This window comes from Gossypium hirsutum, chromosome A01 (genome assembly GCF_007990345.1).
Source record: "Gossypium hirsutum isolate 1008001.06 chromosome A01, Gossypium_hirsutum_v2.1, whole genome shotgun sequence".
NCBI classification, from domain to species: domain Eukaryota; kingdom Viridiplantae; phylum Streptophyta; class Magnoliopsida; order Malvales; family Malvaceae; genus Gossypium; species Gossypium hirsutum.
This window is the reverse complement of record NC_053424.1, coordinates 17371800-17443888: the sequence shown is the minus strand read 5'-3', so window position 1 is coordinate 17443888 and position 72089 is coordinate 17371800. Positions and strand designations below refer to the sequence as shown.

At 33.3% G+C, this 72089-nt stretch overlaps 3 protein-coding genes and 1 long non-coding RNA gene across 7 annotated transcripts in view; 2 read left to right on the top strand and 2 right to left on the bottom strand.

Annotated features, from left to right (window-relative positions):
* Window positions 1-28930: 28930 nt before the first annotated feature.
* On the top strand, window positions 28931-37611 carry LOC121229100 (UPF0481 protein At3g47200). Of its 4 annotated transcripts, none has more exons than XM_041112424.1 (4): window positions 28931-29163; window positions 29324-33878; window positions 34418-34473; window positions 37324-37611. In XM_041112424.1, the coding sequence occupies exons 1-2, from the start codon at window positions 29011-29013 to the stop codon at window positions 31304-31306; spliced, it is 2136 nt and encodes a 711-aa protein (XP_040968358.1). In that variant the 5' UTR covers window positions 28931-29010; the 3' UTR covers window positions 31307-33878; window positions 34418-34473; window positions 37324-37611. The 4 variants fall into 4 exon arrangements, with proteins under 4 accessions (XP_040968358.1, XP_040968301.1, XP_040968331.1 ...); XM_041112367.1 differs by having other exon boundaries at window positions 29285-33878; XM_041112397.1 differs by lacking the exon at window positions 34418-34473 and having other exon boundaries at window positions 29285-33878.
* An 18284-nt stretch (window positions 37612-55895) lies between these two features.
* Window positions 55896-57564, bottom strand: LOC121229093 (uncharacterized). Its single transcript, XR_005926602.1, has 3 exons — window positions 57353-57564; window positions 57212-57283; window positions 55896-56090 (listed from the first exon to the last, which is right to left on the bottom strand). It is a non-coding gene; the product is annotated as an uncharacterized lncRNA (long non-coding RNA).
* Window positions 57565-59167: 1603 nt separating this feature from the next.
* LOC121229075 (40S ribosomal protein S19-3) lies at window positions 59168-60882 on the top strand. The gene is made up of 4 exons (XM_041112308.1): window positions 59168-59347; window positions 59504-59594; window positions 59685-59868; window positions 60629-60882. Exons 1-4 carry the CDS (start codon window positions 59264-59266, stop codon window positions 60699-60701), a joined length of 432 nt encoding a protein of 143 aa, XP_040968242.1. The 5' UTR covers window positions 59168-59263; the 3' UTR covers window positions 60702-60882.
* Window positions 60883-70322: 9440 nt separating this feature from the next.
* LOC107921394 (coleoptile phototropism protein 1) overlaps window positions 70323-72089 on the bottom strand; it is a 2387-nt gene continuing 620 nt past the window's right edge. The window contains exons 3-4 of the mRNA XM_016851250.2: window positions 70818-71924; window positions 70323-70732 (exon numbers count right to left, since the gene is read on the bottom strand). Coding sequence (XP_016706739.2) covers window positions 70352-70732; window positions 70818-71924 — 1488 coding nt within the window. The 3' untranslated portion in view covers window positions 70323-70351. The remainder of the gene's footprint in view (window positions 70733-70817; window positions 71925-72089) is intronic.

Below are 72089 nucleotides of genomic sequence, written 5' to 3'. Positions count from 1 at the left end.
TTTTAAAATTAATAACAAAAAATAAAATAAATAAATAAACAAAATAAAATAAGAAAAAATATAAAACTTAAAAAAGAAAAAAATTAAAGAAAAAGACAAAAGTTAATAATAAAATAAAAAAATGTAAAAGAAGGGTGTCAAGGTCTGGTGGCGCCATTTAAGTTGACTCCACCAAAAAATGGAAACTTGTTTTGAAGTCCCTTATTTTTCCAGAACTTGCAGTATTTCCATGATATTTATACAGATGGCGCCATTTTACATGGCTCCACCAAAAAATAATTTTTTTATGCTCCTGCTGACGTGGCAAGTTGGTGGCGTCATATAATTTGGCTCCACCAACTTTTACTGTAGATTTCAGGTCATTTTGGTGTTTAATTAAAAAGGTGGGTCATTTTGGTACTTAATTAAATTATTTGGGTTATTTAAATAAAAAAGCTGATTTTTTACCATATTCATAAAAGTGACATTAGTTTAAAATGAGCACAATATGAATGGTGTTAAATATTTTTCTTGTTTAGCGAGTTTTGCAGGTACATTAAATATTAAAAATGGAGTTTCTTAATTTTTTTAATTTTTTTAGAAATATATTTAAATTTGATAAATTTTATAAATGTTGATGGCTAAAATTAATGATTTTTTTTTTAGAATTCAAATTAAAATGACAAATTTTGTAGACATTGAGGGATAAATTTGTTGATTTTTTTAGATTTAAGATCAAATTGATAGAATATGTAAACATTGGAAGGTCAAATTTGTTATTAGGCTAAAAGACCCATATCAGGTTCCCATCACTCATCTAACAGAACCTCACGGGAAAGTGACTAAAATATTTAGTTTCAAAATTTTGAGTGACTAATTCAAAAAAAAAGTTGAGTGACCAAAATAGAACCAAAAGCATAATTAAATGATTGTTTTTGTAATTTACCCATAAATAATAATTATAATAGAAGTTATAATGGGTAAATTACCCAAAAATGTTGATCTTTAACCATAATTATTGGATTAAACCGGTTTTTTTAAAAGTTACTGGATTAGGCTGATTTTGGAGAAAGAAAGGGAAAATGTGTCCAGTTGGACGCGTTTTTAATGGATATGTTAGGAAAATGCTTCTAACTAAATGTACTTTCAGCTTTGGCTAGATAGTTAAATGCTAGTGCTTTTATCTTTGAATGGCTTCGATTCCTCTCCTACTCATATTTGTTTGTATTTTAACATATTAGTTCTTTTGTTAGATGGTTAGATAATTGTAATTACATCATTGAGTCTTAAGTTCAATTCCTCTACTACTTAAATTTGTTTTTTTTTTATGTTGCTTCAAACTTTTTTTTTATTTTTAATTAATATTTTTAACATATTAGCTCCTTTCATTAGATGGTTAGATAATTGTGATTACATTCTTGAGTCTGAGGTTCCATTAGTTTTATAAACATATTAAAGTATTTTTTATTTCATATTGTTTCAAGCTTTTTTATTTTTAATTAATATTTTAGTGATTTTTTAATTATTTTTATTTTTAATTAATGTATTTTTTATTTTTAACTCTTTTCTTTATAAAATCAAATAATAATTTCAAATATCATTTATTGAAAGAAAAATAATGATATGCTTATAAAAATAATTAAAAATAAAAATACATTAATTAAAAATAAAAATAGTTTAAAAACATCATCAAAACATTAATTAAAAATAAAAAAATCTTGAAACAATATTAAATAAAAAATACATTAATATGCTTATGAAAATAATAGAACCTCAAATTCAAGGATGTAATCGTAATTATCTAACCATCTAACAAAAGGAGTTAATATGTTAAAAATATTAATTAAAAAAAGGCTTGAAGCAACACGAAATAAAAAACAAAATGTGAATAGTAGAGGAATCAAACTTGAGACTCAATGATGTAAATACAACTATTTAACCATCTAACAAAAGAACTAATATGTTAGAAAAAATTAATTAAAAATTTAAAAAGCTTGAAGCAAAATGAAATAAAAATTACAAATGTGAGTAGGAGAAGAATCAAATTCAAGACTCAAGGATATAATTGCAACTATCTAACTATCTAACAAAAAATTAATATGTTAAATAAAATGAATTAAAAATTTAAAAAGCTTGAAGCAACATAAAACGAAAAAAATACATATGTGAGTAGGAAAGAAACTAAACTCGGGACTCAAGGCTAAAAGCACTAACATTTAACCATCTAGCCAAAGCTAAAAGTACATCCAATTGGAAGCATTTTCTTGTCATATTAACTGAAAACGCGTTTAATTTCTTTCTCTCTCCAACATCAGCCTAATTCGATAAATTTCGGAAAAACCGACTTAATTTGATAAATATAGTTCAAAATCAACATTTTTAGGTAATTCGCCCAGCTATAATGCCAATAAAAATTTGGAAAACCTTTTTCTAACATTTTGTAACTTTGAAGAGTTTGACGAACAACACATTTTTTGGGGGGTTAAAATGTGCCACAACTACCCACAAGTCTTTGTACTTTTATAAATTTAAAAGTTAGTACTTATACTTTTATTTTTAGGAATTTGGTCTTCAAAATCCAAATTTAATTGTTAGCACTGTTAAAATTATTTTGTTAAATTTAAGTTCATTACAATGTTATTTTTTAGTGACATGGTTACCAAAAGTGATTTTTTTTATTATTTTAAAATGTCACATCAATCATTTAACAAAAAAAACTTTAACCGGTGTTAAATAATTTGACTAGAATTTTGAAATTTGAAAATTAGAGAGACTAAATTCTTAAAAATAAAAGTATAAACATTAAATTCTAAATTTGTGAAAAGTATAAGGACTGATGGCATATATTTTAACTTTTTAAATGCAACATTAAAATTTATAAATAAATTTAGCATTTAAGGTCTAAGGGTGAGAGTTTAAAATTTTAGGGTATAAGTTTTTTTTGTGTGAAAATAAAGGGAACATTACAAAATACTAGAAAGAAACAAGAGGAGAAGCTGCATATAACTGTAAACCCTCCTCCCTACCAAAGGCTAGCTTGGTGATACTATTAGCTTCCATGTTTTCTTCTCTAGGAACATATTCAATTGACCAATCTTCCTCATTTTGCAAAAGTTGTAAAATACTCCTAATTAATGCAGAATTGATCCCTTCGATAAGGGCTCATTGATAACTCCAATAACTTCTATATTATTTGTCTACACCAAAACTCTATCATGTTGTCTTTCTTGTACCAATGTCACACCATCAAGAGTACCCCACAATTCAGCTTAAAAAACAGAACATTTCCCTAACCTACGGTTAAAGCCAAGTATCTATTCGCCATTATGATCTCTCAATACTCCATTTGCAACAGCACAACCTGCAATGATTTTAACAACTCCACCAGATTTTATGCAAATTCACCTTTCTGTTTTCACTACCTCCGCTTTCAAGATAAGTCTCACAGAACTCCCTTCCTTGCAAGCAGAAATGTATTGGTTAGCTCAATTGTGCACACCTTTGACAATGTCCTCTGCACCCCACGACACCCCTTGAAAGGTGCAAATACTCTGATTCTTCCATATCTGCCAAGCAACAAGGCAAAAGAAGCACGACCAATCGACATTCCTCTAGGCTATATTAAGTCGATTTTCCAAACCATACTCAAGCCCCAACTACAAATTACCTGAAAAAAAAAGCTTAGCTTATGAGGTGGGAAGATCCGGTACCATACATTATTTGTAACGCCCCAAAACTTGTTTTTCAACTTTTGGTAAATTTTGACATAAGTGTGTATTTACTTTAGTGGTTAAATGTTCTGGGTGTGTGTAAGAGGTCCCAAGTTCAAGTCTTAGCTTTGGAAAATTTTGGTATTTTTCTGATATAAGCCCTATCTCTGTTCAGTGGGCTTATATTTAATTATTATAAAACTATATTAGAATAGGCTTGCTGGTCCGGTGGTTAAGATGTGTGTTGGTGTGTTGAAGTTCTGGAGTTTGAATCTTTGCACTAGCGTGAGAGTTTAATTTGGGGTGGTTATCTGATATTGTTGGTGGTTTTTTTTTTCAAATCAATTACAGTTTTCCCTCTCAAGAATCTCTGACTTTTTTTTTTCTCTTAGAGACTTCACCCCTTTCAAAATCCTTTTCTTTCTTGTTACCTTGTAAAAATTTGTTCTTTCAAGTTGTGGATTTTTCGTTCTTTTGACTCTTCGTGTGTTGAGGTAAGTAAAGGTGGGGAGTTTCGCTCGTTCTTGAGGTAATTGATATGAATTATCTTTTTCTTTACTTTAGATTCATATTTGGTTTTTGGCAGTAACTAATCATGTGGAGCGGGACTCTTCTCTTGCTGAATTATAGCCGAAACTGTCGGTGTTGTTGGGTAAGTGTTGAACACTCGAGTTCACCAATTATCGGTTTCTTGTTGCGATTAAAGTAGGGTTTGGAATTGACTTTAAGGAGTTTTGATGTTGTTTTAGGTGTTGATAGGCTCAGGTGTAAATTCGCATCAATTCGAAACCAGGTGTGTACCCGAAAACGCAAAAAAAATGAGGTTTTGATGAAAGCCAAAAAATATTCTGTAGACGCCACACGGCCGTGTAGTAGGCCATATGCCATAACAAGGGCGTGTAATTGACAAGGCCAGGCCATGCGCACTAGACACGACCGTGTGATAGCCAGGTGGGCCATGTGCGACACACGGGCTAGACTCATTTAGGCCGTGTAGGCCACACGAGCTTGTGGGCCCACACGGTAGTCCACACAGGTAGTCCACACGGGTAGGCCACATGGGCATGTGAGCCCATGTTTCTAAAAAGTTTCTTAAGGTTGCACGGGTCGCCCAAGTCGACTGTGAACCTACTATAGGGTCAATAAGCATTACTTAGACCCCTAATTATGTAAACTATCTGTATGATATCTGAATTGAATATTTATGCTGAACTGAATGTATGGATTATTAACTGCATAATAGCATGACATCTATTGTATGTTGCATTTCATCGGGGTGGGTTGATGATATTTAGAGGAAGCATTCTGAAAGGCTCCTAAGTCGGTTATCTAGCAGCTCAACAGCAAACTTCTGATTGTATGCAACATTTCGGTACAGCATGGTGTGTAGGGATGGGTGGGTGTTTTAAACCCACATGGTGTGTAGGGATGGGCGGAGATGGTATGTAAAGGCTGGTGGGTAGGATTCTGATTTCTGGTATCTGTTACGCGTACTGTATCTGAGATGGGCCAAGGCCCTAACTTATATCTAAGACTGTATCTAAGTGGGCTAAGGCTAAACTGAATCTGTAATGGACTCAGGCCCAAACTATATTTGACTGTATTCTGATGTATATCTGTATGTATATTTTCTGTGGGGATTACATACTGAGTTTGCGAAAACTCACCCTTTTTATTTAATTCGTACAGGTAATCCCCAAACTTGACAGATCGATGCAGCGGAGGACTTGACAGTGGCCACATGTAAATTTTAGACTGCTTCCCGTTAACTTTCAGATTTTATTACTTATTTGGGGTTTTTGATGTAACTTTCAAACTCTGGACTGCTTGGCTTTAATTTTTCAAATTCTTTAATTGTTTTACGATTTTATTACTACTAGGCATGGTAAAACTCGATTTTCACTAAGATCAAATAGTTTTCCTAAAATAAATGTTTTCCAAAGCTTCCACTAAAAAGATATGATTTTAGACATAACAACGAATATGCATTTTTCTCTGAATTAAGATAATTAACGGGAACAATTTTAACTCGACAAACTCGTTTTCAAATTCCATTCTATGTGACATTGCCAGATTCGGCCATAACGTCTAGGCTGGGTTTGGGGTGTTACATTCTTCGCTGCATCACAATCCTTTATAGCATGTAGTATGTCTTCTATTTCATGGCCACAGATTAGACATTTTGCATTACTACCCATACCATGTTTTAGTCACTCAACTTGAGTAAGAAACCGTTGTTTGAGAGCCAGCTAGAGAAAAACTCAAACCCTTTGAGAACCCTTAACCTTCCAAGATAGTTTTCAAGCCTCATTCCTAAGATTCCACGAACTCTCCTTAATCTTACGATAAACACTTTTAATAGAGAAACAACTTGATGAGGTTTCCAACTAAGCAATTCTGTCAGGCCCTACTAAAGGATGTGGATGTGGAATGTTAGTAATATGTCTAATTAAATTGTCTAATAACCAAACCCGAAAAAGTTCCAGATTCATTCATCTATAGTCATCTCCTTTAGACAACAACCCGTGGCAATATTGGCATTTACTGGGATAAGATTAATCAGTGGGCCAATCTCTGAAATCCAACTGTCTCTCCAACACCTAATGATGTTACCATTCCTATCTAACCATAATATGTTTTCTCTAAGCAAATGCCATACCTTAGATAGAGCTCTCCAAAGGAAAGAACAACTACTGCAAGAGATACTGAAGGGTAAACCATCATTGATCCCATACTTTGCACTGAGAACACAAACCCATAAAGCCACTGAATTCGACAGAATGTTGAAACCTAACTTTAATAAAAAAAAAGAGGTGTTTTGATATTTTAGCTGTCAAATCCCAAGCCCTTCACAAATTTTTGGTTGACATACCGAGTTCCAACTAACAAAGGCTATTTTTTAATTACCTTTAGTCGAACCCCATATAAGTTGTCTAAAAATACTCTCAAATTCGTTACATATTCCTTGCAGTATTCTCAAGGACTGCATGAAATAACTAGGGATCGTAAGAAGGACTGATTGAGCTAAGGTAACTTTGCCAGCAAGAGACAATTGCCTAGCATCCCGCCTTAGTAACCTTGATTTGAATTTTTTCACCACGAACTTCAAAGAGCTAATGGTTACCCTTTCGTGAAAGAGGGGAAATCCTAAATAAAAACCCAAATTATGGATCTTACAAAGCCTAAGCATGTCACACAGATGCCCTGCCAAATCATCATCCACTCATTTGGAAAAACAATGTTTGTCTTATGAGTGTTCACCCAATGCCTAGAAAATCCACATAAGGTATCTAATAGACCTTTAATTAATCTATCCTGGTTCATATAAGCTTTCCCAAAGATAAAAAAATTATCAACAAAAAAAAAGCGAAAGAGTAATGGTCTTGACCTAGATAAGTGAATAAAAGACCAGAGTTTATAGATGAATTAATACTTTGACCCAACCATTCCATGCAAAGAACAAATAGATAAGGAGATAGAGGACACCCTTATTGAATGCTCCTGACTGGACTGAACTTTTGAGTAGGCGCCCAATTTTAGAAGATCTGCATAGTTGAACATGTGATGGCTGACATAATGACATTTCTAAGGAAATTTGGAATGTTTACCGCTTGGAGGGAGGTGTCAGTGAATTTCCAACTAACCCGGTCATAGGCTTTCTCCAAATCAATCTTAATAGCCATCCATTTTTTGTGTTTGCTTCACATTGAGTGGATAACTTCTTGGGCCATTATGAAGTTATCTATGATGCTTTTTTCCAGAAATAAAGCTAGCCTGCTCTGGTCCTATAATTATGGGAAAAACCACCTTAAATCTATTCACAATCATCTTTATAACCAATTTTTAGAGAATATAACATAAGCTTATTGGGAAAAATTGTGGAAAGCTTTCAGGATTACAAAACTTAGGGATGAGCACAAATAAAGTATTGTTAAGCTCCCTATCAATGACCTGGCCATCAAAGAATTTCCTGACCCATTCGCAAATGGAACTACCAATTAGCTCCTAATGAATCTGAAAAAAAGTGCATGATACCCATCACTGCTAGATGCTTTCAATGGAGCATTGTCAAACATGGCAACCTTTATCTCTTCATTCAAAACTATTTTTCTTAAGAAAACCTCATCATTATGGTCAAGTTTAAGAAAAGAACTAGTAGGTATTATTGTCGTGGAATCCGAAAACTCACCATGCAGTTTTCAAAAAAACTTAACTGCCTCAGACTAGACGTTCATCCTAAAAAATCCATTCACCTTCTTCATTCTTCAAAACTGAAATTTTGTTGTGATTCCTTCTTTGAATTGTGCAAGAGTGGAAAATTTTAGTGTTTCAATCTCCAAATTTGTAACACCCCAAACCTGGACTAGACATTATGGCTGAATCAGGAGATGTTACAAATAAGGATTTTGAAAACAGTGTTACTTCAATAAAACTTTGTAAAAGTTGTTCAATAAATCATCCAAGTTTTACAATCTATATCTGTTTATATAACTTTTACTGAAAATATTATTTCATTAATTCATTTGCCAAAACATAATTTATAGTAGAAGTCTTAGACACTGTTATATTTTGAAAATCCAATTTGTATTTTTAGAAAAACCTTTGTTTGCGTGAAACCGTCATTTTTATAAATCATTTTGTCAAACCGTGAAGGATAGCAGGCAAACGAAACCAAAACCAACTATTAAAACCATATAGTTCAGAGAGTCCCAGAAATTACAAACTCTCAAATAAATCCAAACTTTTAAATAAAAAACCATTAAAATTACTAAATATAAACAGTTATCGGTCGAGTGGTCATCGCTGAGCCTTCGTCGCACTGATCTACCTAAGTCTATGGATTACCTGAACAGAACAGAAAAACAGATGTGGGTTTTAGTAAACTCAATGTGTAACCCAACAGCAATAGACATGCAACATACATAGATTTCCATGATCAGTAAGATACAGGTTTAGACCTTAGTCCATAGTAGATACAATTATTAGAATTAGATAAACAGAATTGATATAGTAAGTCCTACGCCCAACCTCTACACACAATCTTTGACCATCCATCACACCATATGAGGTTAAAAACACCCACGTATCCCTACACACCATATAGGGTCGATGCGACACATACAGATCACTTCCTCCACATATACAAATCACTTCATCCACATATACAAGACCCACCCCAAACACAAATATAGAATACAGATATAGAAATAACAGATTTAACATGCCTAACATGCTTGTATACAGATAACATGCATACTTAAATAGTAAAGCCAGACATACATTTAGTATCCTACTCGGATCAGTTTATCAGAATATCATAGCACACAAAATAAGGTTTGGTTAGTCCTTACCGACCCTACGGTAGGCCCACAGTCGATAGAAACGACCCGTGTGACCCTAGGGAAAATTTCAAAGTTAGGGGTTCACATGTCTGTATGGGGCCACACGCCCAAAATAAACTTGCCCGTATGGCCCACACGGCTTGGCCAAACACCCACACACCCGTGTAGCCTGTAACATCCCGATTTTGGGCTTAGTCGGAACAGTGATTTCGGGACCACAAATTCGATGAGGAAAATTTCATTTTTATTATATTTTTATGGTCTATGATTTCATGGAATTATTTCGTGAAAATTTCGTTTGAAAATTTCTACGTTTGGGCACTCAATTTAGAAAAAAGGACTAAATTGTAAAAAGTAGAAAATTTGAGTTTTATATGTTAGAGGTGTCTAATTGTCATGAAATTTTAAATGGTAGGTCCTTAAATTATAATTAAACCATTGTATAACTTTTTGGACAAAAATGGCCTTGGTTGGGTAAAATTTGAAAGAATAGTAAAAAGGGCATTTTGGTCATTTAGGGGTAAAATGAATTAAAAGACAAATTTTAAATCCCAAATGTGTCCCTTTATTCTTGATACAGCAGAATGTACCAAGAGCAGCCATGGTTATGGTTTTCCAAGCTTCCAAGCTTAATAGTAAGTGATCCCGAGCTCCGTTTTAATGTTCTATGTATTTTTGAAATCTCAGTAACATGATCTGCTCATTTCTACCATTATTTTGAGCTAGGATTTATGTTTAAAAATTTACCCATGAATGATATGCATGTATTTTGATGTTTAATGGTAGAATATAAAGCTTGAAATTGTGTTAAACAACTTTTGCTAAGCGATTTTACGTGAAAACAAGTAAAACGACATAATCGATAAAAATACCTAATGTTCATAAGTACATGTTAGAGTGAGAATTCGATGTTGCCATAGAAGGGAAAAATGATCAGCATGTCATAAAACATAAGCAAATAGGAATAAGTTTAATTTCCGAACCTTGAGGCAAAAATGCAAATATGCAAAAGTTTAGGGGTCAAAATGAAATTTTGTAAAAATATGATATTTTGACCCATATGAATAGTGTGACTAATTAATATGCTAAATGTGATATTATAGATCAAGGAAATCTAGATTTGGGCTTAAATCGGGAAAATACAAGGTTATGGACTATAATGGTAAATTGTCATTTCTGGATCCGAGGTAAGTTCGCGTGATTTAATAAGCCTATTATTCATGATATTATTGATATACATGAAATATAATTTTTTATAATTGTATTGAATTTGATGTTAATATAAATTTGATGGGATATAATATTTAAAAGAAATTGGTGATTACCGAGAATATGAGATCTTGCATATGTTGCAATAAAGGTTGTCCCTAAAGGATAATCTTTTGATCTCATTATGAAAAGGAAATGTACGCCTTGTGTGTACAATGTGAAAATTGGTAGCTTCAGCTACCTGACCAGTGAAAAGTGGTAGCTTCGGCTACCTGATTAGTGAAAAGTAGTAGCTTCGGCTACCTGATCAGTGAAAAACGGTAGCTTCGGCTACCTGATTAGTGAAAAGTAGTAGCTTCGGCTACCTGATTAGTGAAAAGTGGTAGCTTCAGCTACCTGATCAGTGAATAGGGATAGCTTCGGCTATCAAATGTGAAAATGGATAGCTTCGGCTATCGAATGTGAAAAGGGATAGCTTCGGCTATCGAATTTGCAAAGGAAATGTATACTTTGTGTATACTATTTGAAAATGTTAGGTATACTTTGTGTATGCCATTTGAAAAGGAAATGTATACTTTGTGTATACCATATGAAAAGGAAAGGTATACTTTGTGTATATCATATGAAAAGGAAATGTATACTTACCACTCGGAAAGAAACGTACACCTCTAGTGTACAACTGGAAAAGGAAAGGTCCATCAGAAATTCAACGGGTATTATAATTAACAATGTGATGAAAGTCCTGAGATGGGCGTAGTGATAAAAGTAAAGTTAATTGATATGCTATGGATATGTACAGTTACGTACATTATACTAATAAGTGATGCCTTATTGAAATGTGATAAATGATGAGTAAGCGAATTCATGCATATATATGTGTATACATGATGAACAAGTGAAAAGATTTGAAAGATGAATCATCCTCATGCTTATGATTATGAATTGTGTTGCAATATCATGTTAACTTACATTGTGTAATTGAATATGAGATTTATGAAATAATGAGTCTATGATCAATGTGACAATGGAATTATGATAGCTATTGTGATTTTTGCACCGAAACAGTGTTGAATAGCAGCAGTAGCTCGAATTTGAAAAATCACCATAAATGGTGGAAGTCGAATTAGAGGATTAATAATATATTAAATTAAATCTTAATGAGTCTAGGTTCACATAAAGGAAACAGTGTAAGCTAAAGAATTTTGTATTATGAGATATTTGAATTCTTGTGAGACAGAGTCAGAATGAGTTCAAAATCCCCTGTTCTGACTTGGAAAAATCACTAGAAATTGTATAAAAATAATTATGAGTTAGAAATCATATGAATAAAATATCTAATGAGTCTACTTTCAGGAGAAAGAGATAAAACATTATCCAAGTTCGTACTATGAGATAAATAAATTTTAGTGAAGAAAGGCCAAAGCTGTCAAACAACGAAACAGGGGAGAATTTGAATAATAAACTGTAATTATTGGCTGGACCAAAAATTCTGAAAATTTTATGGTAGAAATATATATGAGTCTAGTTTCTGGTAAAATTTACAGATATTAATTTTGAGTTTCGTAACTTCAGATATAAATGATTTAGTGACTGTGACTCAAGAAAGTAGCTTAACCAGAACATGTGGAAATGTACAATTGGGTTAGTTTTAATATGAAAAGCGTGTTAGTAAATTGCTTATTATTATTTCATGCGAGCTTACTAAGCGTAAAGCTTACCCCCTCCTTTCTATTTCTTTTAGTGTTGTTAGGTTAGCTCAGGGTTGGAGATCGTCGGAGACAGCATCACACTATCAAGCTAACACCTTGAGAGTATAAACACATATGCTAGAATTATCAAGTGAGTGGCATGTATAGGGATCTAGTTTATAACATGTGTTATTATAATTTGGCCAAATATATTGGTCTTTAGTGAGCTAATGATTCTGACTTATAAATCTAGCTATTCATGTTATGCCTGATATTGATGATGTGCATATGCTTGTGTGCCATGCATGGTTGGTAATATGTTATGTGTTGTTGTGAGAATGCCATGATTGTGTCTTGATTGTGAATATATAATTACTCTTGATTGTGAATATATAATTACTCAAATATGCCACGTCAATTGCTATGAAAATGTATAAGTGTATGTAGGTAATTAAGGGTGACAATTGGCTTAGAAAATAGCTTTGAAATTATCCACACGGATAGATACACGAGCGTGTTTCTAGGCCGTGTGTGACACACGGCTTAAGCACACGGGCGTGTGCCTTGGCCGTGTGACCCTAACTTGTTCATGACTAAATGGACAGAGAGCTCCATAGGCACAGGACATGGGCGTGTCCCAAGCTACACAGAAGTGTGTGACCACACGGCCTAATCCACACGGGCGTGTGACTCTCCGAAGCAAGAAAATTAGTTAAGTTGCCCATAGATTTTCAAAGTTCTTAGTTTAGTCCCGAGCCACCCCAATGTATGTTATAGGCTTCGAAGGCCTGTATAAGGGACGATATGTATGTGTTTAAGATGATTTAATTTTGGACAAAAATTTTGTGGCCCAGTTTTGCATGTTGTGAATGTTTAAGTCCAGTAACGCCTCGAACCCTGTCCCGGCGTTGGATACGGGTGAGGGTTGTTACATGGCCTACACGACCACACTCACACCGTCACATAGCCATGTACTGAGCGCACGACCACGCCTTCGTCAAACACACTACCGTGTCTCGCACATGGCCAGGCACACGCCCGTATGGCATCGACAGAATACTTTTTCGGATTTTGCCAATGCTCTATTTTTCGAGTTAGGAGTACACACCTGGTACGAATTTGATACGAAAACACTCCCGAGATCACCAAAACCTAAAATCGACAAACCAAACTCCTAAAATCAGTCTTCATTCATAATTAAACCGAACCTACGAAACTGACAATAGTTTAATACAAGCGTTCATCACTTATCCTAAAACCTCGAACGATTCCGACTATGATTCCGCAAGAGGAGAGTTCCATTCTTCATGATTCGCTGCCGCCAAAACACAAAAATCAAACTAACGCAAAAGACAACATCATTTAAAAACAGTATTAAAAGAAACCTCCCTAACTCGAGCAAAACCTTACTACCACCACTTACCAAAATGCACGAAAACAAGGAGCCGAAAACACCACAATTAACAAGAAGATAAAGATAGAAATTGATAGAAAGAAAAGAAAAGAAAAATTGACAGTGGGAAACAAAAAATAAAAACATCATAAATGGGAAGAGGTTTTTTTTGGAAAAGAGAAAACTAAAATTACCACTCAAAAAATCTGATAACCTGTCCCTAATTTTTCTCCCACTCACCACTAACCCACTAACTCACAGCCACCTCAGAATTTTGGTTCCTTCTAACCTTTATTAGACACCAGAAGCAAAAATTATCACCTACGCTCACGCAAGGATTCAAACACAGGACCTTCCACACACTAACTCCTTACCACTCGAACGAACAAGCTTATTCTGATAAGGATTAATAGACAATATTACAAATGCCTACCCAGCAAGGATAAGGATAGGATTAAAAATAACAGAATTTTCCAAAAGTGGGACTTGAACCCAATACCTCATACACACACTTAGAACACTTAGCCACTAAAGTAGATACATATTTATGTTAAGTATTTACAGAAACAAAAAAAAAGTTCAAGGTGTTACAAAATTGTAACCAATCATACCTAGGTTTATGCTTCTAAAACAACTCTTTATAATGGAGAACTGTAACACCCTACACCCGACTCGATTGCCAAGTTTAAGCGATAGGATGTCACATTCATCACCAGAGTGACTACGATCAACTTCTTTCAACTTTAAGCCATTGTAAGATTTAATTCAATGAAACAAACATTAATTACAATAATCAACCATTTACGGGATTTATACGCGTTCACAAAAGCTCCAAGAACTAATCCAAGGTTGAACATGAACCAAACATCCATCACATGATACCAAATTCAACAAGATCATTCACTTAAGAAAAAAACCAAATTAGACTCAACTAGGTACATGCCAACTTAGAAAAAAAAATTGAAATATACAAACATTGATGAGTTTGGGATTATTGATTGGATGATGAAGTCATAGTTCAAATATCTTGAATTATACCTAACCTGTGCACAAAAAATAAACCATATGTTGAGCAATAGAACTTGGTAGTATTTTTATGATTCAAATAACAAAAGTACAAGTTAAGAAAATTGTAACATCCAATTAGTATGTCATTCATATCAAGTGTCAAACCAATTCATTTAGCATTATAATAGAAGTGATCAATTTCATTTACATGCCAACACATTTTATAAAGCTTTTTTAAAACTCAATACCAATCATGAATCAAACATTTATATCATTAACATTATAACAATCAATTCCATGTTCATTCCATAACAATAAATAATTTAAGTTTCTTTCTAAAGTCGACCGACTCATTCGTATTCATTTCAGCCTTCGTCAAAGCTCGTTTCCAATTTATTCACATAGAAGTTCATATATTTCCTTTATTATGGTTCATATATATATATACACAATTGATTCCGTAGCATTATACTTTCATTTTGATATCTTTTATCAAGTCACTAACTCATAACAATTTCACATAACTCATTTCATTATCAGATTTATTGTCAATTTATTTCATTACATTGTTAAGTTTCTAATTCCAATTATAGTATCAATCCTGATAGAACCATTCATATTTCCACATATTATATTCTGAATTTGATTGTATTTGCCTACTCGTACCCTGTACACTGTTCTTATTATATGACAATGATTTCATTACAGTTCAATCCAATATATATATTCACATTCAATTTCAGAATCATAGTTCAATTGGTCATCAACACACAATATCTCATTATAAATTTGTCTTACGAATCATCTTAAATATGAACAAATAACTAGTTAGAAATATATCATATTAACATGTCATTTCCCAAATTGAATCATTGAATTTGCCACAATTTCATACCAATCTTTCAGACTTATTAATCCAGTTTACAAATTTCTTTCACATTAACAATTCTTTTCATTATAATTATAATTTTTTTTACATAATCAATACTTATTAACTTGACTTGGACACAAATGGATACACAAATTCAACCAACACCCCAAGATGGCACCTAATGCCTCATCAAATAATTTCTAAAGAAAATAGATTGTGCTCAGTGCTCATCAATATGACCGAAGTAAATATTGTACCCAGAACTCATCGACACGTAGTCGAAGTAACCACTTGACACCTAGTGCCTCATCAGAACTTCTGAAGTAAAATATGCCCAACACTAATTGACATATAGTCGAAATAACTCCACTTGAGCAATTAATAGGGTAACCATTTATCCAATTCCCTTATAAGTTCAACTCTCATTTTATTGATCTCAATATCATCAATTTATCACTCATGATATCATTTCATACATAACATAGCATACCATTTCAATTCCAAACCAATTTCACCATTTCATTTAGTTTTAAGATTTAACTTTTATTCAATTTAATCATCTATCTCGGTAATCAATTAAATTTACACCAATATGATTTGATCAGTTATAATAAACTATTAATTCATTTTATAACTATTCTATTATTATTATTTTCCTCCTCCTTCTCTCCATTCGACTTCCTTTATTCAAGTATTTATACAAGAATCTTTAGCCTTAGTATGACACGTTTCTATGTAACATGAATTATCCTTTCACTATTTATACATATACTTTTAACAAAACTATCTTATTGAGTAATAGTCACTAAATTATTTATATCCAGACCTAAATAATTCAAAATTAAGATCCACTTTTTGTTTTTTAAACGACTCAATGAAATTTTTACCATAAAAGCTTCATAATTTATTTATAATTAGATTAATACAATTTTTTTAAAACCTCCCATGTTCTACTTCTAGGCAACTTCGACTCTTCTTCACTAAAAATTAAATATCTCTCAGTACAAGTCTCATATTATGTTGTCGTTTGTTTCCTTTGAAAATGGACCTATTAATATTTTAGGGATATAAATTTCATCACCTTTTTTTTTACAATTTACAATGATTTTTCAAAGTTAGAACAACTGAACCCAAAATCATTTTGACATTGTCTTATAAAACGTATTATATCTCATAATCTACAATTCCATTTCTTTCATTGTTACTTTTGTGCAAAACTAGGCTCAATAAGCTTTAATTTAATGTCAGATTCAACCTCTAACGCAATTCCTAAAATTTTTGATAAATTTTCAAAGTTGTAATACCACTATTGTCTATTAAGTGTTCAGTTAAACAATTTGTTCTTCCATGATTTGAGTAAGTTTTTCTCATTTCATTATATAACATAATATATTCCAAGCAAATTTAATGCCAACACATATAATAACATTTTAAAGTCAAATAATTATTTTCAATTTCCATCAATATCATACCTTGCATAACAAAATAAATATGTAACAAATATAATTATTCAATTTATAGAAATAAAAACATAACATGAATTAACTTAGTAAGTTTCATATGAACTTACCTGGCAAACTAGTAATCAAATGAGCTTTTAAGGATTATTCGGCAATTTTTGCTTTTCCGTGACTAGCCTCGATTTGGTTCAATTCTAAATCTATACAATCATTGAGTTCAAGTTATCAATTCCAAACATCTCATATCATTCTATTATAAGCATGTATTGGTTCAATTTTATTTTTCAAATGTCCCTTAAACATTTACATTTTATTCGATTTAGTCCATAAAACTAAAATAGTCATATCTTTCAAATTTGAGCTTCATTTTCTAATCTGATTTCAGTCTCATCCTTTATAAACTCTCTACTATCTATTTTTATAAAAGTCTCATAACAACATTACAAATAATTCATTTATTCCTTATGTTACAAAACTAACATTTAAACTTTACAACTAGTCATTTTTCATATCTAAGCTCAAAATCAACAATGACAACTTTTGAAAACTTTAATAGTTTTGCAAAATAATACACGAGCTAACTAAATCAAGCTTCCACGATCTTAAAAATATAAATTTAAAACAAACAGATTTGAAATAGCTTACCAATCGAAGGGTTAAAATTGAAACGTTTGAAACCTCTTTCTCTTGAACATTCAGCCAAAGAGAGAATTGAAAAAGAAAATTATAAATATCTTCCTTTTTCTTTTTCTTTTATGGTTCTTTTTATATATTTATTTTATTAAAAAAGTTTACACCTACCAACCATTCATCATAATTAATACCTACCAACTAAACAAGAACAATGGTTTAATAACCATTGTGGTCTTCAAGACTTTTATAAATTATAATTTTATAATATTTAAATTGTTTACAATTTAGTCTCTAAACTTTAATTAATAACTAATTTGGCCAAATTACCAATCTGAACTTTAATTCACTTATAAAATAACTCCATAAATATTTAATAATAATATTCACGGGCTTGATTTAAGGAAAACAGAGTCCCAAAACCATGTTCTTATTATTTTTGACACCATTAATTTTCATGTTGTAAGAAGAACACACTCCAATTCCTCCTGTATCCGGTTTTCCATAATACTTAAATGCAGAAAATCAGATCTTTCTAAGGCTATTTGAACATTAGGCAATCTCTGCATCAAATTCCTTTTGCAAACCCCGATAAAACCATACACAGAATGATTCCAATCTTTAATGTCATCAATAAAAAATTTCACAGATTCAACCATATTACCTTCAAAGCATCACTTCTCCTTGACAAAAGTAAAAAACATAGGATGTTCAACCTAACCAGCTAGTAACCTAAAAGGGCGACCTTTAGGAAAGGTAACATCCAACTTAAGAGATAGTAACAAAGGTCTATGATTTGACTTAATTCTTAGGAGGTGAGTGACAAAGCAATTCGGGAATGATCGTAACCAAACGTCGTTACCAATTGCCCTATCAAGTCTTTCATAAAGCCTACCTTGATGCCATGTAAATAGGGGCCCCATGAAACCCAAATCCTGCAAATTGGACGTCTTAACAAAATCATTAAAAAGATGGCAACCTTTCCCAATTATATGCCCTCCTTTCTTATTACTAGAAGAAAACAGTGCATTGAAATCTCCAATAACCATCCAAAGGATGTTGCATGTCAGGATAACAGATAAAAGGTCTTCCTAAAGCTTTCTCCTCTTTCGTTTATGTAGACTTTCGTAAACAAAGGCAATATGAACAGACAAAATAAAATCAGTCCTAAGAATAAGAATACAAATGAATTGGGGATTACTGCAAAGAATCTAAATAGAAATTGGATATTTACAACCCACCCAAATGCCTCCAAATAATCCAATAGCCTTCGCCCTGTGTGAAAACTAAAAACCCAAACTAGATATAATTTTATCTACTTTGAAACCACTTACCCTCATCTCCAGCAAACTAACAATATTGGGTTGATGCTCTCTTTTGTATTCATAAAATATGCGAGGATATTCAAACTAGCACATCCCTGACAATTGCAAGAAAAAAAATGTCAAATCCATAAAAAAAACATAGATGATAAAAGAAACCAACTTACTTCTTAGAGCCCCTAAGCTCTAGTTTCTACATTCCTTCTGAAACATCTGATCATTTACTATTTTTCATATCAAGGTGAGTATTAATTAACTCAACCAAGGAACTTATAAAATCAGACAACGGAACATGAACAGTACCAACCAATTTAAAACTACCCCTACAGTTTTGAATAGTCTGATTGAGTTTTCTACCACTTCGACTTGTTCTGCCTTTGTCACTTGAACCTCGCACTTTGGAAGTAGGCACTTCCTTTCCAACCCCATCATCTCCTCCAACCCTAGGTACTTCACCTTTATCAAGATTAGAAGTTTCCTTAAAAACGACCATCAAGTGCTTCTCTAGATCCAATAATTTCCATCTAAGACCACCACCATTTCTTCTGACTATTCAAAAGTAAGATTAAAATGTGTAGTAGTTATGTTAGGGTCACTTGATGAATTAGAAGACTTTGAACGGTGTTTAAGTGAATTTCCCAATTGCTTATTAAAAACCAAATCAACCACTTCATTTTTGTTTTAATATGCTACATATTTGGCCAATAATAAATTTCAACCGGATTTTCATGTGGGTTTTTAGCCGAATTTAACCCAACAGAAATAAGCCCAATCGCATCACCTTTTGGACTGCCACCTCTGGCCTGCCATTTGGCCATTAACTACATGCCAAACAAACCTCAAGCACAAATCCATTTCTTTTTTTTTCTTTTTTGCCCAGAAACATTAATCCCTTTTGTCCAAAATTCCCGACCCAATTTGGACTTACGACTTGCACCGTTTGTAGGAAAACTAGGGCCTCCTCCATCTCGATTTTGGCCCATAATTGCATTCATTTTTCCAAGCAACCCATCAAGCCTAGAGTCTGTCTCTAGCAATCCACTGCCCACGTCATTAATTGAGTCCCCCCAACGCACTTAAAACCATTTTTACCTTTTCCGGAATTTCGCGCAACCATTTTTTCATTTCCTCTCAATTTTGCAGCATCATCCCCAGAAATCATCTTATCCCTCGCATCATCCTTTAATTCCAGATTATCCAATCCCTTCAACGCTGAGAATCTCGATCCCAAGGTTTCATTTTCTAATGCCCCCTCCCTCTGATTTCGCAGGTCCTTCTGTTCCATCAAGATTTCCGCTCCACCACCATCCATGATCTGAACACTAATCCCTCACCACCAATTTTCGATTCAGTTAACTCCGAGTTCCACTGATTTTCCTAGTCTCATTTCCCTTATTAGCCGCTAGTGAAGGACACATTTCCTTCAGGTGACCATATTTTCCACACGAAAAGTATATGGTTGGTAAAGCCTCGTATTTCACCTATTGTAGCTCTGTATTCACCAGTACTTGGGAAACCAAAGGTTTGTCAAGGTTTACGAAGATGACCATTCTAGCAAAACGACCCTGGTTTTGTTGTCTGTGTTGAAGTCAAGCTTGACCACTTTGCCTACAAAACCTCCAATTGCTTCTAAAATTCTCCTTTTATACATAAAACCTAGAAGTCCTGATAGTTTGATCCACACCAAAACCATACTCGGATAAGGTTTTTTAGGGTTAAAAGATTTTGTCCATGGCTGAACATTGAGGTATTAACCATATATGATCCATGGTCCTTGTGAAAGAGTTGTGTTATAATCCTCGAAACAATGAAGTTTAGCCAGGAAGTAGCCGTTCTCAATATCCATTAGATGGAACGATTTTGATGGGTGCCATAAACTCCTGATCCGATTATACAATGTGACGTATCCAATATTACGACCCAACAGTCTCAATACCACTGTTGTTTCCATATCCTTGAACAGGATTTGTTGTATTTAATCCGAAAACTCTATAGTCGAAATACCATTGACCATAGAATTTTTAACATCACCTTCTAGGAATTCAAAATCTTCAGTACAATCAACTTCAGAAGATCGAGACCCTTCCTCCTAATCGGAAACCCTTTTTCCCAACAGCATCTGTTTCCAAGAAACCTTTGGTTGTGAGTCCAAATCCACGACCATCTTAACATCCACATCACCATCACCCTCTTTAAATCTAACTTTTTTGTTTCTCAGTTGTCAGCCGACTGGAATTCAGAGAACTGGACATTTTCCAGAGAAGTATCCATAGAGTAGAAAAATGTTGATCTGGTCCAAAAAGTGATTTAACCTTAAGTAAAATATTTATTCTTTAATACTTTACTATAGGATATAAGGTTTTAAGAAATAATGTTTAAAATATTAAAATTTTAATAAAAATTAGTATTTTAAGATTGGTGACGAGAGTTTAGGAATTTAGGGTTTAAGATTTTATAATTTTTTTATTAAAATATTTTTTAAAATTATAATAATATATTCAAATTATTAAATTATAACTAAAAAATTTTGTTATTAAATTAATTTTTAAAATTATAGTATTATATAAATTATTAAATTATAACTAAAAAATCTATAATAGATATTAATATTAAATATTAAAAAAACTTGTTTAAATTAAAGTTAGGTAAATTGTATCATCATATAAGAATATAAGTTGGGAATTTTAGAAATAATTTTGTTGAAAGATTCAACTTGAACTTCAAATATGAATAAAAGAGATATGAAAAGTGAAATTTAAAAAACATTCTCCGTGATTCCCAAGCTTTTTTTATAAAAATAACCCCAAAAAATAATTAATTATTTAATTTACTTATTTTTTGATAAAATAGGAAAATAATCTACAAATTACAATAAAAGTTGATGAAATTAACAGTGTTTGGCGCCACCAACATGACACGTTAGCAATCTGCATTAAAAAATTAATTTTTTAGTAGAGTCATATAAAACTGCAACACTTGTATAAATAATAGAAAAATAATGTGATTTTTAAAAGTATAAAGATTTTAAGCAATTTTACTTTTTTTTATGGACCCAAATATATTGAAGCTATCAGATTTCAAGAGAGTAGCCTTACTATCTATTTGCATTTTGAAACAAGTAAATTTTTTTTCAATCACATGACTTTTTCTGATTCTTTGTCCTTTTTCCTTTTTGTTTGTTTTTTTTATTTATTTACTTTTTAAGTTTTATTTATTTGTCCTTTATTTATTTATTTATTTATTTATTATTAGTTTTATAAATTTTGAAATATAAATTTCAAATGTTTTATAATATTATTTTTAAATTTTAAATATAAATTTTTTAATATTATAAAACATTTAAAATAATTATTTTTAAAAATATGACCTTTCAAATTTATTATTTATTTTATAATATTTAAGTGTATATTTTAAATATTTTTTAATTTCAAATATATTTTTTTAATTATTAATTCTTAAATTACTTTTAAAGATATTTAAATATTTTTTAAATTATATTTAAAATTTTAAAAATTAATATTTTATTTGGTGGAGCCATTCTAAATGGCTCCACCACTTTATTACAAGAGTAATTTTTTTATGTTTTTTAATATAAAAATTTAAAATTTTATTTTGGTGGAGTCATTCTTTATGGCTCCACCTCTTGGTTCTCTAGCATATATATAATGGTGAAATTATTGTGTTTAGTAGGAGAGTTCAAAAATTCTATTGAATATGAATAATTAGGTGTTTTTGGTGTACGTGTAACACTCCAAATTCGGCTTAGAAGTTTAGACCGAATCTGAAACGCTACATTGATCACCGAAGTGATCGTAGGAAAATTTTTACGAAAACAATCCATTTATAACTTAAGAACATTTATTCGTTATTAAGTAAAAACCGAATCGTCGCAGTGAAATTTAAAACTTGAATAGAATTAGATTTATGGAAAAAGTCAAAGCAATTAAACGTTTAAAATCCCTTCTGTAAAGATACCAGAAATAAAACATAAAACTAAAAATGGTACCGCAATACTATAAATCTTTACAGTTCAAAACCAAATATATACAAAAACTAGAAAACACAAACTGATATCCCAATTTGTCGAAGCTGTCCGAGACTTCCGCGTACTGAGTCCATCAACAGAATCTAGAACTGTACCTGAGAGGGGAACAGAAAAGGGGGTAAGCTACACGTGCTCAGTGTGAGACCAAACCGAATCACTACAGGATCAGAAACAGAAAATAGTTCAGAAGCAGAACATACTTACAGAGCTATACAGAAATAGTTGGTATGTTCGAAATGGACGTACCAGCAGATAGCAGTATTTAAAGCATACTAAAAACCACACTTAGTTACACAATCGCAAATACTATTCAGGCCAGTAATAAAACTCTCAATAGTCACTAGTTCTCGTTCAGTCAATCAGATAAAATCAGGGTTTAACAATTTCACAGTGTCATAAATGCTTTTCAGTCAAACCGTACAACAGACAGTCGCGCTCACAAAACAGTCAATAAGATGTATATGAATGCAGTTGAGTTTAAAGAAAACTCACCCATCCAACCAACACACATCTCCGTCCCCTATCACTCCTCAATAGAGCTATTAAGCTCATCCAACTAATCACTCCATATAGGACCTCGAAAAGCCCATCCAACCCTACACTCCATATGATGTCATCCCGGGTTGCCTGGCATAATGGCCATCAGCATTGTCCACGACCTTCAGGGTATTGGGACTTCCCACGACCCTTTAGGTATTAGGGCTAATAGTATGCAGATAAACTGTCAGTCACGTATGTTACGGAGCAAAACTAGCGTATAAGTTGTATTGTGCAATGCGGTAATCCACAGTACAGACATGCAGTATGAACTGCCAGATCAGATAGTGGTACGTAGCGTAGCTAACATACATGCGGTACAGTGCAATACAGTAATCCGCTATACTGATAGATTGTAGTAAGACTGCCAACTCCGTTAACGGTATATAGCGTAACTTACATACATGCGGTACAGTGCAATACAGTAATCCGCTATACTGATAGATTTTAGTATGATTGCCAATTCCGTTAATGGTACGTAGCGTAGCTAACGTACATGCGGTACAGTGCAATGCGGTAATATGCTATACTGTTATCAATAAAGTCCACGACCCTCAGGGTATTAGGACTGCCCACGACTCTCTAGGTATTAAGACTAGCAACCAGCAGATTAGCTGGCAGTTCAGTTTAGTCAATCTTCTTTCTCTTCCAAATCTCACCCAAAACACTTTATGCACATGAATGTATGTATGCAGTCAAACGTGCAGAACGGAACAATAATTTCAAACAATTATTCAAAAGCAGTCACTTACATCTAGTCAGTCATTTACAGAATCAGATATGTGAACACTCATAACTCGAATTTAGTATCAAGATTATCACACAACAACCACAAATACACACATATCAAGCTCAGATTAGAGTCATAATTACCCTCAGTAAAGCTCAGTCAAGGGTTGGAAAATACAGAGTTGCGATTACACTTAAATTTGACCTAAAATTATTATTTGGGGAGATAGGGTCACACGCCCATGTGCTCCGGTCGTGTGGAGCAATCCGGGCTGTGTGGGGATTCAAACGCCAGTGTGAATGGTAGCACAAGGCCGTGTGACAGAGGTACACACTCGTGTGAAGCAGAGACACGGTCGTGTGAATAGGTCATGTAACTCACTGTCCAACTTCACTAAAATAGGGTGTAGGGCAGACACGACCATGTGAGGGTCTCACACCCCCATGTGCCCACCAAACATGGCAGTGTGTTATGAATCACACGTCCGTATGGGATCCTTAAATCAGCTACATGGCCATGTGGCCAGGCTGTGTGACTTTAAATCCCTGAAACCCTACTTCCTAAACCCACACGCCCGTGTGCCCAAGAGACGACCGTGTGAATTTTGACAAAATCTCTAAATCAGCCACACAGCCTTGTGGCACCCAATTTGGCCCGAAAATCCTAGTTCCCAAATCCACACGGGCGTGTGCCCCAGCACACGCCCGTGTGGCCGCTAGAGAGGTCACAAAACCACCCTAAAATAACCCCCAAAACACCATTTTAGCCACTCAAATCATCCCCAACCTTAACCACAACAAGAATACAACGTAGTATGACGTATTTCCCTCACTTGCAGCGATCAAAAACCCAAAAACCTTCGGGTTATCACATATTCAAGAAAAGCCAAACGTAAACTTTACAAAATAAAACAGTATAGTTAAAGTTTGAATCCCACACCTGTTTAGTGATTGGAGATGACGACAGAGGAGTGAGATTCCTCAACCCACAGACAAACCGTTTTGGAGAATTATTTTGAAAAAACAAAAAGTAAAGAAAAAATAAGAGAATGAAAGGAAACGTAACTTCCAAAAATAAACTAGAAATAAAAATAAAAATAAAATAAAATAAAAACCATCAAATAAAAATAATAAATAAAATAAAATCTAAAACAAATAAGTTACCAAAATAAAACTATTAAACCTTAAAATGCGCTTGCAAAAACTTAAACCTGTGACCTTGAGGTTCACCAACACTCACACCACCACCAGACCAGCAGGCCCATTCTGTCACTAAATCGCACGACTAAACACATATGTGCGACCTCCTCACTGTCCCTATGCTCAAGTCTCAAAACTTCTAGGCCCAAAATTCGGGGCAATACAATACATTTTTTTTATGGTGAAATTGTAGAAGGTGATGTTGGTTGTGTATTTCATGGTCGACAAAGAGTAGGGTTGCGATTAAAAAAATGTGAAGCTGGCAGAAATAAAAAGGAAGATCAGTGCGAAAATAACTATCCGTTGTGGAAGGGTGATGTCTAGATTATTTTACAAGTTTTCAATTTCTACAGATCTGTTCAAATTTTGTGAGATGCAACTGTTAGATGATAATGACTTGGGAACTATGATGGAAATATAGTGGTCAACTGGGAGTGAGAACCCCCAACCAATTGAGTTATTTGCTGAGTTAGTAGACTTAGAGCCTGTTGAGAATATTAGTCCAATAAGTCAACATCGCGAGTTTGACTTTGATCTTAATATCGGATGGACAGACCAGTTAAAATGCAGAAGAACATCGCAGATACCCAAAAATCCAAATTATGGTGGGAGTTCGTATAACAACCTACCATTGGTCCCCATCTACAAATATATCCGGAGGTGATAATAAGCACAGAGGTAGATGTCAGAGAAATGACCAATAATGGTAAAGATTCTGATCACAACGTTAAAGATTTTAGTGACCCCGATTTTGATAAGGTTTCGGACGATATCGATGATGAAGGTCTGGAGAAGGTTGAAGATGTTCATAGCCTTTCATTTAGTAACCCAAGTTGTGGCATTGTTTTACGAAATAAACCTGGGGGCGACATGTTGAACGTAGATCCAGATGCAGCGCATGCATCTGAGTTCCTTGAGTACACCGATATAATACATGTTCATAGATTGGCATCAAATATGCAGTTGGAGAAGTTGTTCATTGGGCAACTGTTCGAGAACAAGGTGGACTGTGTATTTGCCATCAAACAGTACATCATGAAGTTTTTGATTGATTACAAGGTTGTCAAGTCTACACCGACATTATATGTTAAGGAATGTTGGAGAGCCGGTGATGGGTATGGTTGGCGGGTTCAGGCTGTATTTATATAGATAACTCAATAATGACAAATATGAAAATTAGAAGGGCGTCATATTATCCACACTTGTGAGTTGTTAAATGTTAAGTATAATTTTGTTTTTACCTATTTACAAGTGACCACGAATATGGTTGGTGCCTAATAGCCGCTACAAACAGCATCCTGTATAGAGTTCAGGACTGTAGTAGACCTAGAAAACCAATCATGTTACTAACCCCATGTTTTGTTGCTCGACAAAGCTCATGGTACAATATGGCCAACACTGTCGATTCCAGCTGTAACTACCGGTATGAGAGAAATCCTCCAATAGAGGCAATTACTTTAAGTAGACCCTATTAGATGTGTTGTTCGGTATAAGTACCCCCAATCAGTTGCATAATATAGGCTTGAGCAACACACATCACCTCGTGCTCAGTGGTAGTGCTCGATAACTCCTTAAAATTTACTCTCAACCATGCCAATTTCAAGCATGTGAAATTTTGTTCCCTATCATTAGGGGACCGTCTAAGCAATCTGTGGCATAGTATTGAAGGTTCCAACACTTTGCTTCGACCGGTGACCACAGAACCATCAACTTGTAACCCAAGTTGCATAGCGACGTCTTCCAATGTGATAGTGCACTCCCCGCACAGCATAATGAAGGTGTGGGTCTCCGTACACCACCGCTCAACCAAGGCGGATATAAAGTTGACCCTTAGGTCAAACCTTCAGATCAATGCAACATCTCTACATCCCGCCAACTTTAAGTATAGCATGATCCGCTCGTCCGAATCGTATTTGGGAAAATGAAACTGCGACCTCAAAACCCGATACCCATCCTGAATGGTAAAATTTTTATAAAAATATGATAAATCAATTATCTATATAATTTAAACATAAAATTATATATTGAAGAATAAAATTGAAATGTTGAGAAAACAAACACATCACACTTATATTATACCACCGTAGTCATTCTAAGTATTTTTTATTTAAGTTAAATTAAATAAGTAATAAAGTATTAATAATAGAATGAAGATTTGTCATAAAATATTAATAATAACAAGTAGAAATCAAATATGATTATTATGTCCTAATCATAGTTAAACATTAAAACTAAAGGCAAAACATTAAAACTAAAGGCAACCATATAACTACAAAAGGTACATAAAAAAATAATAATGTCCTAAAAAAACATAGGTGGTATGGGTAAATATAAAAATAAAAAAGATTTATTTTTCTTGAATCGATATCTATAATAATATATAGAGTTTTACATATAATATAAACTAGGCATATTCAAACTTGAAAATTTATCTTACATACAAGAACTTTTATAAAAAATATATATTCACTCGTTAAAGACAAATATAACTTTTTTGTACCACACAAATGGAACCAATCACAGTAACAATGCAAAATTAAGTAGAAAGGTCGTCATATTAAAAAAATTAATATATAAATTTATGAATGTGTCATAAATTAAAAAAATTATAACTAACACGTAGAGATCAATTTCACGCAAAAAAGAGATCAAAAGGGATAATAACAACCAAATAGAGGCCAATTTCATGCAATCAAAATAAGTTAAGCAAAATAGCGCTTAGCAAGAAAAAATGAGAAATTAAAACAATTTTTATTTAATTTATAATTAATTTTAATGTTTCGTTGATACTCGATGAAATGTAATCCATATTTGTTCAAGAAAATATTTTAATATCTGCATAATTTTAAAAAATACATAAATTAAATATAATTAATTATTATATTACAATAACTATAAAATATAAATATACAAAAAAAAACTATAAATAACTTACTTTTTTTTTTCTATTTTCTTCCTTCCTTCTACATATATTTGAAGAGAGGGCAAACCACACCTTCTTAAATAAGACCTTTATCTTTTTTAAAAAAAATAATAATTAAACTAATTACTGGTCACATCATTAATGTCATTGACATGATTAACCAATTATAATATATATTTTTAATTTTTTAATATAATTTTTAATTTTTTAATATATATATTTTAGAAAAAAGCCATAATTTTTTTAACAAATAAATCTTTTTTTAAGAATTTTTTTTATTTTTTTCCAATCAATTTAATTTTTACTTTTTTAAATAAAATATTATTTTTAAAAATTTTAAATAGAATTTTAAAAAAAGTTTGAACATCTTTAAAAATAATTTAAAAAATTATATTTAAAATTAAATAAATATATATTTAAAATATTATAAAATAAATAAAAAAATTTGAGAAGTCATATATTTAAAAATAATATATTTTAAAATGTTTTATATTATTTAAAAATATATTTAAAATTTAAAAAATAATATTTAAATTTTAAAAAAATTTAAAGAATTTAAATTTTTTTAAAAATATTATAAAACATTTAAAATATAAATTTCAAATTTTATAAGACCAATAATAAACAAATAAATAAAATAAATAAAGGACAAATAAAAAATTAAAAAGTAAATAAATAAAAAACTTAAAAAGAAAAATAAAAAATAAAAAAAATTATTTTTTTAATGTAAATTGCTGAGGAGAGATATTGGTGTTGTCAAACAATTTAGCTTCACTAACTTTTATAGTAAATTTTAAGTTATTTTCGAATTTTATAAAAAAATAAATAATTTAAATAATTAATTATTTTTTTGAAGTTATTTTTATAAAAAGCCCGATTTCCTCTAGTTATAATAGTCGACAAAAGCGAAAAAAACAAACTCAGATCTGCAACCTTCAAAGTGAAGAAGTCTCTGGAAAGATCGATGAAGCCTATCACAGTGAAGGAAAGAGGTGGATTAACCTTCAAAGTGATGAAGGCTCGGCAAAGATTGATGAAGCATATCAGAGTGAAGGAAAAAGGTGGATTACCAGGAGCCGTTGACAACTCTTACAAGGAACCTTACGCTAAAATCCAGGTAATTATCACCGTTTATCTGTTCATCATCAAACATGTACAGTACTACCAAAGTTGAAACCAGTTCATATGGTTTTTAAAAAATTTACTGAGTTTGAAAGTCAATTATCTGTCTGCGTTAGATTAGAAATAAGGAAATGAAAGGGCAAAGCTGTTGGCAGGCTACGACAGAAAACCTAAAAAAAAGAAGGCAGTTGACTACTCGGATTGGTTCAGAAGCTTCCATGGAGACAAACAGGGACACAAATCGAAAGCTGGAATCTAAGGAGAAAGATGTAACTGATGATGATAGAGATTTCTGTTATAGTACCAGCTCTTCTGTCTCTCCTTGCATCTTTAAAACTCCTTTTCCTGGCCTGCAATTCCAGGAGCCTCAGTTGGCTTCAATTGGCCCTTATCATTACACAAACCGAAACCTCCCACTTGACAAATACAAGTACTCTTTCCTTGACAGGTTTATATCTCGGACGGGCAAAGATTTGCGCTTTTATGTGCAGCAAATGATGAGTCTTGAGTGGCATTCCAGAACATGCTACTCCCACGATTTCTCAATGTCCAGTCCCCAATTCGTTGAAATGATGTTACTTGATGGTTGCTTCATAATGGAGGTTCTGCACCATTTTGGAGTCTCTGAACAACAACCTTGGGTTTTCCCCGTTGAACCATGGCAACTCCCCATTTTGGTTCAAGACCTGCTCATTCTAGACAACCAAATTCCCTTTTTTGTTTTGGAAATGCTGTTTGAGTCATTGGAGAGCCAAGAAGGGACACCAACACTTTCTCTATGCACTATGGCCTTGAAATTTTTCGATCTAGCTTTCCCTCTATCCATGGATATCGCCTGCCCTTTGAAACCCCACCATTTACTTGACTTGCTTCTCCACTCTATCCGCCCATCAAATCCATCCCAAATGGTCGCCCCAAATTTTGTTTACTCATTTTTGAAGAAAATCAATACGAGAAACCAAGCTGATACAATGAGAGATCAACTTGAACAGCAGCCTCCATTTTACTTAACAAAGAATGTAATGGAACTCCAAGCATCAGGTATACAGTTGAGGTCAACAACCGCTGCTAGGTTCACAAATATCAATTTCAACAACGGAGGGCTTGAAATCCCATCTGTAACCATTAATGACATCTTTATCGCCATCCTTAATAACTGCGTGGCCTTAGAGCATTGTTCTGAGACAAGCTCCAAAGACTTTACTGCTTATGTCTCTTTCATGAGTAAGCTCATTAGACATCCTTCTGATGCAGAGTTGCTATGTTCAAATGGCATCATCTCAAGATTTTCCCACAATGACCAAAAAGTGGTACAATCTTTCCATATGCTTTGGATAAATATTCTAGATCTTGACGTCCAACATTCCTATCTTTCCAAGAGGTTGAAGGAACTAGAATGGTACTATACACAAGATGGGAAAACTCGGCCTTGGCGGCGTCTTGTGTCGAGATATTGGGGAATTTGTTTCTTCTGCATCACAAACCTTTTGTTGTGTTTCAACCGATTAAGATCAGGCGTTAATTTGATGATCCATTTCGTAGAGCAAGTTAAATTTAATGGCATAAATGGAGAGTTTCAGGGTGACATTACATGTCCTCAAGACCATACCTCTTTTATCTGTGATTCTGTGTTCCGTATGGCTGGGTTTATATATAATAGTGCAAGAGGACGTGTAAAATCCATAGACTTGAGCCTTAGCAATAGCAAATTCATGGCTTTCTTTTTCCTCAATCTTGTCATTGTTATTATAATGCTCATGGGTCATGAAATTCCTCCTCCTCCTCCACCACCCAAACTTGATGAGAAGGTCGATTATTCACTCGAACTTGAAGAGGAGGCCGATGAATTTTTAAGAAAATTTAAAAAAATAACGTTAGAAGCGAAGGATCAATATATCAAGGTTGAAGATAAGGTGGCAGCGGATAAGCGAGGCATAGAGGTTGAAGATTCAACCAAAAGGAAAGAAAAATCAGGAGGGGGCACCAGTAGAGTGTCATGGTCTATTGTGGACAAAAATGAGATGATGGTGGATTGTGTGAGCAATGAGGAATATTACAACGACGCATGGAGTAAAATATTAGAACAGAAAGTGATTGGGAAGATACTCTCGGCTTTGTCACCCGTACCTTGGGATTGATCTATGGCTAACAATCTTTGTAAGTTTGGTGGAAAACGTTTGATGTATAAGAATCTGTCTATAATTGTTTATGTTACCATTTTAACTAGTTTTGCTATAAAGGAGAGGAGATGGCATAAGCCACCTTTTAAATTATTTGAAGAAACTTTATCATCTCTCTAATAATTGCAATAATAGTTTTATCAACACCAGGACAAGTAAGAAAATGACAGATGAGGTTGCTTTTTCCGCATGGGGTATTGAAATTCTAGTCGCTACCTCTCCACTTGCCCTCTATGGTTGGGTAAGGAGAAGAAACGTTGAAATTCTAGTAAACAAATTATAAAATATATGAAGAGACGAATTTAGAGAAACCAAGTCGAAACACCTGTTTACTTTCCTTTCTCTACCAAACTTTACAAAGCTTATCGCAATCCATCGGCCGCATAATATGTGGGTTTTTTTTTTTGGGGGGGGGGAATACTAAAGTTGAAATATTATTTATAAAATTATTTTACTTAAAAATATCAAAAAGATAAAATCACTTGTATTAATATTTATTAATTTGTAAAATTAAATACAATTTAGTTTGTGATATCAATGGCTTAATGTAAGCATAGATGGCATATTCATATGATTTATGGATTTATTGTATCTATGTTACATTTGGTACGACTATTGCTTATTCATCATGTTTTAGTATATGAAACAATTTTTAATTGGTAATTTTTAGCCACTCAAGTGACTTATTTTGGGAAAAGAAAAGGAAATTTTTTCACATATTTTTTGAATATGTCTTATTTTTCACAAGGAATTTTACTCCTCTCTCTAGTTTCAATTTCAAGTTCAAATTTGTTTAACTATTTTTTTTATTTATGTCTAATTATTGTAATACATATAAAATAAATAAGCATTTTTCTCGTATTATTGCATAGCACGATGTGAGTAAAAACAATTATGTAAAAAAATTATTTATTAAAAAGTATAAAGTGTTAAGGAATAAGCTAGGAATTGCAGTTAGGTAATTGGCAGTTAGTTTGTTAAGAAGTCAGCTGTTAATGATTAGTTCAGTTAGGTAATTTTGTTATTTGACTATTGAATCAACTAACTTGCTAGCTGCTCTTCTATAAATAGCAAATACTTAGTTCTTATGAATGTTAAGAATCATTCAACAAAACAAGATCTTCTTGTTTCTATTAGTTTATCTCTTCTTATTGCCGTTCTTGGTCAATCTCGGCATGTTATCAGAGCCACGATTTTTCTTATTGAAGTAGGTGAAAGTTTGTTCATGAGGTGGTTGATTCATCATGGCACCAAAAGTAGTTTCAGGAAAAGAAGGCAGTTAGAATCACTTCTCAAATGGTGGTAAGCAGATAAATTCACCATGTTTGGAGCCCAGTTCAGTTGCTTCTATTATTGGTTAGAAAGTTCAACAATTTTCTAAGCATTATACTGTCAAACTTGGTAAGAATAACTTTCTTTTATGGAGGCATCAAATCATGTTGATTCTTGAAGGGTATGGTGTGCAAGGTTTTGTTTTAGGAACTGTTAGTGTCCCATCTCAGTTTGTAGTGGATAAAGATGGGAAGTTAGTTGAGAATCCTAAGTATGTACTACATAAACAACAGGATAAGTTGCTAGCATCTTGGTTGTTGTATACAGTGTGTGATGAAGTCTTGATTTATCTTACTAATGCTCATACTAATTTTGATGTGTGGGCAACTATAGAAAGGAAGTTTGCTACAAAGTCTACTGTCAAGATTTCAAGTTTAAGGAATGTCTTGTATTCTCAAAAGAAGGGTTAGTTAATTGTTAATGAGTATCTGGCCAAGATCAAAGGGATTTGTGACACACTAATTGCAGCAAGTAGCCTGATTTTTTAGCAGGAGTAAGTTAGCATTATTCTTGCAGGGCTTTCCGTAGAATATGAATCTGTCTGGGTGGTGGCCTCAGCTACTTGTGTTTCCCTTGACCTTCTTGCTGAAATGCTTCTTGATTGTGAAGAAAGGCAGCTAAAGTTTGTCCAATATGCCTATGCAAGCTAATCTAGCTAGTCAGTAGAATAGTAAGGGTACAAATCAGTCCAAGAACTCTAGTTCGAATGGCTATACCAAGACCTATAATCAATGGCATAAGCAACAATTTAGAGGTGGTTTTTAGCATGGTAGAGGGTTTCATCGGGGCAGAGGTCGTGGGAGATGATTTCTACACAATTGATTTCAAAGCCAATTACGTGGTAAAATTGGCCACATTGTGTAGAAGTGTTATTAAAAATTTGATGAGAACTTTCCAGGTGTTTCTGATAAGAGCCAAATAATGTCTGTGAATTTTCATTAGTTTACTGATTAAAGACAGTCAACACATTCTTCACAAAGTTGCGGCATGCATTAATAATGTAGTAGAGCTCTTGGTCCATCGACTTAGTGGTGGCAATCTCCAAGCAGTTTTCCTCAAGCAAGCCTTGGTCAACTAGGGTGTCATTTTGCAGCATCCTCAAACAACAATGCTGATTAGATATAGTATTCAGGTTCAGGAGCCACAAACCACATCACTAATGATGTTTCAAATCTCAATCATGCTACTGAATACACAGGTACGAGCAAACTTTTGATGGGAAATGGTACTTTTGTTTCTATCTCACATGTAGGATCTTTCTTTATTGTCATTGGTAATAGACTTTTATACCCTAAACATGTTCTTCATATTCTAACTATAACAGTCCGTTTTTCATTAGTATCGAAAATGGTTGTCTTGAGACCTCATTTTTTACGAGTGAGTCCGTAAATATTATTATTTAATTTTTACGAGGTTAGTATAATTTTAATTCACGATTGGTCCTTTAATTTTTTTCAATCAAATAGGTAATTAAGGTACAAGGATTAAATTGTAACAATGGTAAAAATTAACTGCTATTAGACCATTTAATATTGTTGATTGGTGGAGGATGATGTATAATTCCACTAAATTTATGTTAATTAAGCTTATTATTAATTTAATTAAGGTTTAGTTTAATTAATTAAGACTTATTAATTTTAACTTAGGTATAAAAGGAAAAAATCAAAAGAAAATGAAAACCATTCACCAAAAAAAATGAAAATGAAAACCATTTTCTCATCATCTTCTTCTCTACAGTTTAAAAAGGAAGGAAATTGAGTTTTACAACATTCAAACTTTCGGCCAACAGTTTGGTAAGTATACAAGTCCTTTTCTTATAAATTATATGTTTTTGAGGTTCTGAGAGCTTGATTTAGTTAGTTTGTGCACCAATTTGCAAAACTGTTAGACAATGTTGTCAATAGGATGTGTCAGTTCATGCACAAGCCTCTTGATCAACATTTCGATGCTGCCAAACGGATTCTAAGGTACTTGTAGGCCACCTTAGACTATGGCATATTTCTTACTACATCCTCTCACCTGTCTCTTGTAGGCTACTCAAATGCCAATTGAGGCACTGATCTAGATGATAAGTGCTCAATAATAGGCTTTGTATTTTCCTAGAAGGCAATCTTGTTTCTTGGGGATAAAAAAAACAACAATTGGTGTCTCGGTCCACTACAAAAGTAGAATACAGGAGTCTAGCACTTGCCACTGCTGAAATCATCTGGCTAGAATCTTTGTTAGTTGAATTACATGTTCAGGCTGTAAGCAAGGCAACTATATGGTGTGATAACTTAGATGTTGTTGCAGTATTAGCCAATCTAATTCTTCATTATAAGTTTAAGCATGTGAAACTTGATTTATTTTTCGTTCGAGAGAATGTACCAGCTGGCAAATTAGTCATTAGAGGATGTACCAGCTGGTAAATTGGTCATTGGCCATGTCTCAGCTCAGGACTAGGTGGAAAATGTGCTCACAATGTAATACCCTTAACCTACATCCGTCATCGGAATAGGGTTTTAGAGCATTACCGATCAAACAAACATATAATTTTAATGCATTTCATATCATATAATATTCAAGTCAAAACCAATCAAACTCATACATATTGTCCTTTATTTGAGCTCTCGAGGCCCAAATTACATGTTAGAAATAAGTCGGGACTAATTCAGAAACTTAGAGAATTTTTCGAAAAATAATAAAAATTTTCAAAGCTGTAGGGTTCACACGCCCATGTGGTTAGGCCGTGTGTCTCACATAGTCTAGGCACACGTCCATGTGTCTGGTCGTGTGGACTCAAAATGTACCTTTAAAAATAAGTTTACCATTCTCTGCAAGCTTAGACAATAAGCTGTAATAGCCCATTTTTAGGTCAAATCGGAACAGTGATTTCGGGATAATAAATCCGAAGTCAAAATATTTATTTTTTTATTTTAATAAGGTTTACAACATGATAGAATTATTATGTGAAAGTTTCGTTAAAGAATTTTACTGTTTAAATGCTTAATTCGATAAAAAGGACTAAATCGCGTAAAGCGTAAAACTTGTGTTCTATTAGCTAAAAGTTTCAAATAGCTATGGAACTTTATAGTAAAGGTCCTTAAGTGATAATTAGGCCAATTATGGTTAGTGGATGATGATAGCATGGCAAATGGTGTTGTTTTAAATATTTTTAAAGGTTAAATTAGTAAATTGGTAATTAAAGTTAAAATCAATAAAACAAAAACCAAAATTTTCTTTCCATTCATCTTCTTGCCAAAAATTTAGAAAGAAAAACAGTCATTTTTAGGGCTAGACATTCGGCCAATCTTCCTTTGTCAATTAAGGTATGGTTTTGACTCGGTTTTTAATGATTTCTATGCTTTTGAGCTCGTTGCAGCTTAATCTAGCTAGCCCGTAACTTCATTTTTGAAATTGTTATAGATTTTGAATGATGTAATTGTTGAATACTTGAGTTCTTTTATGTTTAATGATAGATTATGGAAGCTTGATGATAGTTTTACAAGTTTTATAAAGTAATTTTTGACAAAAATGTCAAATAGGGATTAGATTGTGAAAATGTAAATTGTGGTAGTTAAAAGTGTGAAATAATGAAATATATGGGCTGCTAGTAGTATTTAATAAATTCGGCTAGACATGGGTTGGTATTAAATTGCATGAATTTGCAATTTTATGTGTTAAGGACTAAATTGTACAGTAGTCAAAAGTCTAGGGGTAAATTTGTAATTTATCCAAAATAAATGTTTTAGGCTAAATTGAATTGAATGAAAAAGTTTGAATGAGTTAATTTGATATCATATAGATCAAGATAAGCAAATACTGAAACTAGATTGGGGAAAACGAAAAGTGGACGAATAGCTGATAGTTTTATCTGAGGTTACGAGGTAAGTTCGTATAATTAGAATCGAACTTTTATATACTTGTAATTATTGAAATGAATGTGTATAATGGAAATATTTGAAGTATAGATGCCTTATTGATATAATGTATTTGTTACTGGGCCCCGTTTAAACTGTATAGATTCATTGGATACGAGTGATGTGATACTGGGATTACTGTTTTGGTCAAGCTCTTGCATTTGTTGCAGACTCACCACAGCTCGTATGAGCTTACCGATATATCAGCTCGTAAGAACTTACTATTTTTAGCTCATTGGAGCTTATTGTTTCAGCTCGTATGAGCTTACTGTTCAGCTCAATATAGCTTACTGTTCAGCTCGATAGAGCTTACCGTTCCAGCTCATTAGAGCTTATTATTAATCAGCTCAGGAGGAGCTTACTGATCATAGTTCGAAAAAGCATATATGATAATGAATTGACGGATTACTGACATTGTTCACTTGAGTATCCTTTGAAGTTATAATAGATTCAAAGGGCCTAAATAATGTTTATATGGATAAAATTTCAGATTATAAATGTTACTAATGTTATAAATATGACATGTGAATTTTGGAATGATGCAAAATATTATATTAATGGATGGTTTTATGTATTTTCCAAATGACTAACATGTGATGGATATTGGTGATTAGGTGTTGGTTAATTAAATTGTTGGCATTTTTAATGTTGCTTTGATTATGTATAAATGGTAAGTTTAATTTTGCATTATACGGGCTTACTAAACTATAAAGCTTACTCTGTTTCTTTTTCCATGTTTTATAGAGGCTTGATAGCTCGCTCGTTTCAGACAATCGGAGTTGCACATCACACTATCCAAATTTCGATTGGTATTTTTGAACTTGTGGATATTTGTAAATATGGCATGTATAGGCTAGTTTAAAAGATGTTAGCTATGTTACTTGATATCATAGTTTTGGTATATTTTGTATATGTGTTAAGCCATGTGATTTGGCTTATTTTGGGTACTATGTTTTGCTTGAATTAAGTGTTCTATTATGGTATGCTTTGGCAAGGTAATGATGGAATGAAATTATGCAAGTGAAGTTTTGATGTGTAGTTGTTAAATGAATGGATTATGCATGATGTTAAATAAATATTTGGGCATGTAATTGTTAGGTTTTTATATGGCTAATAATGTGTATTGAAATGGTTATCTTGGCTACTTATTGAGTTATAAAAATGTGGTTATTTATGCTTGTGAATGTTTGTAGTTTAGGGTGGAAAAATGGCTTTACGAATGGCCTATTTTTGTCCACACGGGTAAAGATACGGGCGTATGTCTCAGCCGTGTACGACACACGGTCACGCTGCACGGCCATGTGTCCCCTGGGGTACCCTTTCGAATTAAAGTCAGTATACCCTACAGGTTTGACATGGCCTAGACACACGGACATGTCTACTGGCCGTGTGTCGTACACGGGCTGGTACATCGGCGTGTGGCTTGCCGTGTGACCCAAGCCAGTAACCTCCCTAATTTTCCCACGACCTGGCAAATGGACGTGTCCTCAGCCGTGTGGTGCAAGTCAGTATGTATGCCCTGTTTTCCCACGGCCTGTGACACGGGTGTGTCTGGCAACCGTGAGAGGCACATGGCTTGTTCACACGAGCGTGTGACACTTGAAAAGTTGAAATTTTTTTAAGTTCCTAAAATTTTTATATGTTCTCGATTTAGTCTCGAATGCATGATTTAAGCTTTGTATGCTTGATTTAAGTACATGTTGAATGTGAATGAATGATATTGACTGAATTATGATGTTTTGGATAAATGATTGTTCTGAATTGAGTTACAAGTCCGGTAATACCTCTTAACCTATTCTGGCGACGGTTACTTGTTAGGGGTGTTACATAAGCAACTCAAAAATAATTCATTTAACTAGTTTGAAACATGATCAAACACATTCAAAACATATCAAAACAATCATCCTAAGTGTCTAACCAATATACCCTTATAGGTACCACAATCTTATCATCAAAACCTAATAATTTAAACATTTTTTTAAATCAATTTATAAACATACCAATTTCAATCCAAATTTACCTATACCATATTCATTTAGACATTAATCTAAACATACCATATTATAGTCTTAACATAACTCATACTCATATAAATATAACTAACCAAAATTAACTTATAATCTTATTTACAGTCAATCTACAAAATAATTAACATTTAGACACCCTAGGTACATGCCGACATAAAAGAGACATATTTCACCACGTTTGAGATTGGGATCGTTGGTGGATGTTGAGTCGGTGATCACACTTAAGTTCCTAACATGCGCAGGGAAAACAAAACCGTATGCTGAGTATAAACTCAATGGTATTTTTATAATCTGAATATTTTTAAAAAAAATTTAACACAACATACTCATTTAATCATACAATAACAATAGCCAATGAATTAATCAATTCATAAATGAATCATTTATAACATGTTCAATTCTCATCATTTGCTATCTCAATAGCTTTTCACAATATGATACACGATCCATGTGTCTTATTTTCTATAATGCCCCAAATTTCTGTAAATTTGGCATTTGTGATTGTTGAGCATGGAAATATCGAAACTGTTGTTTTGATTCTTTTTGGCATAAATATATGTGGTTTAAGAGGTTATGTGCTTTGGGGTGTGTTTGGAAGGTCCCAAGCTCGAGTTTTAACTTGGGCTAAATTTTAATTTTTATGTGAGGAAAGCCTGACTTTAGGTCAGTGGGCTTATGAGGAATTGATGGTAAAAACCTAATAGAATAGGCCTGCTGGTCTAGTGATTAAGATGTGTGTTGGTGTGTTGGAGGTCTAGAGTTCGATTCCTTGCAGTAGCGATGGGATTATTATTTTGCTGCAAGTTTTAGTTTAGTGTGGGTTTTATTAAAATTCTGAGTTGAGGGTTTGGGGAAAATGATGGGTTTTCTTATTTCTTTTTTTTTTGGAAAAATATTTCTCTCTGCCGTTCTTCTTCTTCCAAACCCTAGCTGCTGGAATTCTTTTCTTCTTTTCCCTTCTTTTCCATTTTTCTGCTCCTTCGATTAGTTGTGGTGTGTTGCTAGCGGTTCTGTCGATTCGATAAGTATCGCTTAATTAAATTGCATGATATTCTTTAGAGATCGTTTAAGAGGGTTTTTGTTTGCTGATTAAAGGATATTCAAGGTTCTGTGGGTCACTAATCCGGGTTCTTAACAGCGAAGAATCACCGTTTTTCGTTGAAGGTAAGTAGATCTCTCATTTTGGGATTTACCTATTCTTAATAATCTGACTTAAGAGATTGATTTTGGGTTCGCTATGATCGGTTTTAGGCTTTAGAGTGATCGTGGTTGGATTAGCAGTGGAAACAAACTAGGTGTGTACTCCGATTGCGCAGAAAAAGAGTTTCGACGAAAGTTGAAAAGTGGCCTATCGACGCCACACGAGCGTGTGGGTTACCCGTGTGGTAGCCTGCATCACGAGACACAGGCATGTCATTAACGACTCAGGCCGTGTGCGCACCATACGGGCGCGACGAACATAGGCGTGTGAGCTAACGAGGCCGTGTGCAAGGCACGGGCTCGACCATTAGGGTAGTGTAGGCCACATGGGCGTGTGTGTCACACGAGTGAACTACATTGGTGTGTGGTATTCTGGGCTAGGCCATGTGGTCTACACGGACAAAGCCAATTTGGGCTCTGTGGGCCATACGGGCGTGTGAACCCAATTTTGTTGAAATGTTCTATAATGTTGCACAGGTCGCCTGAGTCGATTGTGACCTGACTGTAGGGGCAGTAAGCGTTACTTAGTCCCCATACTCTGATTGGTTACTGAAAAGTACGTTAATATAAGCATGTGTATCTGCCTGATTTTGTATATCTGCTCTGACATGATGTTGATTTGATCTGCTATCTGCATAATAGCATGCCATGATATTTATGATGCATTGCATTGGGTTGGGATTGTTGTAAAGAGAAGGAAGTCTAAGAGGCGTTTAGCCTGTTATCTGGCAGTGATGCCGTATATACATATATATCTGCTATGTACTATTTTACGGTACTAGTTGGTGTGTAGGGTTGGATGGGTTGATTAGATCCTCATACTTGGTGTGTAGGGTTGGGTGGGTTGATTCTATCCCCACATGGTGTGTTGGGTTGGACGGAAATGGTGTGCCGGGTTGGTGGGCATGTTTTCTGATATCTGATCTGTCATGCATGTGATATCTGTATGGCTAAGGCCGAAATATCTGTATTCTGTTATCTGTTTGTATGATGCTGTTGTGGAGATGTACACACTGAGTTTACGAAAACTCACCCCTTTGTTATTTTGTTTGTCAGGTAATCCTCAGCAGTAGATGGATCAGTGTGACAGAGGGCTCGATGGTGACCACTGGTAGACATTTACGGATTTTTGAGTAACACTTTATTTTATTTGCTTTAAATGAATATATGTTTTGGGATTAATATGTTTTTGGACTCGAACTATTCTTGGGTTTATTTTTGGATTTTAAATTGTTAAATTATTGATTTATGAATTAATGATGCTTTAGATTCCACGTTAATGAAATGTTTTCATGTAATAATTGGAATAGAGATTTCCCGACTTAAGTAAAGATAATAAACTGAACGATTTTTCACTTGAAAGGTTTCTTCTTAAAAAGGGTACTCTCATGTGATGCCGCCAGATTCGGCCCTAACATCTAGGCCGAGTTTAGGGGTATTACATTTTCATTTCACATTCAATGTTTCCCAATACCAATCATAGTATCATTTCATTTAATTACCCCTATTAACACGACTAAACTCGGACGGATATACAAATGCAACCAAAACACACCAGTTTGGCACCCAGTGTCTCATCGGATAATTCGAAGTAATAAGTTGACACCCAGTGTCTCATTGGCTAAACCAAAGTAAATTGGCACCAAATGCCTCATCGAATATATCTGAAGTAATAAATTGACACCTAGTGTCTCATCGACTCGAGGTCGAAGAATCTCTGTGTAACACCTTTCATCTGTATTCAACATTGGAATAGGGTTCAAGGCATTACCGGACATATAACACAAATAAATGTACATTCCGAGTCATAAATTTCCATTCAAATTAAAATTATTCACACTCAATTGTAATGTCCCTAACACGAGCCTACGAGGCCCAAAACATGCATTGGAAGTGGTTCGGGACTGAACCGAGAACTTTAGAAACTTTTAGAAAACTTAGAAAAATTCTCCATTATACAGGGGCCACACGCTCGTGTGGATTTGGGACACGCCCGTGTAGGCAGCCGTGTGGTTACACACGCCCGTGTCCTGACCCCGTGTAACTCTCTGATTTGTAACCCATAAATAAATTGAAATCACACGGCTAAGTCACACGCTCGTGTGCTAGGCCATGTAGAAAATAAATTTTCAATAAAATAGGTGCAGACTTCACACGGCCAAGGCACATGCCCATGTTCGAGGTCGTGCCATCCATATGGCTGAGACACACGCCCGTGTCTCTGCCCGTGTGCTAAATTCTGAGCATTATGTTTCTCATTTTTAAGGTGCAGGGGACACATGGCCAAAACATGTAACAGCCCGATTTAGGGCCAAAACGGAACAGTGGTTTCGAAACCACGAATCCGAGGTTGAAAATTTTATGACTGGGTATTTAATTTTATGTTTAGGACTAAATTGAAATAGGTGAAAAATGTGTGTTCTAGTTCATAAAGTACTTGATTGAAATAGGGGTTTTAAGTAGAGGTCCTTGGATAGCAATTAGACCATTATACTAGTTTGAACAAAAATACCTAATGGAAGATAAAACACCATAGTTTTTTAATGAAGGGCAATTTAGTCATTTGGTAAATAAAATAATAAAATGGGAAAACAAAACCAAAATTGGTATCATCTTCACCAGGCTTGGCCGAAAATCTCATAAACACCATAGATAGGGTTTTTTTCCAAGCTTTCAAGCTCAATAGTAAGTGCATTCAAGCCCCGTTTTTAATGTTCTTTACATTTTTGAAATCCTCGTAGCTCGGTCTACCTATTTCTACCATTATTTCGAGTTAGGGTTTATGTTTAAAAATTTATCCATGAATTATATGCATGTATTTTGATTTTTTATGGTAGAATATGAATGTTTGAAGTTAGGATAACGATATTTTCTAAGCGATTTTTAGCGAAAACGAGCAAAACAGCATAATCGGTAAAAATACCTAATGTTCATAAGTACATGTTAGACTGAGAATTTGATGTTGTCATAGAAGAGAAAAATGTTCAGCATGTCATAAAACATAAGAATAAGGGCTGAAATTAAATTTCTGAGTCTAGGGGCAAAATCATAATTTTGTAAAAGTTAGGGGGCAAAAACGTAATTTCTCCATAATGTGATTTTTGGATTGAAATAGATAGTATGAGTGTTAAATGAGCTAAATGTGTTGTTATAGATCAAGAAAGGCGTGGAATCGATCTCGAACGGGGAAAGGAAAAGATTTGGGACTAAATTGCAAAATTTCCATATTTTACACCGAGGTAAGTTTGTATGTAAATAATACATTATCTTTATTTACGTTTTTATATTTCAGCATATTTTATATATTGTAGCTGATTTTGAATCATAATCGACTATTGAAAGAATGAAAATAAGTATTAGAATACACATGTGTAACGTATGAGTAATAAGCTCGATATCTGACCGGAAGTTGGAAAAATTGTTAAGGATAAGCAAAGAATGCAACCAAAGTGTGAAAGATCAAAATTGATAATAAAACTGTTTGGACAATCGCAATGACGTGAATTTGAAAAATCACCAAAAATAGTAGGAATTTAATTAGAGGCTGAATGAGATATGAAATTAAAGCTTAATGAGTCTATTTTGATGTAAAAGAAACAGAGCAGTAAGGGAATCCTATATTTTGAGATATTTATATTTTTGTGAGACTTGTTTAGAATAACTACGTGATCCCCTGTTCTGAATTTGAAAAATCATTAAGATTTGTACAAAAATAATTAAGAAATATAGTTTATATGCCTAGATTCCTTATTGAGTCTAGTCTTAAATGAAACAAATTTTATGGCTATTTGACTTTTTTATAGGGAGAAAATCAACTCGTAGTGAACAGATTTCAGATCAGTCGAGTTGTATAATAGGGGAAACTTTAACTAATAAATTGTACTAATTGGCTAGACCAAAAATTCTAGAAAACTTTTAGTAAGAAATAATATGAGTCTAGTTTTAGGAAAATTTTACAGATTTGAATTTTTATTTTTGTAACTCGAGTTATGATTTATTCAGTGAACATGACGCAGGAGGGACAGCTTGATCAAATTGGAGTAAATAGTGAAATTAAAAATAGATATAATTGAGTTATTTTGTAAACATATTAGATTCCTTATTTATTATTTATATACTTACTTACTAAGATATAAGCTTACTTTCTTTTATCTCTTTTGTCTTATAGTGTCATCCAGCTAGCATAGAAGTTAGAGATCATTGAAGATCTACCCGCACTATCAATACTTTTGGTATTTGAACTAAACATTTTGAATTATGGCATGCATAGTAGGCTTAGTTATTTTGTTACCTGTCATAATTGCCTAGGTTTAAAATATTGGTTATAGTATTTGACCGATTATTTTGTACAAAGCCATTGAAGTTTGCTAATATTGTTAAAGGCATACGTTACAATGATTCATGATCTAATTAGATGCCATATTCTTGTTTCGATTTTATTTAATGGTATGTGTTATGTTCTGGTAATACCTCGTACCCTATTTCGGTGTTGAATGCGGGTTAGATGCGTTACATTTAGTGGTATTAGAGCTATGGTTTAGTCAGTTCTCGGACTAATATAGTGTGTGTAAAAGTCTACTTATACATGCCATAAATATACTGTGATAATGTGGTAACTCATGATTATTCTAAATGGTGTTTTGTGTTAATATAGTAATGGATCCCGACGGAACTGATGCTGATGATGCTGCTAGTAATGCGCCGGCTTCCGCACAAGGGACCGCGCCTGTAAAAGGTAGACCTGAGACATTGAGACAGGGAGATGAGGCTTGGGATGCCTTTCTCCAAATGATATACTGAGTTTATTCGAGCAAACCCAAATGCTCAACCTCCTCCAGCCCCTCCCATACCTCAGACGGTTCCTGTAGCTGCTTAATGCATAGATTTGGTAAGATTAACAAGCCTCCAGTTGACAAGATTCAAAAACAAGCGGCCGAAGAGTTTAGAGCAAAGATCGACGATGATCCCGAGAATGCAGAGTTCTGGCTTGAAAATTCTACCCGTGTATTTGATGAGGTCTCATGTACACCCGAGGGGTGTTTAAAGTGTGCTGTATCACTTTTGAGAGATTCGGCCTACCATTGGTGGAAGACTTTGGTAGTAGTGGTGCCAAAAGAAAGGGTTACTTGGGATTTCTTCCAGGAAGAATTCAGAAAGAAATACATAAGTCAGCGATTTATTGATCAAAAACAAAAGGAGTTCCTTGAATTGAAGCAGGGCAAGATGTCAGTGGCAGAGTATGAACGCGAATTTGTAAGACTCAGCAAGTATGCCCAGGAATGTGTGTCCACCGTGGCTATTATGTGTAAAAGATTTTAGGATGGGCTTAATGAGGACATTAAAGTGCTTATGGGAATTCTGGAGCTGAAAGAATTTGTAGTATTAGTTGACCGAGCTCTTAAAGCCGAAGAATTGAACAAAGAAAGAAGAAAAGCTGCTATTAAGGCCCGAGATGCCAAAAAGAGGCCGATAAGCAAGTCATTTCAATCTCAATCAAAGAGGTCCAAAGAGACAAACCCTCGAATGACAGTTTCAGCTGGGGATTCATACAGAGATCGTGGTAAGGCATATTTGGGGTCTAAAGCTCAAGCTACTTCAGTGGCAAGTGTGGGTAATGTGCAGTCTAGAAAGCTTGAATGTCAACAATGTGGCAGGCAACATTTTGGTGAGTGTTGGGGAAATGAGCGAGCTTGTTTCAGGTGTGGTTCTCGCGAGCATTTCATCAGAGACTGTTCGGAGAAAATTAAAGAAGAAAAATTTTAGAGTGCTAGAAAGAGTACTACCGTTAGCAGAGGTAGACCACCGAGAAATACTGGAAGTGGAGCTAGCAGTAAAACTGTGATGAAAGATTCAGCGGCGAGATCAGAAGCTAGAGTGCCTGCTAGAGCTTATACCATACGTGCTCGAGAGGATGCATCATCTCCCGATGTGATTACTGGTACATTTTTTCTCTATTATACTATTTTTATTGCATTGATTGATCCCGGGTCTACTCATTCCTATATTTGTGTGAATTTAGTATCTAATAAGAAGTTGCCTGTTGAGTTTGCTGAGTTTACGATTAAAGTGTCGAACCCCTTAGGCCAATATGTGCTAGTTGATAAGGTTTGCAAGAATTGCCCATTAATGATTCAAGGTTACTATTTTTCGGCTAATCTGATGCTGTTACCGTTTGATGAGTTTGACGTTATCTTGGGAATGGACTGGTTGACATTGAATGATGCCAAGGTAAATTGTAAACAGAAAACACTAGAGTTGAAATGTGAAAATGGTGAAATTCTGTGGGTTGAAACAGATGAATCAAATAAATTGCCTATGGTGATTTCGCACATGTCTGCACAGAAATACATAAGGAAAGGATGTGAAGCTTATCTTGCCTATGTAATGAATACTGAAATGTTTGAATTGAAGCTTGAATCAGTGCCGATAGTCTGTGAATTTCTAGATGTATTTCCGGAGGAATTGCCTAGGTTGCCTTTGGACAGAGAGATAGAGTTTGCCATTGATTTGTTGCCGAGGACTGCACCGATCTCGATTGCTCTATATAGAATGGCTCCGACTGAATTAAAAGAATTGAAGGCTCAGTTGCAAGAGTTAACAGACAAAGGATTTGTGAGACCGAGTTTCTCTCCCTGGGGTGCTCCTGTATTGTTCGTAAAGAAGAAAGATGGCTCAATGAGGCTTTGTATTGATTACCGTCAGCTCAATAAGGTGACTATAAAGAACAAGTACCTGTTACCGAGGATTGACAATTTATTTGATCAGTTAAAAGGGGCAATAGTGTTTTCAAAGATCGATTTGAGGTCCGGTTACTACCAGTTGAGAGTTAAGGAGTCAGATGTGCCGAAAACTGCCTTTAGGACAAGGTATGGACATTATGAGTTCCTTGTGATGCCTTTCAGCTTAACAAATGCTCCAGCTATATTTATGGACTCGATGAACCGAATTTTTTGACCATATTTGGATAAGTTTGTAGTAGTATTCATAGATGACATCCTAATTTATTCTCGGGATGAGTCTGAGCACGCCGAACACTTTAGAACCATATTGCAGATCTTGAGAGAAAAGAAATTGTTTGCTAAGTTTAGCAAAAGTGAGTTCTGGCTTCGTGAAGTCAGATTTTTGGGACATATAGCCTCAGATGATGGTATTCGGGTGGATCCAAGCAAAATTTCTACGATCGTTGATTGGAAACCGCCAAAGAATGTATCCGAGGTTAAAAGCTTTTTAGGCTTGGCCGAGTATTATAGACATTTTTTCGAGGGATTTTCGATGATTGCCTCTCCTATGACTAAGTTGCTGCAAAAGAATTTTAAGTTTGAATGGACTGATAAATGTCAGCAGAGTTCTGAAAAGCTAAAAGTACGATTGACTGAAGCACTGATTTTAGTACAGCCTGAGCCAGGGAAGGATTTCATAATTTATAGTGATGCATCATTGACAGGCCTTGGATGTGTGCTGATGCAAGAGGGTAAAGTGGTAACTTATGCTTCGAGACAGTTAAAACCACATGAGAAAAACTATCCTACACATGATTTGGAATTAACCACTATTGTCTTTGCCTTGAAAATCTGGCAACACTATTTGTATGGTGAAAAATGTCGAATTTTTACTATCACAAAAGTTTGAAGTATTTGATGAATCAAAAGGATTTGAATCTGCGACAACGGAGATGGCTTGAATTATTGAAAGATTATGAGCTAGTGATTGATTATCATCCGGGGAAAGCGAATGTAGTTGCTGACGCCTTGAGCAGGAAATCTCTTTTTTACTTTGAGAGCCATGAATACGAAGTTAGCATTGTCTGATGATGGGTCAATCTTGGCAGAGATGAGGGCTAAACTGTTATTTCTCCAGCTGATTTGTGATGCTCAAAAGAACGATAGTGAGTTGCTAACCAAGAGAACTCAGTGCGAATCAGGTTATGACTCAGATTTTTGAGTTGGACCAGATGACTGTTTGATGACAGGATATGTAATATCCCGAATTAGGGCCTAATCGGAATAGTGGTTTCGTGACCACAAATCCGAGGTAGAAAAAAATATTTTATTATCATTTTAAGGTCTATGGCATGATTGCATGATTCTGTGAAAATTTCGTTTAGAAATTTTATTGATATATGGTTCAATTTGATATTTAGGACTAAATTGCAAAAGTTGTAAAATGTGTGTTCTAGTTCACAAAGGTATTAAGTACTTGTGAGTAAGGGGTTTTTAAAGTGGAGGTCCTTGGATAGTAAGTAGACCATTATACTAGTTTGGACAAAAATACCTAAAGAAAGATAAAACACCTTAGTTTTTAATTAAGGGCATTTTGGTCATTTAGTTATTAAAATGAATTAAAAACAAAATTAAAAGCCAATTTTTGTTCATCTTCTTCATTAGGCCGAAATTTCAAGGGTTCTCCATACCTAGGGTTTGTTTCAAGCTTCCAAGCTCCATAGTAAGTGATTCCAAGCCCCGTTTTTAATGTTCTTTACGTTTTTGGAATCCTGGTAGCTCGAATTAGCTTATGCTAGCAATAATTCAACCTAGGGTTCATATTTAGAAAAATACCTATAGGTGAAATTTGTGTATTTTGGTGTTTTATGACATAATATGAGGTTTTAAATTATGTTAGACAACTTGTACTACTCGGTTTTGAGTGAAAACGAGTAAAATGGCTTAATCGGTAAAAATATCTAATACTCATAAGTACATGTTAGAGTGAGAATTTGATGTTGCCATATAAGGGAAAAATGGTCAGCATGTCATAAAACATAAGAATAAGGAGTTAGGGTTTATGTTTAAAAATTTACCCATGAATGATATGCATGTATTTTGATGTTTGATGGTAAAATATGAATGTTTTAAGTTAGGAGAATGATCTTTTCTAAGCGATTTTTAGCAAAAACGAGCAGAACAACATTATCGGTAATAATACCTAATGTTCATAAGTACATGTTAGAGTGAGAATTTGATGTTGTCATAGAAGAGAAAAATGTTCAACATGTCATAAAACATAAGAATAAGGGATGAAATTAAATTTCCAATCCTAGGGGCAAAATCATAATTTTGTAAAAGTTAGGGGGCAAAAACGTAATTTTTCCATAATGTGATTTTTGGATTGAAATAGATAGTATGAGTGTTAAATGAGCTAAATGTGTTGTTATAGATCAAGAAAGGCGTGGAATCGACCTCGAACTGGGGAAGGAAAAGATTTTGGACTAAATTGCAAAATTTCCATATTTTGCACTGAGGTAAGTTTGTATGTAAATAATACATTATCTTTATTTATGTTTTTATATTTCAGCATATTTTATATATTGTAGCTGATTTTGAATCATAATCGACTATTGGAAGAATAGAAATAAGTATTAGAAAGTGAAATACTTCCTGGTTAAACCTTCGGAATCGAAAGATATAGATGGTATGTAGCTAGGTCACATGTATAGTGCTAAGTGCACATCTTGTGTACAAGAGAGCTACGAGATACTATGTGGTAGCTAGGTCACATGTGTGATACAGGATGTATATCATGTAGACAAGAGAGCTACGGGATAAATGTAGCTAGGTCGCATGTGTGGTTCCAGGTGAAGGACACCATGTAGACAAGAGAGCTACGAGATAAAATGGCTAGGTCACATGGGTGGTACTAAGTTTTCATGTTCACCATGTGTACAAGAGAGCCAAACTATGTGATGGGTGGAACTATGCGTTGAAACCACCAAGTATCGGAGACTCGATCCGAAGTGTTCAACGGGAAAATCGACTAAATGAAATTACGTATGACCTTGTAATGATAAGTGTAAGAATACACATGTGTAACGTATGAGTAATAAGCTCGATATCTGACCGGAAGTTGGAAAAATTGTTAAGGATAAGCAAAGAATGCAACCAAAGTGTGAAAGATCAAAATTGATAATAAAATTGTTTGGACAATCACAGTGACGTGAATTTGAAAAATCACCAAAAATAGTAGGAATTTAATTAGAAGCTGAATCAGATATGATATTAAATCTTAATGAGTCTATTTTCATGTAAAAGAAACAGATCAAGTAAGGTAATCCTATATTTTGAGATATTTATATTTCTGTGAGACTTGTTCAGAATGACTACGTGATCCCCTGTTCTGACTTTGAAAAATCATTAAGATTTGTACAAAAATAATTAAGAAATATAGTTTATATGCCTAGATTCCTTATTGAGTCTAGTCTTAAATGAACAAATTTCATGGCTATTTGAATTTTTTACAGGGAGAAAGTCAATTCGTAGTGAATAGAGGTTAGATCAGTCGAGCTGTATAATAGGGGAAACTTTAACTAATAAACTGTACTAATTGGCTTGACCAAAAATTCTAGAAAAATTTTAGTAAGAAATAATATGAGTCTAGTTTCATAAAAATTTTACGGATTTGAATTTTTAGTTTCGTAACTCGAGTTATGATTTATTCAGTTAACATGACGCAGTAGGGACAATTTGATCAAATTGGAGTAAATAGTGAAATTAAAAATAGATATAATTGAGTTATTTTGTAAACATATTAGATTCCTTATTTATTATTTATATACTTACTTACTAAGTTATAAGCTTACTTTCTTTTCTCTCTTTTGTCTTATAGTGTCATCCAGCTAGCACAGGAGTTAGAGATCGTTGAAGATCTGCCCGCACTATCAATACTTTTGGTATTTGAACTAAACATTTTAAATTATGGTATGTATAATAGGCTTAGTTATTTTGTTACGTGGTATAATTGCCTAGGTTTAAAATATTGGTTATAGTATTTGACCGATTATTTTGTACAAAGCCATTGAAGTTGGCTAATATTGTTAAAGGCATATGTTATAATGATTCATGATCTAATTGGATGCCATATTTTTGTTTCGATTTTATTTAATGGTATGTGTTATGTTCTAGTAATACCTCATACCCTGTTTCGGTGTTGAATAAGGTAAGGGGCATTACAAAACACATCCGTGTGTCACACATGGCCTAGACACACTCCTATGTAGACGAAAATAGGCCATTTTTCTCACCCTTACACAAGCAACTTGTACAAAACACTTTCCAATACTAGTATACTCTCAACCAAGCAACCAATTCAGGCCAAAATCAAGTTTAATTGTTATCATAGGCAATCACAAGATTCAATTTGAATAAATTTACTATTTTAACTTCATTCATTAACCATTATAAACTATTAGTACTTATATGTATAAAACATATACTTACGTATCATTCATAACTATGTTTCAAAACTTAGCTATTCAATTCCTATACATGCCATATAAACCTTTAGATACACAACAAGGTCTATCAGAGGTGTTCTGGATAGTGTGCCTCGCTGTGATGATCCAAAAATCTTCCAACTTCACTTCAATCTACAAAAGACATTAACACACACAAGTAAGCTTATAGAAACTTAGTAAGTTCATAGGTTTTAAAGTAAATATTACCAAACATGATATTTTCAAAAAACTAATAGAACATTTCACTAATACCCCCTGCCAATCACAATCTAAGATGATTAATTCACTTGATTGAGCTCAATATCAGAAATAATCAATTTCTATTACTTTAGTTCATTTATCACTTACCATTTCTTATCAAATTAGGAAACATTTTACGGAATTGAGTACATTGTTCACTTGATGCCACATTTCATTTTGTTCTTGCACACTTTCTATCATGGCCTTACCATGATTGCACACTTTATCGTTTTGCCAAAGCTTAGCTATGGTCTTACACTTGCACACACTTATATAACTGTCATGATTTGATCATGGTCTTACATTTACTTTCACTATGCCATAACTCAGTTATAGTCTTTCACACTATGCCATAGCTCCACTATGGTCTTACATTTCACACTTTGCCATGATTTAACCATGGTTTTATCCGTCAATTCATCACTGATCAATTAATTGAACATGGTCTTATCCATCAATTCGTCACTAATCAATTAATTGAACGTACTCAATTCTGCGTTTCCCTTAATTTGAATTTCCACTTCGATTTTTCACATTATCACAATTTTCATAATCCAATAACAAATTTATATAAATAAAACATTATATCATTCCTACATTAACAACTAATCATGAGAGTTCAACCATATGAACTTACCTGGCTAATATCGTTGAAGTTATAGCAATTCAGAGACTAATCAACAATTTTCTCCTTTCCACATTAGTCTTTGGATTCTTGATATGGTGCAAAAATATGAAAAACCAGCTTCTTTCAGACCTCCTATGGTGTTTTAGCTAATAAATTATGAAGAAATCTCTATATTTTTCAATTAAATCCTTTTTATCTAATAAATTTTATTTATTTTCCAATTTTGCCCCTTGTTCACATTGTTTCTTTGCTGATTTTTCTAGCCCTTGCCGTCCAGCCTATATACCTTTAGGCTTATTTTCCCTTTAAGTCCTCCCTTTTTTAACACTTAAGTTATTTAATCACTTTAACAAGTTTACACCTTTTACAATTCAGTCCTTTTTAATAAATTAACTATCAAAACGTTAAAATTTTCTAACAAACTTTAATAGTAACTCAATGATACTCCATAAATATTTCTAAAAATATTTATGGCTCGATCAATAAATTTGAGGTCTCGATACCTCGTTTTTGACCCATTTGACCTAACAAATTCTTTTAGTTCACATAATTCTCTAATTCAAAAAATATTTCTAAATTCACACTTGACTCATTAATATCAATTTACTAAATTTTCAAATCTACTCATCGAATTTAGTGATCTCGAATCATTGTTCTCGACACCACTAAAATTTAGGCCGTTACAACTATTGATTATTTCTAATATTGAGCTCAATCAAGTGAATTAATCATCTTAGACTGTGATTGGCAGGGAATATTAGTGAAATGTTCTATTATTGTTTTGAAAATATCATGTTTGGTAAGATTTACTTTAAAACCTATGAACTTACTAAGTTTCTATAAGCTTACTTATGTGTGTTAATGTCTTTTGTAAATTGAAGTGAAGTTAGAAGATTTTTGGATCATCACAATGAGACACACTATCCAGATCATCTCCAGGAGACCTTGTTGTGTATCTAAAGGTTTATATGGCATGTATAGGAATTGAAGAGTTAAGTTTTGAAACATAGTTATGAATGATACGTAAGTATATGTTTTATACACATAAGTACTAGTAGTTCATAATAGTTAATGGATGAAGTTAAAATAGTAAATTTATTCAAATTGAATCTTGTGATTGCCAATGATAATAATTAAACTTGATTTTGGCTTGAATTGATTGCTTGGTTGAGAGTGTACTAGTATTGGAAAGTGTTTTGTGTAAGTTGATTGTGTAAGGGTGAGAAAAATAGCCTTAAAATAGCCTATTTTCGTCTTCACGAGTAGACACACTTGTGTGTCCAGGCCGTGTGTCACACACAGCCTGTTCCATGGGTATGTGTTTTGGCCGTGTGTCCCCTACACCTTAAAAATGAGAAACATAATGCTCAAAATTTAGCACACGGGCAGAGACACGGGCGTGTGTCTCAGCCGTGTGGATGGTACGGCCTCGAACACGGGCATGTGCCCTGGCTGTGTAAAGTCTGCACATATTTTATTGAATTTATTTTCCACACGGCCTAGCACACGAGCTTGTGACTTGGCCGTGTAATTTCAATTTATTCATGGGTTGCAAGTTAGAGAGTTACACGGGGTCGGGGCACAGACGTGTGTGACTACATGGCCTGCCTACATGGGCGTGTCCCAAATCCACACGAGCGTGTGACCCCTGTATAATGGAGAATTTTCCTAAGTTTTCTAAAAGTTTCTAAAGTTCTCAGTTTATTCCCGAACCACTTCCAATGCATGTTTTGGGCCTCGTAGGCTTGTGTTAGGGACATTACAATTGAATGTGAATAATTTTAATTTGAATGGAAATTTATGACTCGGAATGTACGATTATTTGTGTTATATGTCTAGTAATCCATCAAACCTTGTTCCGAGGTTGAATATGGGTGAGGGGTATTACACCCTGAACTCTTCCAATCCTATGGCATGTCATCTATATTCAACCCAGTCTGATATAGTTAATAGGGTTTCAATTCACAATTAAAATGCAATAATATCAAATATTCAAATTTCATATTATTCACATATTCATATAATTTCAATTCAATATCAAAATGTTTAATACTCACCTCAATCACTTACCATAAACATTTAATCAAAATACAACAATTAATAATTAAATTCGGATTATAGAAATACAAACCAGAAATTCTGAACTATTCTTCGTCGACTTTATCTTTCTCCTTTTTAGTCGAGGGTTCCAATACGACGTTAGCTACTGAATTAAAACAATTAAATTCATTACTACAACACAATTCAATATCATATTTAATATTTCAATTTTTACTCAATATTTGCCTAAATTCTAATTTAGTCCCTAAATCGAGACTAACTTTATTTATTTTTAATTAATTTTATATTTTCATTCAATTTCCACTTTAAACTAGATTTAACTCTCTAATTTCACTTAAATCCCTAAATTTCAAAATTTTCACAATTTAGTCCCTAATACTCAAAATTTACAATTTATTTTACAATTCAATTCTTTTTTATTTCTAACTTAAAAATCTATCAATTTAATCCCTAATACTAAAATTATTCAACATAGACAACATTTAAAAACTCAATAATTTCTAAAATTTTGACATGGGTCGGGTAGTATTAATACTAGGATTCTAAAAACATAAAAATTACAAGAAACGAGACTAAATTGACTGACCAATTGAGCTTTGAACACTTGAAACCCTAATTCTCCTTCTTTCTCTTTTTCTTTCTTCCTTCTTTGTTTGGTTCCTATTGTTTGTTTCTTTTCTATTTCATTTCTTTTATTTATTTAGTTATTATAATAACATATAATATAATATACATATACATATACATATACATATACATATACATATACATATACATATACATATACATATACATATACATATACATATACATATACATATACATATACATATACATATACATATACATATACATATACATATACATATATATTTACTTAACTTTTAAGTTTTACTATTATAATATTATAATATATATTTTAATTTTAAATTTTTAGATAAATAAATACTTATGCCGCCTCATTTTATGCAATTGGCATAATTATTTATTTAGTTCTTTTAACTTTCTTTAATCTATAATTTAACTTTCACTCTATAAACAATTTAGTCCTTTTACTAATTACTCTATAAATATTTACGAGTCCATTTTTCGAAAAAAGGAGACCTGAAAACTCACTTTCTGATACCCGTAACTATTAGGTCGTTACGCACAAAGCATCTCTCAACTGGATGTTTTACCATGTTTAGGACAGAACTCAAAATTCTCAACAGAAATAAACATATCCAGAGCAGAAAATGATGGGTGAATGTTAAGAAATAAGCTAGCAGTTGCAGTTAGGTAGTTGGTAGTTAGTTTGTTAAGAAGTAAGTTGTTAGTTCAATTAGGTAATTTTGTTATTTAGCTATTGAATCGGCTGACTTGCTAGCTACTCTTGTATAAATAGAAAACACTCAGCTCTTATCGATGTTAAAAATCATTCAATAAAACAAGATCTTTTTGTTTCTGTTAGTCTATCTCTTGTTGTTGTTGTTGTTGTTCTTGGCCAATCTCGACATGAAGAATCAATGGTAAAATTGAATGTTTAAAACCATGTTTCCTTGGTTTAAGTCCAATCATATGTGGACTGTTATTAATTTATATAAAAAATAAAAAGATAATAATACCCTAATAATAATATAATTTACCTTGTAAAAAAAAGACTTTTTAGTCATTTTTTATTTGAGCTAGTTGACTGATTAATTTTTTGTAACACCCTAAACCTGGCCTAGACGTTATGGCCGAATCTAACGATGTCACATGGAATGGAATTTGAAAATTGAATTATCCAAGTTAAAAATCGTTTTCGTTTATTGGACTTTATTTATCTTTCGACAGTTGCAAACTTATTTTCTTGTTAATTTGACTCGTACAAAACCGACTTTGTAGCGGAAGCTTTTAAAATCGTGACATTTGAGGAAAACTAATCGCGTTTAGTAAAATCGTCATTTTTAATAAAATCAGGTTTATGTTGAGTTTGTAGCTTAAAAGTTCGAAATAAAAACAAACAGTCTAAAAGTCTAATTTACATAAAAATATCCCAGAAAATAATTAAGAAATAAATACCATAACTGAAATTAAATCGGTTTAAAAATACATGTGGCCATCGTCGAGTCCTCTGCTGCACTAATCCATCAAGTCTGGGGATTACCTGTGCACATTAAACAGAGAGGGGTGAGTTTACGTAAACTCAGTGTGTAATCCCATAGAAAACAACAAAGTAAATCATAGTGCACAGTTAAAACAGTCCCGGGCCTAAGCCCTTTTTCAGTATTAATAACAGTTTAGGCCTTAGCCCACCTCAGTACAGTATCAAATATGCAGTAGGGCTTAGCCCATCACAGTATCAGTGGCAGTCATGCAGTATTCAGTAACAAAGTCCTACCCAACCAGCTTGTACACATCATCTCCGTCCAACCCTACATTCCATATGGGGATTAAATCAACCCACCCATCCCTACACTCCAGGTAGTATCGTATGCGGCACAAAACAGTAATTTGTAGCTGAGTTGCCAGTATATTAGGGTTAAGAGCCTTTCAGCACACTTCCTCCAAATATAATCAACCCAACCTCATACAATGCAACATGCAATTCATGACATGTCATTTCATGATATCAGTACATATAACCAGTTCAATATACATGCATATTATCATCATGCTCAATATATATAAATCAATCAGTCAGTTCACACAATTAGGGGTCTAAGTGACGCTTACCAACCCTACAGTAGGTTCACAGTCGACTTGGGCGACCCGTGCAACCTTAGCAATCAATTCAGTGAAAATGGGCTCACATGCCCATGTGGCTTGCCCGTATGGGTTCACACGCCGGTATGGCCCACAATGCCCAAATTGGCCTTGGTCGTGTGGATTACACGGCCTGATCTAAAATCCCACACGCCTGTGTGGTTTACCTATGTGGGCCCACACGCTCGTGTGGCCCACACGGCCCAAATCAGTCTAGCCCGTGTGTCGTACATGGCCTACCTGGCCATCACACAGCCATGTCATGTACGCACGGCCTGGCCTCATCGATAACAAGCCCGTGTTATGTCACACGTCCGTGCGGCGTCGATAGTGAGGTTTTCAGCTTTCGCCAAAACCTCGTTTTCTATGTAATCGAGTACACACCTATAACGTTTTTGATGCGTAAGCACTCCTAAGCCCTTAGCAACTAAAAATGAACAATAACACCAAATTAAAATTCTTAAATCAATATTCAACATCCAGTCGAAAGGCATACTTCTAATAATTTAATAGAACCCTTACCTTCGAGCGAAACGAGCAATCCTCGCGCTTAATTCGTCACTTGGGATCGATTTATCGTTCCTTGATTACCTCCTAACACCAAAAAGGAAACCCTCTTAGAAAGAACACAGAACGTTTATAATAGTAAAAATCCAAAATTACCAACAACGAGCCCAAAAGCCGTATAACGATCCATAGAAACTTGGAAGTAAATAAGAGATCAAAACAAGAAAAATAACAGCAAGGGAATGGAAGGGGCGGCGACAAACGAGAATGAAAAGAAAACCGAAAAAGAAATGGGAAAAAAATGTGAAGAGGGAGAGTAACAGAGAAAAACGTCAAATAGGGAAAATTTGGAAAAAGAATCAAAACTGATTTGATACTCTCAACCACCCACTACCCCACAACTCAAACACTCCAGCATTTCAATTTCAACCAGACTCTACTACACCACACGTGTAGAGCAAAAATATTGCTTATATAAGGATTCAAACACAAGACCTATAGTCGACCAACACACATTTTAACCACCAAACCAATAGGCCCATTCTATTATAAAATTACAAATAACTAAATATAAACCCGCTAAACAGAGATAGGGCTTAATTCCAAAAATAACAAATTTGCCCACTACCAGGCTTGAACTTGGGACCTCACACACACATCTAAAACACTTAACTACTAAAGAAAATACACAATTATATAACATTTTAGCAAAAACAAGAATAAGAATTTTGAGGCGTTACATTTGTTTAGTTAAAGAATTTAGGGTAAGCCACAACATTAGTCACTTAATTATGGGTAAATTTTTGTTTTGGTCACTTAATTAAAAAAAAGTTACAATTCAGTTACTAAAGTTTTCAAAATTATTTTTCTGTCACTTGACTGTTAAGTGACTAATGATGACAGCTTTTTAGTTGGTATAATAATAATTTTAGTCTTCACATTTTATTCTTTTTGTCAAGTTGACTTTGATTCTATATAAATTTATATAAAAAACAAAATTGTTCAATAAAAATTAAAAAAGTCAATATAAAAATTCTAAAAATATCAAAATCTCAAAAGTATTGTTGCTGAAGAATTAATACGTCAGAGAATAAGAAAATGATGAATTGGGTGATGTAGAATAAGCCTTAAATTCTAGAATTGATATCCCGGATACTTGTGAAATCGACTCTAATGCTATTTTTAGCGAAAAATATAAAATATATTACAAAAATTTCTTTTTCGAACTCAATTCAAAATTTCAATTCATTTAAATCATTTTCAAAATCGAAATAGTAAAAGCAAACTATATTCCAATTTTTTTCCTTTTCTTATAATGAAAAAGTTTTGTAAAAAAATAGAAGAGGTAAAAAACAAAGACCATTAATTTTACTTAATGTTTCTATTTTTTCATGTTTTTAAAGAATGGGTATTGAATATTTTTATAATATAGTTTTATGTTTTTTAAAGAATAAATATTGAATATTTCTAAACAGATAATACAAAGAGAGAAATTTCGAAGGGTTCAAAAATAATTTTCCCTCACTTTATTATTTAATGATTTATTTAATGTATTTTTATAAATTTTTAAAAAGAATTTCAAATATTATATTATTTTTTATAGAATCAATATCAAATTAGCAAAAAAATATAAAAAAATAAGGACTAATTTTTTTTATTCCAATTAAAAAAGTGCCTTCGTTAGCCATTTAATAATGAAGTGACTAAAAATATAATCTCAAAAATATTAATAACTAAATTATATATATATATTTAGGTATAATTGAGGTAATATAGTTGATATAAATGAAAGAATTTAGAAGTAATATATTGGTTTGGGTGGGATTTGGGTGTATACATGGATTGGACACTACTGATTTGGATGTGTATGGTATGTATGGGTTTGGTTTGGATCTGAGTCAGACCCATGAGGGGGCTATTTTGGTAATTGACGAAAGAGAGGCACTATAAATACAGCATAAACCCTAGTTCCTTTGAAATCTTGTATATATATTATCTCCGTCTGGTGCCGCTGCAAGCCTATTTCGCAAACAGCAAACGGAGCAGACAGTCAGATAAGCAGAGAAAATGGAGGCAGCCAGAACTGTTAAGGACGTTTCCCCTCATGACTTCGTCAAGGCTTACGCCGCCCATCTCAAGCGTTCCGGCAAGGTGCTCTGCTTTTCTCGCTTTCTTCATTTTATTTCTTAGGGATATAATATTTTCATGTATAAGGGCTCTACCTGCAAATTTGGATATCTTTGATTGTTTTCTTACTTAAAAAGGATTAATTTTCCTTAATCTGACTTATTTTTAAAAAAAAAATAGATCGAGCTTCCTTCATGGACTGATATTGTGAAGACTGGTAAACTCAAGGAACTTCCTCCCTACGATCCAGATTGGTACTATATCAGAGCTGGTATGTGTTTTATAGCTTTGTCAGGCCAACGCTGATACGGCATTGTATGCATATTTATGCTCTAATCATCGTTATCTCTTGTTTTTGTAGCTTCCATGGCAAGGAAGATATACTTGAGGGGAGGTCTAGGTGTTGGTGCCTTTAGGAGGATTTATGGAGGGGCTAAGAGAAATGGAAGTCGCCCACGCCATTTCTGCAAGAGTAGTGGATCTGTTGCCCGTCACATTCTTCAGCAATTGCAGAATGTGAACATCATTGATATTGATCCTAAAGGGTGAGTTTTCTTTACTACCATTGTTGTTTTTTTTTATTTTCAATAATATGATTGCTACTGGAATTATTCGTTTTTTGGTATTATTATAGTTCACCCCTAACAACGAATGTAAACGAGGAAACAATTCATGATTGTATCATTCCTTATTCAGAAAGTTAGATAGACAATTCTTCTCTAACCCATTGTTTCAAAAAATTACTTATAGTATGTGTTTTTTTTGAAGCATGTAGGTGTATACTTGAAATCCCCGTAATAATCTAAGCCAGTGTTACTCTTAAATACTTTATTTGTCTACATGTGCTCAATATTTGTGACATGCAGACTGGGTAGAGAGATGTATTGTTTGAATATATTTAACTTAAAAATGTTGCAAATATCCATGACGGATTCACTCGAGTACGAGTAGCGTAGTTATGTGGTTTATGACAATGGATTGTGAAATGTAGAATGTTGAAGCATATATCTTCTTTTCTAAAACAAGAAACAAATACACTGATTTAAATTCATCTGAAGGTAATGTTTAACATGTACATAAGCACTCATCTGTTTAAGAAACTTTATATTAATTTCTTAGGATAAAAACAAGAAATTGTCATAATGATTTGGAAGTTAGATTTCAAAATGTTATAATGATATAAAGGGGTTTCATTATAAAGTTTCAGAAACTATGTAAACAGAACAGTTGTTTGGCATTTATCATATTGTGATAGCAAGTTCTGTTATCTATTAAGATAAACTAATCTTTATGTGGTGTTATCAGTGGAAGGAGAATCACATCAAACGGTCAGCGTGATCTGGACCAAGTAGCTGGAAGGATTGCGGTTGCCATCTGAGAAATTTTAAGAGAGCTGTTGCCGAAGGCTGTGTTAATCAATTTTCGTGTTGGTATATCCGCTACGTGGGAATTTTTTTTTTTTAAATTTTAATTTTAGAAACCAATGTGGTTGGTGTTTAACTATGACCATGAATTTTGAATTCTAATGGAAGATTGTATGGTGAAGTTGCCCTTCTGCATGTTTACAGTTTTCATTCTCACTGGATTGTCCAGCACTGAACACTTAGTTCTGATTCAGTTTTGTGTTTTAAAGTAATCTAGGTCGTTTAATTAGTAAGAATTTAGCTTTTTCGACAAATATTGGTTGTTTTATTGGTAATAGTAAATGTCGGAATTAGTGTGGAGTGATGAGTTGAAATGTTCTTTAAATCCTAAGTTCATGCTTTTGTTCCTTCTATTTTCTTCAAGGAATGGTAAGTGCCAAATGGTCAAATGCAATTCAAGACATATTGGAGAGCAAAATGAGTAGTGTTTTCCTGGAAGAAATGCCTTAGAAACCATCTCTATGAAAGTTTACTAGCCGAAAATCCAGAGTTTAATCTTTTATTACTGCCAAAATTATTTTTGGGAAAAGGTGACAAGATTCGGCTTCGAGAAAAATAAAAATGGTCAAATTTTGTGAGTTGTGGATATAAATATTTGTTATTTTTAATCTTGTGTTTTTAGAATTTGAAAATTTTAGTCTTGGTCAAATAATAAGTATCAAATATATTAAATTTGAGGATATTTGTTTTTCATCCTTACAACCCTCATCTTAGTTGGTCCCTTTATTATATTAATTATATCAAATTAATTTTTATACTATTAAAATGAATTAAAAAGTTTAGTCAAGTTAATTTTTAATAGAGTTAATATTTATTGTTTAGATAAATCATTCATTGTGTAGTAAAATTTGTATTTTGAAAGAATGAAAATTTTTATCTACATTTAAATTGCAAAAAGAAAAAAAAATAATTTTTTTTTCATATTTTAAACAACAAATATTAACTTTGAAGGGTTTGGTAGATTGATCACTAATAATGTCATTGTTGCTTTTGAATTATTGCATTCCTTCAAAAGAAACGTTGGGGCCTTCGAGGTAATTTTATTGTGATGTTATATGATTAAGGCTTATGATAGAATGGAGCGGCATTTAGTGCAGGTAGTTATGATCAGGTTGGGTTTCAAAGAGCATTGGGTTGAGTTGATTATGTGATGTGTTCGGATTGTCAGATATTCGGTTGTTGTGAATGGTGAGGCTAGAGAATCCATTATCCCCTATTGTGGCCTTCGTCAGGGAGACCTTTTAAGTCCCTTATTTTTTTTATTTTGTAGTGAGGGCTTTTCGACTTTGTTAAGGATGGCATGGTTTCTACCGAGGGGGCAAAAAACGTAGTGGCCATCTTATGGGAATATAAGCGGTGTTTCAGGTAGCAAGTCAATTTTGGCAAATCCTTTATTTATTTTAGTTCAAACGTTGACCATGGTATATGTGCTATTGTTGAGGGAGTGTTGGGTGTTCGTATTATGGATCCTGGGAATTATTTGGGGTTGCCTGTGGTTGTTGGGAATAACAAAAGTATGCGTTTCAGGCTATTAAAGATCTCTTTTTTTTGGCAAAATTAGAAGTTGGTATAATCGGTGCCTCTCGTAAGGTGGTAAGGTTGTATTCATTAAATCAATCCTACAAGCTATTTCGCTATATTCGATGTCCTGTTTTTTACTTCCCAGTTCTTTTTGCAAAGATTTGGAGGCCTTAATGTGTCGATATTGGTAGGGAAAGTTAGCCTCGAGGAAGGGGATTCATTAGTGTTCTTGGGAGGGCATGTGTGCTTTGAAAGAGGTCAATGGGCTCGAGTTTTAGGATCTCTCGAAGGTTAATATTGTGTTATTGGCTAAGCAAGGCTGGCGCTTACTGACTAATCTGGATTCTTTAATGTCGCGTGTGCTTAAAGCTAAATACTTTCCTAGCTGTAGTTTTATGGAAGCAAGGTTAGGGAAATAACCTTTATTTGTTTGGCGTAGTATCTAGGCTACTAAAGGTCCCCTCCAAATGGGAAGTGGTTGGCAGGTGGAGAATGGGCGCTCCATCTCGGAATGGGATGATGCTTGGCTTCCTGGTCCATAGCCCTGTAAGATCAATATTGATTGTGTTAGTAGAATTGGCAAAGTTGTAAATTTGATTGATATGGCTAGCAGCAAGTGGTAGAGTGAGTAAATACGAACTTCATTTTCTGAACCACTTGGCTGGTCCATACTGCGTTTCCCGTTGGCTGGGCATGATTTATTAGATCGGTGGCGCCGGTTCTTGGAGGATAATGGTGAATACTTGGTCCAGAGTGGCTACAAGCTGCTGTTGCGAGGCTTTTCGGGGACAAATGATGACTGTTACATTAATATTACACAACATACACGCCTACTTTATAAACATCTATGGGGGCCTTAGGTGCCCGAGATAACGAGAATTACACGTTAGCGTTACATTAATAATTTTCTACCTACAAAGGTCAACTTGTATCAGCGCAAACTTGGGTCGAATCGTATGTTTCCTCGTTGTGGTTGTGGCCCCGAGACCATCCTCCATGTCTGTCGGGATTGCCCTAGAATCCTGCACATTTGGCACAATTTGGGCATTAGTTGGGATCTTGTTCCAGTTGCTGATGATACACCCATTAATTGGGTTGGGCAATTATTTGTTTAGGGCACTCGCTATGTATAGCTCTTTATTCTCACCATATGGATTGTTTGGATCTCTCGAAATAAAATCATTCATGAGGGAATTTATCAATCGGTTCAGACGCTACTTATAATTATTTTGGGGTATCTATGCGAATTAAACTTTCTTCCGTCGAATAGGGGTGGGGTTTTGGCTATGGAGCCCATGCTTTGGAAGCCTCTTGTTGGTCCTTAAGTTTGTGTTAATTTTGCTGCGGGGTTCTTTGCGAATCTGTAAGTTGCCAGCACTGGGGTTATTGTTTGGGATTCTGCTGGGTTGATTTTGGGCTCAGCTTGTTTCTTGCAGGACAACGTCTCCTGTTTGCTAACATCGAAGGCCTTTGCTTACTTTTGGGCTATTAGTTTTGCTCAAGATTTAGGGTTTCAAAAAGTTATACTGGAGGGTGATTTAACGGTGCTCATCTTCAAGCTCAATGTTGTTGTTATTGACAGATCAATGATAAGTTCCATTATTTGGGATGTGAAACGATTAATGTTAGGTTTCGAGCATTTCAAGTTTCATCACATAAAACGGGAAGGTAATACAATAGCGCACTTGTTAGCCAACGAAGGTTTCCTTCGGCGGTAAGATGTTTGTTGGGTGGAGGAGGGACCAACATCGATTTAGGCAGCGGTGGATAGTGATTGGATGGGGAGGGTCTGATTTTGCAGATATGATTATGGAACTTGCGATTTTTGCAAGTTTTGTAATGACCCAAAATTCACGGGCATCGAAAAAGTACATTTTCGGGCCTTCGTCTTAGCAAACCGAATTAGTAAATATTTTTTAGAAATAATTATGAGCCTAGTTGTGTGCCTAATTAGGTTTTTATTAAGTGAATTTAGCTTGATTAAGAGTAATTAAGAAAAAAAAGGGACTAAAGTGAATAAAGGGTAAAAATTAAATTGTAAATTAAAAGAAAATAAAAAGGACTAAAAGGACAATTAGGCCAATCCTCATAAATGAGGCGGCAAACCATGCTAAAAATCTTAGATACTTTAGATTTTAATTATATAATTATATATGATTTATAAAATATATTATTAAATTAAGTTATTATAAATATTATATTATGAAAATAAACCAAATTATGCCAAATGTATGGTGATGATAAAATAAATGTTTAATGTTTGTATTTATACACTTGTAAAATATTTATATATTTTCTTAAATAATAAGTAAAATAAATTTGTATATTAATTATATTATAAGATTTTTATATTATAAATAAATTAAAATAAAGACAAGTGTATGGTGATTAAATTATACATGTGTAATGCATATATCTATACACTTGTAAAATAATAAATAATTATTTATAATTTAAGTATAAAGATATTTATTAATTAAATAATAATTATTATATTATTATAAAACTAATAAAGTAAATAAAACATAAAAGCAATAAAAGAAACAAAGCATAAAAAGAAAGAGAGAGTCAAATGAAACAGAGAAAGGAAGGGAGAAAAAGAAAAGAAAAAGGACAAACTAGGGTTTTAAAGTTTGGAGCTTATTTTGGTAAGTCAATTAAGTCATTTTCTTTTAATTTTGATTTTTTTGAAGCCTTACAACAAAAACAAAGTTTTGTTGAAATTGAGTTGAAAGTTCGAATGTTCTTAGATTTTTGAACATGATTCATGTTGGACAAATTGTTGAATTAGGGGTTTGATTGATAGAATTTCTAGTTAGAATTGATAAAAGGATTAAATTGTAAAGTAAGTTATAAGTTTTGTGTTAGAGGAACTAAATTGAAAGAAATTTGAAATTAGGGTATATTCATGAATATTAGATAGTTAAGTTGGATTTGGTAGGAAATTGAGTAGAAATAAAGTATGGATTGAGATAGAAAAGTAAGTGAATTTAGTTAGGACCAAATTGAAATTAAAGTTGAAGTTGAATAGAAAATTCAATTATTTAATATAAATTAGTACTGTTTTAATAGTGTAAATTACTTTAATTTTCGTAGCTAGCAAAGAACCAGAGGCATTGACTCAAAAAGGAAAAGAAAAAGTTATCGAGGAGTAGACACGAGAAAATCATAGTTTGTATTACTATAATTTAAACTACTATTTATTAAATGTTATATTTAAATTTATGTATATGGTAAGTAAAATTTTAAGGTAAGTATCAATATTGAAATGAATGAAATTGAGATGAAGTATGATTATGCCTAGATATTTGATAGTATATTGATTGGAAAGTGGAAAATTGTATTGAATTGAATTGTGATTAAATTGACAATGATTTAAATGGAAAATATGAGAAAGTGATTGAATTGAAATATGAAAATTTAATACCTTATTAACTAGTCGGGCTGAGTTAGATATAGTTGGCATGCCATAGGATAGAAAGAATTTGGAAATTTTTCGGCTTAGCCAAGGAAACATTGAAGTCACTATATTTCTTCGGACTATCTGAAGAGGCACTGATTGCTGTTCTGGTGTGTTTGGGTGGATTATTCTGGTGTGTTTGGGTGGATTATTTCGGTGTGTTTGGTTGGAATCTGTGTATCCGCCAAGGTTCGAGTCTTGTTAATAGGGGTAAGCAAATGAAATGATAAAACGAATGAAATTGATTGATTGATTTATTGAAGAAATGAGAAAGTTGAAATTATGAATTGAATGGAGACTGAAAATGAAAGACATCAACCAAAGGTTCATGAGATGATCAAATATAGTTTGATGATATGTGATATCAATTTGATTAATTGTTATTGTTGAAAATTTGAAAGTTAAAGTATGAATTAATATATATTAATAAATTTTTATATGTTTGATATTTATATGTTTATACATTATTATTTGCTATTATAGTTTGAATTATGGTAATACTATTGAGTATAGACATACTCAGCGTACGGTTGTTTCCATGCATAGGTTAGTAGAAGTCAAAGGTCTCGGTCCATCATCCAGATCAATCCCAACTTCAGAGACAATTTGGTAATTTAATCCCTCTTTTGGTGAAAGTGGCATGTACTTAGGTATTGTATAAATTATGTACTTAAGTCTTGAAAATTTGGTTGTAAAATGATGTCTAATATGGGTTATAAATAAGAAATGAATTAGTATGGCATCTTTGGTAAAATGTGGCATGAAACTAAAATGGGAAATGAATGCAATTTTAATTCAATTAAAAAGTTACTTATGAGTGATCAAGTAGATAAATTGTTAAATTAATGTTGTAGGCATAATTAGGTATGTTTGAGTGTGGAATTGTATGGTTTGTTATTTACTTGTAAATTGGTTACGGTTTGAAAATTGCAAGGATTGTTAGATGCTTATAAAGGGGTTATATTTAGTTCAAAGAAAAAAATTACGAAAAATTTTCGGAGTACTCGAACTAGACCCATTCCACTTTTAATACGTACTTTGGATCTCAAAGGTCCATTATATGGACTTAATAATTAAATTATATTATGTATGTTATTGATTTGTGAATTATTAGTAAATTGTCTAATATGTCCAGTAATGCTCCGTAACTCTGTTCTGATAACAGTTTAGGGTTAAAGGGTGTTACAAGTTCTGGCTCATTTCTAGCAATTTTTGTTTTGGCTTTAACCTTGTACGTTGATCGGTGGCTGGATCTTAGGGTTTTGGAGCTTTTCCGGGCATGCATTTCTGGCTGTGATGAACATTTGCACCTTTTCGGCTGCTTTAGGCTTGTGTTTTCATTTATTTTATTTTTGTTTTTGTTTTACTTTTTTTTTTGTAGTTTTTAGTGGTGTATGATGCACATTATGGGGCGAATTCCCCTAGGTTGTTTCTTTTTTGTTTTCTTTGACTATAATAAATGCATGCCAGATTTATTAAAAAAAAAAAAGAAGGATTGGTAGATACTTTCATATTCTGAAAACTTTAATTGTGGAAATATTTAGTTTAGTTTATCAACTTTAACTTAGGGAAGAAAGAAAGGGAAGAAGGAAAAAAACTAGTTTTTGCTAATTTAGTTTTAATATTTAAAATTTTTTTATTTAAATTGATAATTGAATTTAACTCGGCACACATTATCATGTCATTAGTTTAATGTGCCTGGCACATTAAAAAAATAAAAAAAAAATATTTTTAAAATATTACGTATAAAAAAGATTTCATAAAAATCAAAAAATTAAAATTTTAGAAAATTTCAAAATAATAATAAATTTAGGAAAATATATAACATTATAATAAATATTTAATTTCATAAAATACAAAAATATTAGAGGTGATCATGGGCTGGGCCGGGCCAGGTTCGGGCTAGGCCCAGACAAAATTTTGGCCCGTTTACTAGGCCAGAGCTCGGTCCGGCCCGAAATATGGGCTTAAAATTTTGTCCAATCCCGGCCAAAAATAAAATTACTAATCCCGAGCCCGGCCCGGCCCGACCCATATTAAATTTTTTTTCTTATTTCATTAAATAAAAAATTTAAAAATATAATAAATTAAATATATTTAAAAACATAAAAATAAATATTAAAACAAATAAAAATAATACTAAAACAATTCTTAAAACAATACACAAATAAACAATATAATAAAAAATGGTTATATTAAAAATTTAAAATAATTAAAAATAAAATAAAAATATATATTAATATATAATTCGGGTCAGGCCGGGCCGGGCTCAGGCTAAAAAACTCTTACCTGAGGCCTGGTCTTTTTTCTAAATGGGCCTCGTTTTTTTGCCCAAGCCCATTTTTCGGGCTTATATTTTTATCGAAACCCTCCCATTTTTTGGGCAGGCCTTCGGGCCGGGCCGGGCTGGGCTGCCTGGCCATGATCAGCTCTAAAAAATATATAAAAATTCAAAATTTTAGCTAAAACTTTAAAAAAGTTAAAAATGAGGTAAATGTTGTATTGAAACTAGAGGTGTGCATGGGTCGGGCCGGGCCGGGCCGGGTTCGGGCCCATAAAAAAATTTCGGCCCGTTTTCAAGGCCCGGGCCCGGCCCGGCCTGAAATATGGGCCTGAAAATTTGTCCAAGCCAGGCCCGAGAAAAAAATGGTAGGCCCGAGCCCGGCCAGGCCCGGCCCGGTCATATTAATTTTTTTTTTTGCTTTTTTTATTAACTTTAAAATATAATAAATCAAATACATTTAAAACATAAAAACAAATATTAAAACAAAAAATAAATAAATAATGAGACTAAAATAATTATTAAAATAATACATAAATTAAAAATATAATAAAAAATAATTTATTAAAATTGAAAAATTGAAACAAATTAAAACTAAATTAAGAATTAAATTATATTAATAACAAAAGTTTTACAATATCAAAATAACATCAAAACAACAAAAAAAAGTAAAGTAAAAGTACTAAAGTTATTTAAAATTAAAAATAAAAAATTTTAAAATAATTTAATATTAAAATCGGGCCGGGCCCGGGCCAAAAAAATCTTACCAGAGGCCCGGCCCGTTTTCTAAACGGGCCTCGTTTTTTATCCAAGCCCATTTTTCGGGCCTATATTTTTACCCAAACCCTCCCATTTTTCGGGTGGCCTTCGGGCGGGGCCGGGCTGCCCGGCCATGCACACCTCTAATTGAAACTTAAAAAAATTCAAAATTTAAAAATAATTACTTTGATCTACCATCCAAATATTTTGCAAGTCAATGCCGATCAATTTTTTTGAACCAATTTGACTAAAAAATTCAGTATTTCGATAGTCATTCATCAAAAACGAATTTTGACATTGGTCAATGCTAGTTAAAGACAGTCAAATTCGACAATTTTATTTTTATTTTTATAAGTTAAAAAAAATGGCTGTTTTCTTTTCTTTTCTTTTTTTTTTAAGTTTTCTAAATTTTTAGTTGAAAGTTTCAAATTCCATAATTTTAAAATTTTTATTTTTATATGTATTTTTAGTTATTATTTATTTTTTTATAGTTCCTAAAAGTTTAAATATTTTTATTTTCTGAACAAATTGATTTATATACATACGGTTTCCTACTTAGGATTTTTGTAACCTATTATTCGATGAATCTTGAAAACTAAGATGCATCTAAAATCGGTTAAAACAACGCAAACCTGACAAACAACTGACAAAAGATCAACAGTTGACTGACCGACGAAAGTTGGTGGCGATTGGCAGTGGCCAACGATAAGGGTTGTCATAATATAGAATTCATTGAAGAAGTTTTCCTTTTTATAGAGGACAACTAATCATATATGTTATTCATTGAGGTTGTCCCAAGACGACTTATTTGTGGTAGATGATGTGATAGATGTTAAGTTTATGGTTATACACTCAAGACTATTTTAATTTAGTAAGTTCCTATAAAGCTCAACTTTACTGAAAAATTTTGGTAAGACATTTTTTTTTAAAAAGTCTTGATTTTATCTTTTTTTTTGAAGAATGATTTTATTTGGCAATTTATTTTTCACCAAATAAACACGGTAAAATAATGAATATATTTTACGAAAAATATGTTACCCTAAATTTTATATTTGTTAAAGTACAAACTCAATATTCTGCCGATGTTTAAAGGTTGAATTTGATTTCAGTTTAATTTTGCCAGGTCCAGAGTTTAGATTCAAACTCGATTTTATGGGCCTAATTTTAAAGTTCAAAGTATGGTTTTAATGGTCCATATCCAAAGAGTCTAATGGCCCAGATTCAATGCAATTGGAGCAGGTTAAGTTGTCCATTTTTGGGCCCAAAATTTTAAGGTTTTTTTTTCTTCTTCTTCTTCTTATTGCATATTATTATATTGAATACTTTATTTTATATTATATGTGTTACATTATATATTCAAAAAATATATATTTTTATTATATATAAAATTTTTATTGATTTTTTTTGTAAGGAAAGGGATTATTGAATCTTGGTAATTAGGTTAAAATATTGACGTATGTTACGTTAGTTTTTCAAAGTTCAATGAGTTGATATGCTTAAGCACACATAGTTATGGCCTAGTGACCATGTAAAACCACGGGGAGAGATATAAAATTTGTTGATGAAAAGGAAGCTTTTATGTTCTACTTGATGCATGATCTTTGAACTTGTTTTTGAAGCTTTCGTTTACACATTTGCAATTGATTGAGTTGCATCTTCATATTCTCCACCTCTTTTCTTATCAACATAATCTCCTTTTGAGGTGCTATGAATCCCTTCTCTAAACATTTCTTATTATTCATTTTCATTATTGTTTGAGTCGTTGTTCTTGGATTAATATTTGACTTAGTAGCTGATATCGATCTAGCCATTTTTACTTGCTCAAGAAGCATGAATTCCGTTACGATTTTCAACGGCAATCGACTGTTCCTCATTGCATGTTGGCGTGCATCTTCTGATAATCTATGATACTCCATTGCTTTGCACACACTAGCTCTTTCTTCCTCCATTAGACTTGGATGTGCCTACACAATTGTTGCACAAACTTTGAATTAGGTAAACTACTATTACTTAGAAAGAAAGTAAGTTATTCAGGGGTGAAGTACATACCTTGAGGTACATGTCTATGGCTCTATAAAGGTTGTTATCGCACGATCGAGCATTTGTCGGTAATGCGTCCACAAGTAATTTGAAATCAATGAGTTTAAGGTTAATATCCCTTGCAATTAGAGTAAGGTAACCATCAATCAACCTTCCAACAATGCATAGTCTTGCCCTAGAGTTTTTCATGGCCAATAAAACATAAGCGTTGACCACCCTAATCACAATTCCAACATCATATGTAGTATCCTTATCTCCATAGTTCTTAACCAAGAGATCTTGAGCACAACATTGCTCCAACATGGAAGCTATTCTTGTTTCTAGTTTGCTCAACAACTCAAAATTTACTTGCATTTTCAACCCCAACTTGACAAGGTAAAGTAGAAAGTTGCAAGAAACTGAGTTTTTCTCCACTGGAAGCATATTAATTAAACTTTCAATGGTAATTCTTTGTAGCTTTTCAGTCAAATGCTTGGGTATTGTCGGGTCATCAAATACAAATGTGGTACTCGAAAACCATTTCGCCGTCCAATGAGCTATACATGATCCAACAAGCTCCGGTTTCACCCCTTTTCGTTTAATCGATTCGATCACTTGGATAAAATGATCAATTCGAAGGGTCGAAACATCTTGAAACCACCAAGTATCACTTGGTTCTCCAATATTCAAGTTCCCATTACTATTTTGTCCTAAAGTAAAAGCTTTGGGGTCAGTTGAGGCCTTCCAAGCAATGGCATCAGAGCATTGTTTCACAATAAGCAAATCTTTGGACCAAGGTGACACAGATTCACAGCTTTTGAGTACCTTAAAAGTGTCTTTCCAAGATGAGAAAATTGCAAAGCTCAAAAACGCCTCTGTTTTGGAAATGAGATTACCTTGGTGAAGATCATCACTCATTTCCAAGAAATTTGCAGCACAATAGAGTGGAGCAATGGTGGTAGCTGTTACATCCACCTTAAATCCATAGCAGAAGTTGACAATTGATTCAAAGGTGTTGGTTCCACCAGGAAGGTCATCCAACACAATCTTGAGGTTGCCTCCATTTTGTCCATGTCCCTCACTTCTTTTTGCAAATACAAGTCTATTCAAATATCCACTTTTCGAAACCATAGCAAGCTGAGGATCACAACATGATCACTTATTTATAAATTGTAATAGCAAATTATCTTAAGATATGACAAATGCAATGAATTACTAATTTCACATAAATGATTGTAAAGTTAAAATTGAATTAATATGGTAAATTATAAAAAAATTAAAACATAATACGAAAATACAGTT

Bases quoted from the DNA above. Each gene is read 5' to 3' on its own strand.
- LOC121229075 (XM_041112308.1), top strand. From the start codon at position 59,264: ATGGAGGCAGCCAGAACTGTTAAGGACGTTTCCCCTCATGACTTCGTC. The intron at 59,348-59,503 runs GTGCTCTGCTTT...AAAAAAAAATAG, and splicing joins ATCTCAAGCGTTCCGGCAAG to ATCGAGCTTCCTTCATGGAC. The intron at 59,595-59,684 runs GTATGTGTTTTA...TTGTTTTTGTAG, and splicing joins TTGGTACTATATCAGAGCTG to CTTCCATGGCAAGGAAGATA.
- LOC121229100 (XM_041112397.1), top strand. From the start codon at position 29,011: ATGAAGCCTATCACAGTGAAGGAAAGAGGTGGATTAACCTTCAAAGTG. The intron at 29,164-29,284 runs GTAATTATCACC...TGTCTGCGTTAG, and splicing joins AACCTTACGCTAAAATCCAG to ATTAGAAATAAGGAAATGAA.